Source organism: Saccopteryx bilineata, chromosome 2 (genome assembly GCF_036850765.1).
Source record: "Saccopteryx bilineata isolate mSacBil1 chromosome 2, mSacBil1_pri_phased_curated, whole genome shotgun sequence".
Lineage (NCBI taxonomy): Eukaryota > Metazoa > Chordata > Mammalia > Chiroptera > Emballonuridae > Saccopteryx > Saccopteryx bilineata.
Window position 1 is genome coordinate 304,702,195 of NC_089491.1, and position 60,948 is coordinate 304,763,142.

General features: G+C 41.4%; 2 protein-coding genes across 8 annotated transcripts in view; both read left to right on the top strand.

The window, feature by feature from the left end:
- RAB29 (RAB29, member RAS oncogene family) overlaps positions 1–6,460 on the top strand; it is a 6,544-nt gene extending 84 nt beyond the window's left edge. For 3 of the 6 annotated variants that reach the window (XM_066261544.1, XM_066261542.1, XM_066261543.1), the window contains exons 2-6: positions 266–518; positions 3,762–3,833; positions 4,458–4,639; positions 4,934–5,055; positions 5,344–6,460. In XM_066261544.1, coding sequence (XP_066117641.1) covers positions 395–518; positions 3,762–3,833; positions 4,458–4,639; positions 4,934–5,055; positions 5,344–5,455 — 612 coding nt within the window. In that variant the 5' untranslated portion in view covers positions 266–394 and the 3' untranslated portion in view covers positions 5,456–6,460. Of the gene's footprint in view, positions 519–3,761; positions 3,834–4,457; positions 4,640–4,933; positions 5,056–5,343 lie in introns of all 6 variants that reach the window. The other 3 variants (XM_066261541.1, XM_066261540.1, XM_066261539.1) reach the window with 3 other exon arrangements.
- Positions 6,461–17,864: 11,404 nt separating this feature from the next.
- Positions 17,865–54,336, top strand: NUCKS1 (nuclear casein kinase and cyclin dependent kinase substrate 1). 2 transcript variants are annotated; one of them, XM_066261560.1, is made up of 7 exons: positions 17,865–18,103; positions 42,594–42,643; positions 44,099–44,204; positions 48,664–48,719; positions 51,478–51,630; positions 52,199–52,345; positions 53,259–54,336. In XM_066261560.1, exons 1-7 carry the CDS (start codon positions 18,087–18,089, stop codon positions 53,456–53,458), a joined length of 729 nt encoding a protein of 242 aa, XP_066117657.1. In that variant the 5' UTR covers positions 17,865–18,086; the 3' UTR covers positions 53,459–54,336. The 2 variants fall into 2 exon arrangements, with proteins under 2 accessions (XP_066117657.1, XP_066117656.1); XM_066261559.1 differs by having other exon boundaries at positions 17,872–18,103; positions 52,196–52,345.
- The last annotated feature ends 6,612 nt before the right edge of the window (positions 54,337–60,948 follow it).

Genomic DNA, 60,948 nt, shown 5'->3' on the forward strand with positions numbered 1-60,948 from the left:
CCCCCATCTTCTGGCCCAAGCCGTTAAATGAGATGACCGGGTTTAGTCGCTCGCTGGATCCGCTCCGGGGAAGTCCCGCCGAGTGAGGCACCGTCCGCTAAACCCCATTCTGTTTCTCGGCAGCCGAGCCGGGAGGGGGAGAAGGTGCGAGCAGCCGGGGGCTCGGATCCCCCCTGGCGCCCTGCGCCCCACCCAGGCTGCGGCCACGCGGAGAGGAAGCGCGTAAAGGTTGAGTGCAAAGTTTCCCTTTTTGCTTTCTCTTCAGAGCAGCCCGAACGGGCGGTGGACGGAATGTCAAACTTCAGTTTGAAGGGGGTCGGGAGTCAAAGGGGTTAAAACCAGCGCCTCCCCTCTTCCCCATCCCGCCTCCATAAAGCGTCCACCCCGGCTAGCCATGGGCAGCCGCGATCACCTGTTCAAAGTGCTGGTGGTGGGAGACGCCGCCGTGGGCAAGACGTCCCTGGTGCAAAGATATTCCCAGGACATCTTCAGCAAACACTACAAGTCCACGGTGGGAGGTGAGACGTCGCGGCGGGGAGGGGTGGACAAGGGGCCCAAGCCACGCACTCGAGCTGTGGACTCCTGTGGACTGGAAGCCGGGGGTTTAGTGTCGTTGGGTCCTTCCTGGAGACAGGAAGTGAGTGTCCGGGATCCTAGAGGGAATAATTGCTAGGTGTTTGATTTGCTTGCCTCTAGTTAGGTTTTCCTAGCCTGAGCTGGCTGCCTAGAAAGAGAGAAGGGGAAGATGTGAAGATGAGACAGGGAAAGGGAGGAGGAGAAAGGGTGCACTGCTGCGTTCTGTGAGGAAACGCCGAACCGGGTGTCTTCCTGCATGCAGCCATCCAGCGGTCCTGGGCAATTCTCTGAGACCAGCAGGGGCAGCTGAGCCCCACTGTAGGGCCTGGTGAGGTGCCAGCTGGGGCTGCTGTCCTGCTTCTCACGGGAGTTCCAGGCAGCTATTGAAGGAGCAGAAGGCATTGAACCTGGCCTAGCTTTGTCTGCGGGTGCCCGCGTGAGAGAGCAGTAGGCCACACAGTCAGATGCTTATCAGGGCTTGATGAGCTGTGTGTTTGTTGTCCATTTGATAGCTTAAATAAAAGCAACCTAGGAATTCTTCGGGAATGTGAAATATACCATTTCTTTGACCTATCTTTCTATCCCCTTTTCTCTTAAACTAGGTTAGGGAGAAAAGAAGGGAACACTTTTAAGAGTTAATTCATTTCTTTCCAGGTGTGGTCTTTGGACTTTTTTTTCAGAAGTAGAAATGCCTTTTTGTTAATTAGAAGATGCTTAACTGGGCAGAGCTGGTGAAGGGGTAGAATTATTTATCTTCATTAAAAAAAGTTTAGAAAATCCTGGCCTGTGGTGGCACTGTGGATAGAGCATCAATCTGGAATGCTGAGGTCTTGGGTTCGAAGCCCTGGGCTTACCTGGTCAAGGCACATATTGGAGTTGATGCTTCCTGCTCCTTCCCTCCTTCATTCTCTCTTTCTTTCCCCTCTCTAAAATGAATTTAAAAAAAAAAATTTTTTTTATTTATTGATTGATTTTTAGGGCAGGGGAGAAAGAGAGAAAGGCGGGAGAAACAGGAAGTATCAACTCATAGTAGTTACTTCCTGTGTGTGCCTTGACCAAGCAAGCCCAGGGTTTTGAACCAGTGACCTCACCGTTCCAGATTGACACTTTATCCACTGCACCACCACAGGTCAGGCAAAACTTATTTTAAAGGAAAAAAAACTTGCACCAGTGTAAATTTTGAAAATGTGTGCTAATATTTATTATGGAATTTTAAAAAGTTAAGCATTTACATTGCAATTAAAACATCCTCCTTAAGAACATCCAGAAAAATTAAAAGTTTTAAGTTTCAAAGGTTGTTTTCTAACCCCTCTGCTCCCTCATCCTAAATAATAAGGGTCCTTATTTCATGGATTTGGTTTAAAAGTGTCCCATTAATTAATTTTTAGCAATTGCTCTAGTTTTCTTTTAGTAAAGAATATAAATGATCGGCTAGCCTGACCAGGCGGTGGCACAATGAATAGAGCATCAGACTGGGATGCGGAGGGGCCAGGTTTGAGACCCTGAGGTCACTGGCTTGAGCGTGGGCTCACCAGCTTGAGCAAGGGGTCACTCAGTCTGCTGTAGTCCCCCCACTCCTGTCAGGGTACGGTATGAGAGAGCAATCAATGAATGGCTGAGGTGCTGCAATGAAGAATTGATGCTTCTCGTCTCTCTCCTTTCCTGTCTGTCCCTCTCTCTGTCTCTGTCACAAACAAAAAGAATATAAGTGACTGGCTAATTTTTTTTTTATCAGTGTTTATTCTAAATTTTCCTTAACTTTCATTTCTGTCACAGTTGTGGAAAAAATATATTTCCAGACTTCAAAAATTATCCTATTTTTCTCATCAAAAAGTTCCTCCCCTGGCATACTCATGGAGCCCTAGCTCGTGGGCTGTCAGCATCTGCATATGTCACAGTGGATTCCAGCTCAGCTCTTAAGCATCATCTGTGCAGTGTCTTCTTTCTGGGAATCCTCTGGGTCAGGGGTCCCCAAACTACGGCCCACAGGCCACATGCAGCCCCCTGAGGCCATTTATCCGCCCCCTCCGCACTTCCGGAAGGGGCACCTCTTTCATTGGTGGTCAGTGAGAGGAGCATAATTGCCATTGAAATACTGGTCAGTTTGTTGATTTAAATTTACTTCTTCGTCATTTTAAATATTGTATTTGTTCCCGTTTTGTTTTTTTACTTTAAAATAAGATATGTGCAGTGTGCATAGGAAGTTGTTCATAGTTTTTTTTTTATAGTCCGGCCTTCCTCCAGTCTGAGGGACAGTGAACTGGCCCCCTGTGTAAAAAGTTTGGGGACCCCTGCTCTGGGAGCTTTTCACTTTATCCTATTCCTGCCCAGGATAATTCCTACAGCCTCATGGAGGATGTAGAATTCCCCCAAGGGTATGTTTTTATCATAATACAATTAGGTTAGAAACCAAGACTGAAATTGAATGTGGAAGAGGCAAAAGCCGCCACAGTTACTTCATTTCCCACTTCTACCCCATCATCCCTTCCCTGAGAAAACCCCCTAAATCTCCAAGAAACTGTTTAACCTGAGATTAGGAGTTGCTTTTATAATTACCCCCACCCTCCTGTCTCTAGCCTTGGAGACAAGCAAATAAATTGGTTTGACAAGAGAATCAAAGCTAAAGACTCCCTTCTCAGAGTATGAATGAGCTGTCCCATACTTAATGTACGAGTGTGGGCTCATCTCAGCTAATTGAGGACTTAAAAATTAAATGAATAGCCTGACCGGGCGGTGGTGCAGTGGATAGAGCGTCGGACTGGGATGCAGAGGACCCAGGTTCGAGACCCCGAGGTCATCAGCTTGAGCGTGGGCTCATCTGGTTTGAGCAAAAGCTCACCAGCTTGGACCCAAGGTTGCTGGCTCAAGCAAGGGGTTACTCGGTCTGCTGAAGGCCCACGGTCAAGGCACATAGGAGAAAGCAATCAACGAAAAACTAATGATTGATGCTTCTCATCTCTCTTCGTTCCTGTCTGTCTGTCCCTGTTTATCCCTCTCTCTGACTCTCTCTCTGTCTCTGTAAAAAAAAAAAAGTATCAAATCAGTAAGGGAAAAAAAAATTAAATGAATAATAAATAAATAGGAGTTGTGTGTCCCTAGTATTGTAACTGCATATTTGATCTGAGGTTTTTGGTGGATTGTTTAAAGGTAAATTTTATTCAACTATATTATACATATATTTTCAGTGGATTTCGCTCTGAAGGTTCTCCAGTGGTCTGACTCGGAGATGGTGAGGCTCCAGCTGTGGGATATCGCAGGTAAGCTGGGAAGACTGAATAGGAACAAAGGGAGACTTTTTGGTTAAGCCAACCAGCTCCCAGGGAGTAAGCGGGGCAGTAAAACCAGAAGCTTTTTCCTGAAGTTGGAATGAGGGAGCTGCTCTGAGGATGTGTGAGCTGAACAGACATAGAACTTTTGTAAATGTTTTCTGCAGATGTTTTGCCCTGAATAAATGTAAAGAAGTCTCTGTGTGGGTGGAAGGGCTGACAAGGTGGTGTCTAGGCCTTAGGTAGATGCTCCCACATCAGGGGTAGGGTGCTTTCCTTTAGGTTTTTAGCTGACCATGGTAAGAAACAAGATACACAGAAAATAGAGCCAATAATAATAGCTTACCCTCATTAATCTCACAACGACCCTATGATGAAGCTATTTCTATCCCCACTTTACAAAGGGGAAATAATTAGCCATTGAAAGCTTGACTTGTCCAAAGTCACACAGATAGTAAATAACAGAGCAGGGATTTGGACTTGGACAATCTAGGTACAGAATCTGGATTCAAACTGTCTAGAAGTGATCTGATCTGGCACACTGCCTTCTCTCCCACATGGGTTCTGTGACTGGTTCTTAGGGTCGCCTTCTAGAGAACTGTCCTCTCCTCCCAGGGCAGGAGCGCTTCACATCTATGACACGATTATACTATCGGGATGCCTCCGCCTGTGTTATTATGTTTGATGTTACCAATGCCACTACCTTCAGCAACTGCCAGAGATGGAAACAGGACCTGGACAGCAAGCTCACACTGCCCAATGGAGAGCCTGTGCCCTGCCTGCTCTTGGCCAATAAGGTACATGGTCAATCTAGAAAAAGGGCCCCTGGCCTCCATCTGTGGTGGGAGAGCAAGCTATCTAACATGCTGTCCAATTCTGGGTGTCCACTTTGCCCTCTCAAGTGGGCAAAATAATCTCTACCTCTTCTCAAGAGATGCTGAGACTTTCTTTGGGAAGAATGTTGAATATAGATTTTAGATGCTGCTGTTCTTAGGCCATTAGTGGAAAGGTTTTAAATCCACAGGTATCTGAACTGTGTTCCTAATCCCAGGAAGTTTATGGTGTTGCCTTTTATTTACTCTCTTTGCCAGTGTGATCTGTCTCCTTGGGCAGTGAGTCGAGATCAGGTTGACCGGTTCAGTAAGGAGAATGGTTTCACAGGTTGGACAGAAACATCCGTCAAGGAGAACAAAAATATTAATGAGGCCATGAGGTGAGTAGCTCATGCACACACAGATGTACCCGTCTTCCACTGAAGCCCATTGGACCGTCTTTTCTTGTTTCTGAGAAAATAAGAACAGACATAAATAAGAGCAAATAAGACATTCCAGTGGCTGCTGGAATGCCGGCTTCTGAGGTCGGGGATGCTGTTCTCTGTCCCGCGATAACTAGGGACAAACTTTGTGACTTTACTAAATGCCATCTGGTGTTAAGACACAATCTGCTGTTTCTCCCTTTCCTCTGTCTAGCTTTTCAGGCTTATATTTTATTTGTTTTTTAGAGTCCTCATTGAAAAGATGATGAGCAATTCCAAAGAAGATATGTCTTTGTCCACCCAAGGGGACTACATCAACCTACAAACCAAGCACTCCTCCAGTTGGGGCTGCTGCTAGTAGTTTCAGCTGTTTTTCCTTCTCAGCTCTAATCCCTTCCCTTTGGTTGCCCACTCAGCCATTTTATTCAGTACTTTGGAACTGTCTCCTGCTGTCTGGCCAGTGAGGAGGGCCATCATCACTAAGAAGAGACATCCGGGACCTTTGCGCGTTTCTGCATCTCCTACAACTTGGCTCTCACTTGCTGCTGGCTCATGTGGCCCAGTTAGTTAGTGCCTTTTGAATAAAAAAGGTCAAACCTACTGAATCATATAGAAAATCATTAGCTAATTTAAGTGCTAAAGCAGATAGGGTTTTTAGTATCAATCACTTCTAGACAGTTTAATTTGTTTAGTTCTCACAACATGGTGATTTATAACCTACCCAAGTTATGAATATTCTCGGTGAACTCAGAGGCCTAGAGTTCTTTAAGAGACTTATCTAAATAAGTGTCCTAAGTCATTGGTTCCCCAGTCTGACTGGTCAGATCTTTATGGGATATTTACTAAAAAATTTTTGAATGTTTTAAGATTTTGGGTCCCAACATCAAACTTACTGAATGAAATTTCCAGGGGTGAAGCCTGGGAATTTGTTATTTTTCAAAGTTTCCCAGGTGATTCTGATCAGCCTGGTTAGAAAACCTTTGCTGGAGAACTTAGTAAAGATGCAGAGACCTAGGCCTTTGCTGTTCATGATCTTGGCATTCTGTAGCTGATTCTGATGCACACCAGACTCTAAAAACCACTGTCCTGAGGGAGAGATTAGAGGCCAAATATCAGAAAGAGAATGAGAGCCAAGCCTTCTGTAGTTTGTTTGTCTCTTTGTTTGTTTTTAATGACAGTTATATCTTTTGCACAACCTTTTGAGATCTCGAAGTTCTCTTTTGTATTACCTTGTTCAGGTAGGGTTATTATTACAATGATTCTGAAAATAATAGTGGATTAAAAAATTCCCTTTATATGAAAAGAAAACTGCACTGGTTTGAACCCCTGCAATATCATAAATAAATGGGAAATAAGTCTTGTATTCATGGTAGTTACTGGCCTTTAATGTGAGTTTCTTTTTTTTTTTTTTTTTTGTATTTTTCTGAAGTTGGAAACGGGGAGGCAGTCAGACAGATTCCCGCATGCGCCGGACCAGGATCCACCCGGCATGCCCACCAGGGGGCGATGCTCTGCCCATCTGGGGCATCGTTCTGTTGCAACCAGAGCCATTCTAGCGCCTGAGGCAGAGGCCACAGAGCCATCCTCAGCACCCGGGCCAACTTTGCTCCAATGGAGCCTTGGCTGCAGGAGGGGAAGAGAGAGACAGACAGGAAGGGGGGGGGGGAAGGGTGGAGAAAAGCAAATGGGCGCTCCTCCTGTGTGCCCTGGCCGGGAATTGAACCTGGGACTCCTGCATGCCAGGCCGACGCTCTACCACTGAGCCAACCAGCCAGGGCTAATGTGAGTTTCTTAAAATGTTATTCTCTGCTGGTTCTTCAGGATTATTGTGGAAGTGGACTCTTTAATTTTTAAATGCCTTCTTTAAAAATTAAGGTAAACTTGCCTGACCATGTGGTTGCTCAGTGGATAGAGTGTTGACCTGGGATGCTGAGAACTGAGGTTCAAAACCCTGAGGTTGCCAGTTTGAGTGTGGGTTCACCAGCTTGAACATGTGATCAGGGTCACTGGCTTGAGCATGTGGTCATAGACCTGACCCCATGGTCTCTGTCTTGAGCCCAAGGTTGTTGGCTTGGGCCCAAGGTCACTGGCTTGAGCAAGGGGTTACGGGCTTGGTTGGAGCCCCCAGTCAAGGCACGTATGAAAAGCAATCAGTGAACAACTAAAGTGCCACGACTATAGGTTGATGCTTTTTTCTCCCTTCCTGTATGTCTCTCGCAAAAAAAAAAAAAAAAAAAAAAAAAGGAACTAAAACTAATTTGTCTCTATGTCCTTATCCATTAAAAAAAAAAGGAAAACAATTAAGGAAGAAGAAAATATTTACATGATTCAAAACATTAAAAATAAATAGATTGCCTGACCAGGTGGTGGCGCAGTGGATAGAGTGTCGGACTGGGATGCGAAAGGACCCAGGTTCGAGACCCCAAGGTCGCCAGCTTGAGCGCAGTCTCATCTGGCTTGGGCAAAGAACTCACCAGCTTGGACCCAAGGTCCCTGGCTCCAGCAGGGGGTTACTTGGTCTGCTGAAGGCCCACGGTCAAGGCACATGTGAGAAAGCAATCAATGAACAACTAAGAAGTCGCAACGCGCAACGAGAAACTGATAATTGATGCTTCTCATCTCTCTCCGTTTCTCCGTTCCTGTCTGTCTGTCCCTATCTATCTCTGCCTCTGTAAAAAAAATAATAAATAGATTATTTATTTATAAAAACTAATAAAACTATCATTTGGATGCCACTTCCTGGGTAAAATTGTTTGGAACATGGAAACTGTTGTAGCCCTTCTCTAGAGAACTTTCCATATTTGAGACAAGATATCTCTCTTACCACTCAGCTGCTGTAGCCCAAAAGAAAATCTAAGCATTCCCTGCAGAATGTTCTAAGAAACACACGGAAGGGCTGAGAACAGAGCCGTGGGACTGTGACTGCCATGGCTTCCTTCTACTCTGGCCAGCATAGCTCAGTGACCAAACAAGCAGGGAAAAGGAGACCGCAGGTTAAGGAAGGCCACTGAGTACTAAGGGATGGTTTGCTTTCTTTGTTACTAAAGTATGTTTGGGTTCCTCATTTTTACCTATTATTTCCAGATTTAACTCTTTTCTTTATGTGGTCTGTCTCTTCTGTCCACAGGACAGTGTCCCATCTGACATGAGGCTTTCCTGCCTTTCGTTGTCCTTCTGGAGGCAGTGGCCTGCTTTTGACATGCTCTAAGGCCATGGTTAGAAGATGTAAATACAGATGATATATTATAAAATAGTATACCTAAAACATATAATTTTATTAACCAATGTTAGTAAGTTTAATTTTAAAAAATGTTTTAAAAATTTTTTAAGTGTTTTAAAAGGAAATGTAAAAATCTCCATGGTATTCTATAAAATCCAGTGACCAGTTTGCCCAAGGAAACAAGCTCAGTGCCCATCTCCCCTCCACCCTTCTTGGTTCACTATGGACAGGAAGAGTCCTCAGTTGTATAAGTGACTCATTTATTAAAGCCAAATAATCCTCAAAATTTCAAGTTGGGTTAGGTAATAAACCACTAGGAAATAATGTGTGTTCTAAAGAACTATACCTGTATTTTCAATTCAGCCATAAATCCCAGAGACTTGAAAATATAACTACATATGACTCATTGTTTTTAGAAAAAACCTTCCACCTTCTTTTTGGCTCTCAAGCATAATCTGAATTCTCTCAAATTTTATCGGCAGTTTCAATATAATAGTGGTATTGCTCTGTATTAGGGTTCTCCAGGGAAACAACTAATAAGATATATATGTGTATATGTAACACATACTATATTATTAGTTATAGAGTGTGTGTGTGTGTGTGTGTGTGTGTGTGTGTGTATACTATAAGGAATTGGTTTATGGGATTATGAGGCTGACAAGTCCCAAATCTGTAGACCTGATGTCCCAATTAAAGTCCGAAGGCTGGCAGGGTAGGAGAAGCTGATACTTTTAGTCTATTTAGGCCTTCAACTGATTGGATGAGACCCACCCACATTGCAGAAGGCAATCTACTTTATTCAGCTTACTGATTTAAGTGTTAATCTCATCCAGAAACAACCTCACAGAAGCACCCAGAATAATTTTTAGCCAAATATCTGGGCACACAATGGCCCAGTCAGGTTGACACATAAAAGTATTACATGCACTTATCAGTACTTTACTGTATAATGGTGCTGGGTTTTTTGGGTTTTTTTTTTTTTTTCATTTTTCCGAAGCTGGAAACGGGAAGGCAGTCAGACAGACTCCCGCATGCGCCCGACCGGGATCCACCCGGCACGCCCACCAGGGGGCGATGCTCTGCCCCTCTGGGGCGTTGCTCTGTTGCATCCAGAGCCATTCTAGCGCCTGAGGCAGAGACCACAGAGCCATCCTCAGCGCCCAGGCCATCTTTGCTCCAATGGAGCCTCGGCTGCGGGAAGGGAAGAGAGAGCTAGAGAGGAAGGAGAGGGGGAGGGGTGGAGAAGCAGATGGGTGCTTCTCCTGTGTGCCCTGGCCGGGAATTGAACCCGGGACTCCTGCACGCCAGGCCGACGCTCTACCACTGAGCCAACCAGCCAGGGCCAGTACCTTTTTCTATACTCTAATTTCATTCATACTTAAAGTTCATCTGATTAGGAACTATCTTTGGGAATAAGGAGAAGAAAGCAGATAGGAAGAGAAAGGAAATAAAGTAGGCTTTTTATGATTTATCATGATATGAGAAGGGTAGCACCAGATACCAATGTCTGGTTTAATATTAAACTCTTCCCTCAGGTATGTGAGTTGTGTGTGCTTCTTACACTATCTTGGAAATAAGAAATCAAATAGGTCATCCCATTTTATGTTTGAGAGAACAAGCTTCTCTAAATTTGACTGTCTGAAAGGCAGCTGGTTGAATTTGTAATAAAGCCAAGACATAACTGCTGGTCGTCTAATTCGTCATCTCCATTCTGTCCTTTAGGTTTCTGGGGAATATTTAACCTGAAAAATCTATTTTAGAAAATAAGTCCAGACAGTTGGAGAAGCAGAACTGACCCCTTTGGGGTTTGAAACTCTTGGTTTGTGTTAGATTTTTCCATGTTCATGCATGGAATAGAAACATGCATGTAATTAAATTTGGAGCCAAATTAAGTGAAGTTTGGATAGCATGCAGTACAGATGTATCATAAGATGCATAATCCACAAGTTCCACTTACTAAGATATGTCACCCAAATGCAGTGACAGTTATTTAATTTTGAACATCAGCTCTCTTGTTCGCAAGTACAAGGATTTTAGCAGCCATTCCATTTTCAACTGTTGCTGCCAGTAACTATCAAACATCTGAGTGCTGCCATAAACCAAGTATTCTGAGCACTTCACATGGATCATTTTTATTTTCACAATGACCTTATGATATCTTTATTATATGCAGCTTAAGTGTCTGTTTGTCGCCGATAGCTTATTGGTTGCTTGCGTAACTGTACTAGCCAATGGGGTGAAGTTGCCACAGCATTCAAATAGTCCCACCTTCTGGCATGCCACCTCACAAATTGAGGTTAAAGATTGGAGCAATAGGCCCTGGCCGGTTGGCTCAGCGGTAGAGCATCGGCCTGGCGTGTGGGGGACCCGGGTTCGATTCCCGGCCAGGGCACATAGGAGAAGCGCCCATTTGCTTCTCCCTCCCCCACCCCCTCCTTCCTCTCTGTCTCTCTCTTCCCCTCCCGCAGCCAAGGCTCCATTGGAGCAAAGATGGCCTGGGCACTGGGGATGGCTCCTTGGCCTCTGCCCCAGGCGCTAAAGTGGCTCTGGTCGCGGCAGAGCGACGCCCCGGAGGGGCAGAGCATCACCCCCTGGTGGGCAGAGCGTTGCCCCCTGGTGGGCGTGCCGGGTGGATCCCGGTCGGGCGCATGCGGGAGTCTGTCTGACTGTCTCTCCCCGTTTCCAGCTTCAGAAAAATACAAAAAAAAAAAAAATTAAAAGATTGGAGCAATTATTATGCTGTTAAGAAATCTTAACACGAGAAGGGGTCTTTGCAATGGTACAAGACTAGAGGTTCTCCAATTGAAAAATAATAGCATAATAGCTAAGTCTTTGGCTCCTCTAAAGGTGAAATACATGTCATTCCAAGAATTGATTTGGCTCCATCTCAAACAGGGTTGCCGTTTCAATCGAGACGTAGAGAATTTCCTGTAAAACTTGCCTTTGCTATGACCATCAATAAGTCTCAGGGCCAAACGCTTAAGCGTGTTGGCATTTTTTTACCTGAGCCTGCATTTGGACACGGTCAACTTTATGTTGCCTGTTCAAGAGTTTGTGAAAGAACGGACGTAAAATTAAAAATAATTGATGGTTCTCTGCAAGGCGAGCTTAAAAATGATGGAAAGATCTACACAAGAAATGTTGTGTACAAAGAGATCTTTGACATGTGAATTAACATTTTATTATTTAAATCACCTTTATTTATTGAGCTAGCGGTGGCTCTTAAGAAATGTACCGTCAGTGGGTTCCTTCATTGCACTCTACTTTAAGCAATTAAGCAAGTAGAAGGGGGAAACTCCGTGGGGCAGTAAGCAAAGGGGCGTCCTCGCCGCCTGCCCTGGGTAATGCAGTTTGAATTAGCAGACACCTTTGCACAAATCATTTTAATTACAATTTATAATATCTAGAACAGCGGTCATTTCGTATGACCGCCGGGCTTTCTAGTATATATATATGGAAACAGGCAGAAAAAAAGCAAGTAAGTGGCAAAGCTGATTTTTTTTTTTTTTAGATTTTATTTATTCATTATAGAGAGGGGGGAGAGAGAGAGAGAGAGAAGGGGGGAGGAGCAGAAAGCATCAACTCCAATATGTGCCTTGACCAGGCAAGCCCAGGGTTTTGAACCGGCAACCTCAGGTTGACACTTTATCCACTGTGTCACCACAGGTCAGGCCACAAAGCTGATTTTTAAGCTTAAACAATGTGAATCCAGAAACTAGGCCCTTTGGTACTGCATATTGCCTCTTATTTTATATGTGTGTTGTGGAGGCACCCTTAAGGTGTTTCCATATAACAATTTCTCAGTATGGTGGAAACAAAGAGTAATTCATTGAATGGTCATATAGGTTTTCTAATACTTTTATAATGAAAAATTTTAAATCTACTCATTAAGGGAAATGGAGAAAAGAAGGAAAATCAAACCACCATTCACTTACTTTTTTCAGAGAGAGAGTCAGAGAAAGGGAGAGATAGGGATAGACAGACAGGAAGGGAGAGAGATGAGAAGCATCAATTTTTCGTTGCAACACCTTAGTTTTTATTAATTGCTTTCTCATATGTGCCTTGACCATGGAGCTACAGCAGACCGAATAACCCCTTGCTCAAGCCAGTGACCTTGGGTCCAAGCTGATGAGCTTTGCTCAAACCAGATGAACCTGCGCTCAAGCTGGTGACCGTGGGGTCTTGAACCTGGGTCCTCCACTTCCCAGTCCGACTCTCTATCCTGGTCAGGCACATTGACTTACATTTTGATAAATTTGTTTTCAATCAATTTTTAAAGCAAAGATTTTTTTTTCACATTAAATGTATTACACTTAAATCATTTTTAGATGACATACTTTTTATGTATCTAGTATTGTAAATGGAGTTGTGGGGGATATAAATATCTATGCCATAGCAGTTCAAAGGAGAAGGAGGTCAAGAAAGAGTTCTTAAAAGGAAGTAGGACTTAGATGGATACAAATTGAAGAGGTGGGATTTCAGATTGGGAAGAAAGGGAGTTTAGAATTCTTACACAGGTTTGAGAAGTAACCAGTAGACGAAAGGGCTCTTGCTGTATGCTGTATGTAGATCGGTGGGATATAAGATTAGAAAGATTGTTAACAAATTGTATAAGTCATTAATTAATTTAACTGATAGTGGCATACCTACCATATGCCAGGTACTTTATTAGATGAAGGCCTGGAGAAGAGAAGGTTGCTACCCATGAAGGGCAGTCCAGAAGGGAGTCAGGCATATAAAAGAACTGCGTCTTGCAGCAGAGAGTCCCCAGTCTACTCGTAGTGATGGAGGACCAGAGGGAGGTCAAGAAAAGCCTCACAGAGGAGAGGGCAATTCGGCTGGATAAGTGTCACTAACTGGAGGACTACAGAGGAAATAAATACATCCTAGAGGAAAGTAAATAAAGGCATGGAGACATGCAGTAAATAGAGCTTGCTTAGAGAACATAGATGTTTATTATAGCTGAAGTTGGCAGGAGGGGAGGAAGGGACTGTGAGAAAATGAGGTTGGAAATAGGGCCAAATTAAGGAGAGCTCCATAGGCAACCCTGAGGCATTTGAACATCACTTTATGATGGCTAACTATTTAAGGTTTTAATTTTTTCAAGTTTTTTTTCTTTAAGAATTTTAAAAATATTTTTCCCATTGATTTAAGGGGGGGAGGAGAGAGAGAGAGAGAGAGAGAGAGAGAGAGAGAGAGAGATGCATCAACTCGCAGTTCCACTTAGTTGTTTCATTTAATTGTGCACTCACTGTTTGCTTCCCATATGTACCCTGATTGGGAATCAAACCCTCAACCTCAGGTGTGCAGGGAGGATGCTATATCCACTGAGCCACCCCACAGGGCCTTAAGTTTTTTTGTTTGTTTGTTTGTTTGTTTGTTTTTTGTATTTTTCTGAAGTTGGAAATGGGGAGGCAGTCAGACAGACTCCTGCATGCGCCCGAGCGGGATCCACCCGGCATGCCCACCAGGGGGCGATGCTCTGCCCATCTGGGGTGTTGCTCTGTTGCGACCAGAGCCATTCTAGCGCCTGAGGCAGAGGCCACAGAGCCATCCCCAGTGCCAGGGCCAACTTTGCTCCAATGGAGCCTTGGCTGCGGGAGGGTAAGAGAGAGACAGAGAGGAAGGAGAGGGGGATGTGTGGAGAAGCAGATGGGCGCTTCTCCTGTGTGCCCTGGCTGGGAATTGAACCCGGGACTCCTGCATGCCAGGCCGATGCTCTACCACTGAGCCAACCGGCCAGGGCTTATTAAGTTTTTTTTTTATGGAAAAATATATAAACATTATTACCTTTTAAAAAAAATAGCTTAGCCTGACCAGGCGGTGGCGTAGTGGATAGAGCGTCGGACTGGGATGCAGAGCACTCAGGTTCGAGACCCTGAGGTCGCCAGCTTGAGCACGGGCTCATCTGGTTTAAGCAAAACTCACCAGCTTGGACCCAAGGTCGCTGGCTTGAACAAGGGGTTACTCGGTCTGCTGAAGGCCCACAGTCAAGGCACATATGAAAAAGCAATCAATGAACAACTAAGGTGTAGCAACAAAAAACTGATGATTGATGCTTCTCATCTCTCTCCGTTCCTATCTGTCTGTCCCTATCTATCCCTCTCTCTGACTCTCTCTGTCTCTGGAAAAAAAAAAAAAAAAAAAGATATTGGCAGGCTGTACTCTTTTCTAGAGGCAATAGAGAAGAATCATTTTGTAGCTGTGAGAGGCCACCCACATTCCTTGGTGCATGACCCCCTTCCTCCATTTTCAAAGCCAACTGTTGGGCAAACCAATGTATTTCAAGTGTGAAACAAGTGAGTTAGGTTTGCTCGCTTGTATTTTGCATTGGCTTGGGGCAGCTCCATGTGCGTTTAGTCTATGAAAGGCTGAAGGTGCACATTGCAAATTACGGATTGCCTTCTTGCTTGAGAGGCGCCATTGTTTGCTGGAGAAGGGTTTTTTTGCCCCATCCTGTTATGGCTAGAGAGTCCTGAGGCTGGTGGGGGCCTAGGAGTACAGAGGGTGAGTCCAGAGAAGGAGTCCGGTTGTAGAACAGGAGACCAGGTCAGGGCTTAGGAGACCTGAGAAGAGGAAAGCAATTTTCACTGCCTGTTTGCTTGTCCACTGTTGCGAGACTTTAATAAACGGAATGGCCCACCATTTTCTGGCTCCACAGTTCCTTTACTGTCTGCCTGAATCCAATGAGAACCTGCATGTGCATGGCCATGGCCATCGGCCTTACACCAACAATGGCTGATCAAGTGTTTCTTTCATCTCCTCACCCTAACGTTTTCTGCCCCCCTCTTCTACTCTTAAGGAACCTTGTGATTACTTTGGGTCCACCCAAATAATCCAGGTTAATGTCCTTAAATCAAGATCAGTTTATTAGCAACCTTAGCTCCCCCTTCCATTTTCACAGGTTCCAGAAATTAGGTCTTGCACATTTGAGGTGGGGATTTCATTATTGTGCCTGCTATAGATAGGAAAACTGAGTAGTGGGGCTAAGAAACTTGCCTAAAGTCACACAACTAGCAGGTAGCAGGGCCAAGAATAAACATCTTTTTAAAAATTCAAATTATACAGACTTTTTTAGGAGATAGAATTCCTTGAATATTCTTCCAAATTTTAGGAAGAAGACTTTGTGGGGTAGACAGTGGTGGGTTTGTTGGTTTATAGCATATATCTTCAGTTGGTTAACAGGCTACCTATGGCAGGAAATAAAATCTACTTTACAATAGTGGAGTAAACCTTAGCTGTTTCCATTGGGATTCTGAGCTCTGCCTCTGAGAGCTAAGGTATCCAACAGGTATTCATGGATTTTAATGGAATGATTTGAGTTACTCTAAGTTATTTGCCTTGAATCTTGAGTCAGACTCACCTATCCCTACCCAGGGTTCAGATCATCTTTTAAAAATTGAATTTAACTATGTTAAGCGCTTACATAGTGCTTATTTTGTGCCAGAGACTGTTCTAAAGACTTTTCATACATCAATTCATTTAATCTTTTTTTAATTAAAAAAAAATTTAACTTTATTTATTTATTTTAGAGAGAGAGAAGGGGGGAAGAACAGGTAACATCAACTCCCATATGTGCCTTGAGCAGGCAAACCCAGGGTTTCAAACCTACAACCTTAGTGTTCCAGGTCAAGGCTTTATCCACTGGGCCACTCAAGCTCTACGTTGATCAGGCGTCCCTGATTCGACTTCCCCGTGCAGTGGGACACTCCTGCTAATCAGCAGGGCTGGCAGCCTCTTCAAGACTACTCTTGAGGTGGCTATATAAGAATGCCACTGATCAGTGCCGACACTAACTGCCACCAGAGGAAAAACACAACCGACACACAAGTTTGTTGCAAGAATCACACAGGCAATTTATTACTCACAAATCCTTTTGGTGTGCCTGGGTACAGCTTAAGGGTGCCGCTGTTGCCGTGCTCCTCTTGGCTATCTTTGGTCAGAGCTCAGAGCAGTGTGGAGACAGTCCCCATTCACATTGGAGTCTGGGCAACTACCTCAGTGGGGGCCCCTCAGCTTTAGTACCTTTTCTTGGCCAAGGCCTTGTAACAGGTGTCAATCTACAGGATTATCACCTCAAACCACCTTTTTGGAAGTTCCTTGCAGGGAGCCCTTTTTATGTTAATCTACTGAAATGTTACATCAAACCACTTTAAATGTTTGTAGGGAAGTTTCTTGTTTATGTTAACTTACAAAGTTATGACATCAAGCCACTTTTTTGTGACAGAGACAGAGAGAGGGACAGATAGGGAAAGACAGACAGGAACGGAGAGAGATGAGGAACATCAGTTCTTCATTGTGGCACCTTAGTTGTTCATTGATTGCTTTCTCATTTGTGCCTTGACCAGGGGGGCTACAGCAGACCGAGTGACCCCCCCGTGCTCAAGCCAGTGACCCCAGGGTTAAGAACCTGGGTCCTCCGCTTCCCAATCCAATGCTCTATCCACTGCGCCACCGCCTAGTCAGGCTAGCCACTTCTTATCTATGTATTAATATAACTTCACACATACACTAACTGGGCCCTGCTCAAAAGGCAGAGTCTGTTTATCACATCTGCACACACTATATTAATTCCTATCCAGATGGCATAACTTTATTTAATTTCCTTAATTAGCTTTAATTATATCTTAATTACTTTTATATATCTTCCATATTTTTTTTATATTTCTATATATTTAATTACTATAACATTATATTACAACAACAACAGGTCAGGCCTCAACTCTTTTCATCTTAATAACCCTGTAAGGTAAGGATTATTAGTCCCTATTTTACACATAAGAAAACTGAGGCACAGAGAGGTAGTTATACAACTATTACCTTGTGGATCTGAACTTCCAACTGAAACACCTGTGGCCCCAGAGTTCATGCTCCTAAGTGTTAGGCCCATGAAGTAAAGTCTGATACCAGGACTTTAATGACCCTGAAAGGAGTCTCAAGGTCCAGACTAGAGAATGGAAATTGGGGGTGAAATTTTTCCTTGATTATGATCCTGCTTTTCTGCTCTAGCAGCGGTCAGACCTCTGAGGGCTTGGTGTTAAAGCCAGGGGAAGGGGCTTATGGGTTTAAGGTAAAATATTTTGAACTTCTGGAATTTCCCTCCAATTCTGAAGCAGCCCCTAAGTGACGAATCAGCTGCCTATCCCACAGGTTTTGCTATTAGTGTAATTTTTAGATGATCAAGCAGGTGAAATAAAAAGTAATTAAACTAACACTAAATGAAAGTGACTCCTATATAAATATATTTTTCTAGGTGTTCCAAGAAGCTACCCAAGACGAATCTGCAACTCTGGAGTGGAAACCAGGGGGCGGGTCGCGCAGCGACCATTTTTGTTTTGCGGCCGTGCGCTCTCAGAGCATCTTAACTAGCAGGACCCAATGGGGGAGGTGGGGCCTATCAAGGGGAGGGGCGGAGCCTGGGGGCGTGATGATTCAAACGGACTAATAAGCTCGGCGCATCTGGCAAAAACCGCCAATGACCGGGCGTTTTGGGGCGGAGTTTACAAACCCCACTAGTTCGGTTGCACGGCGGCTTTGGCGCATTTTCGGCTGGTTTGATTCATCCATTTTGAAGAGACGGGGGAGCGGGGGGTTCGTCTGATTACGGGTCTCTGAACCAAGGAGCGTCGGAGTTCGAGAAGCCAGCAGCTCGGGGTTCTGCGGTATCGGCCCCGTCGGCCCAGTTGGGGGGGGTGGGGCGCCAAGCGCGCGGGGTGGGGGGGGGTCCTAGTCTTTGGCTTCTCAACTCGGTCCTGATTCGACAGCGAACATGTCTCGGCCTGTCAGGTCAGTGCGGAGTCTGAGGCCTGGAGCGGGTTGGAGAGTGTGTGACTGTGTGTGTGGAGGGGGAAATGGTGAAGGAGTGGGGGACACAAGCCTAGAGTCGGCGCTCTCCCTTGCCACCCGCGGCCTCCTCCCTTTCGGGGCCTGCGCGCGCCCTTAAACGTGGGGGGCCTTGCTGGCGCGCAGTGCTCAGCGGGGGTGGCGGCAGTGCGCCCATGCGCGCTCCTCCCCGCTCCGCCGCAGGGCTCCGGGCTGTTCGGCTGCCTCCCCCACCCGCTGCACTGGGGCGGGCGGGGTGTTCCCTGAACGGCCTGTGGCCGGAGGGGGAGGGGTGTGAAGTCAGCGCCCCCACCCAGGCCCCACCTCCTCGGGGCCGGCCCCTTAGAGCCCGAGGCGGAGACGTCGGCCGACCGGGCTTGGGCCCCCACCTTAAGTGAGGAGGAGTGGAGACACCAGTGTTGCCCCTTCCCCCTCTCTGCTTGCGTAGGGATCTGGAGAGAGGACTCGGCTCCTTCTCCAGCGGACTGGGGTGTTCCACACCGAGGAGGAGGGCAGCGCTGCTACAGGGCCCGCCTCCGTTCTCCGGGGTCGCTGCGGGGCCCCGCCCCCGGGTCAGGCGTGGGCGGGGCCCGTCCTTCCCCCACGGCGAAAGAGTTAGGAACTGGACCCTGGGAATTAGTGACTGCTTTCTCTGCCCTAACTCGGGGCTCTGCGCGGGTTGAAACCCCCTAGTTTGCCCTTTCCTTCTGAGTATAAATGCCCTTCCTCGGGGAAATGTCCTTCCTCCGGGATGTGCGGGTTAATAGCATGACCCAAATCCGGCGTGGTTCTCGTTCCCGCTAGCTCTACTCTCACCCGGCGTACACGTCTCGATGTTTTTGTAATCCTCTCGTTACCCCGGATAATTTTAATAATGAAGGGGTTAGATTCAGTTAACCATTAGACTTTATCCTGAGAATTTCAACAAGTTTGCCGTTCCCCTGCGAACGGTGGAATCGCCCTTGCCGTCCTGGCTATTGTATGGAATGTGCCATTTAAGGAGGGGTGTGGCTTAATTCAATCAGTTGAGGCCTTAAGAAGGAGAGCTGTTACCACTACAGTATTACTTTTTCTGTAATATCCATGACGTTTTCGATGCAAGGAATGGGCTACTTTACAGAGTGTATTTTGGATAAATAGGTAAAGGTTTAGTTTTAAAATGTTAACAGCTGTTGCTTTCCCTTCATTCCAAGTTTTGAGAGAAACGGAAGTATTGTGACCTAGAGATCTAAAGAGAGGTTTGGAACCCCGGAAAGGGTTTTTATTCACACCGTTCTGTTTCCTGTCTAGACCAGCCGTCTACAACTGGTGGTAGGATAGGACTGCATACCCTGCGCTCGGGGTGGGCGTGAGGAGAGTTCTAACTACCTGACTGCTTTTCTGCCTTCTTAATTTCAACCTGCATCTCTGATAAACTCACCATTGCCATCGGGAAGAGTCTTGCCGATTTTTTGGCAAGGAGTCTGAATAGATATTTAAGGTTATATAGTATATATACTTTTTTTGGCATAAAAATTGACCTATATATCCCATCAATTTATGTAGAATATATTCTTGATGATCAGGTCAAATCGTATCAAATATTCGTTTTACGTGGATTGGATATTCTTGTCTTCTGGAAGTAAATTACTGTGTGGTGAAATTGAACTATTATTTTTCTCTGCTTTTTAACTTTAGTTCACTAGGTTTTTTGAGTTTTTTTGTTGTTTGTTTTTTTTAGTTCACTAGGTTTTGATGAATTGTGACTTTATTAAACTCATATTCCTGAATTTGTGTTTCCAGGTTTAGATACTGGAACACAACAGAATTTTATTTTACTTGAAAACTGAATTCTTAATATCACCAGGTGGAGACAAATATATTAAGCTTGTTCTATAAGTTTTTTGGAGGCATTGGGATTTATGCACGTTTTTCTTGCTCAATGTGTTGTTAAAAATAATTTTAACTTTGCTCCCAATAGACAAATAACGTTAATATATTGTGGGGGGGGTTTGGGTCACTTTTGAATTATTTCAAAGCAGCTTGGTTTTTTATTATATATTTTAGTGATACAGTCTCTTTGTAACTTTTATAAAGTATCATGACCAATAATAAAGCAGAAATAATTAAACTTGAGTTTGGTGGTTTGTTAAATTTTCAATTTAAAACATCCTGTTAGGGAAGTGCTTTTGCTTCATGGTGTCATTGAAAATCTATGTATTTGAGGGCATTTAACAAAAAATTAATAATCAATGTTGATATCAGAATAATCAGCCTTGTTTAAAAAAAGTCAAAAAAATCATTTTGGAAAATAATAGTTTCAGGGCATCTTTTGGAGAATGTTTCTTCCCTTAGGCCGTTATGTAATTTTGAGTTTTTTCTGGTTTTCAGAATACTGTAAATATTATTCATTTTCATTTTAATATTAATGTAAGCATTTAAAGGAGATTTAGAAATGTACTAATGGCCACTTGACACCAGTTTCCAGATAAAGGGAATAGGCTACAGCAGGGTTTGCCACGGATGTGTGTGACATACTGCATTGTATCCTTACCTTTTAACTTATCTGATTCATTGTATATAAATGAGAGCTCAAATATTTTAGATCTTGGATTCAAGTTTATAGCATTAAATTACAGTCTTGGAGCTAGAAAGAGATTTAGGCAAATTTATTTTTCGAGATACTTAATTGGGCCCTGAACAAATGCATCACACACTAGTAGGTACCAGTTTGGGTCTGGAACCTAGGTTTCTCAATCAGTCTTGCTCATCCTCACAGTTCCCATTACTGCACAATAATCACTTTACCTTCTGCCTGCTAAGTATTGATATTATTGCAATGTATAGAACTTTTAAACTTTTCAAAGTGCTTTCATGACTCATCCTTGTGAGGAAGGAACAAAAAAGCTATTACTTGTAAAATTTAGAAATGGTCAGAGAGATTTACTGACTTGTCCAGTCTAGAAACTGGGTTTATTAAAATTCAGCTTGGTATATTTTCCAGAGGTCCTCGTCCTCCTGTATTGTAAATGGTCCAAGTCACACAAATAAATTTATTTGCTCCTTTTTTTGTAGCATAAATGTATTTGGTATCTTGTCTTTAGTGCTTAAGATGGCAAGGAGCCTTTAAAGTTTATATATGAGCCTGACCTGTGGTGGCGCAGTGGATAAAGCGTTGACCTGGAATACTGAGGTCGCCAGTTCAAAACCCTGGGCTTGCCTGGTCAAGGCACATATGAGAGTTGAAGCTTCCAGCTCCTCCCCCTGTCTCTCTCTCTCTCTCTCTCTCTCTCTCTCTCTAATAAAGTTTATATGTGAAAGAATAGGTTCTTGCAGATTGATACAAAATTACTTTTATCTTTTTGTCATGTTTATAATTATATTGATAATTAATAGCTTTCCCAAGATTCCGGATTGCTTTCTTCTCCAAGAGAATTTTGTTTGAGATGTGACTAGATTCTAAAAATTGATATTCTCTCTTTCCAGAAAATCAGTTTAATAAAATATCCTCAGTTAAAGGGAAAACTTGGAAACCTGAAAATTCTTGATAGCTTAGGATTTGATATCAGTAGGCACAGGAAGACATTAAAAATTTAGTATCCTAGTAAATGTGGTTAAAGTGAGACTTGCTTCTTACATCTCTTCTTACTCTACTTCCAAGTTGGGCAGTTGAATTTTTGTTAACTCTGGATCTGTACATTTTATTATTTATATGTCACTTTCCTCTAAAAAGGACATAAGCTTTTCTGTAGACTTTTCCTTCAAAGCTATTTCACATAACATGCAAAGCCAATAATGAAGGGAGTTAATTTTATAACAGTTCTTAAGCGTTCAACATTTCCCAACATACATGAAATTATTTAAACTGAAAATTACAATACAATGTTTAAAGTGTAGTTTTTAGTTTACTGAAAATAAATAATCACTTTGCTAGAGGCTTTCACTTTATCTTGTTTTATCCTTATTTACAATCTTCTACAGAATTGTTAAACATAATGATGAAACAAGCTTAAAGAATATTACTTGAGGTTATAGAACAATTAAAACAGAACCAAGATTTGAACCTACTCTCCTGCCATGGTAGCTTAGTTGGTTAGAGAGTCATATGGATTCACCGAGGTTGTGGGTTCGATCCCCAGTCTGGACACATACAAGAATCAATCAATGAATGTATAAATAAGTGGAAGAACAAACCAATGTTTCTTCCCCCACCCCCCACCTAAAAATAAATAAAGACTTGAAGCTAGATACTCGGAATACAAATCTAGTGTTATTTCCATGTTACCAGTCTTCCCTTCCTAGTATTTTGCACGAGGATGGTCAGATATTTTTTTAGTAATCTCTTCAGTGGTGAGTACATTCAGCATACATAGATTTTTTTTTTTTGTTCTATATAGGAAATGTTTTAGGGAAAATGTGGCCCAAATGTTTTTTTGTTTTTTTGTTTTTTTTTAATTTTCTGAAGCTGGAAACGGGAGAGACAGTCAGACAGACTCCCACAGACTCCCACATGCGCCCCACCGGGATCCACCCAGCACGGGATGCTCTGCCCCTCCGGGGCCTCGCTCTGCTGAGACCAGAGCCACTCTAGCGCCTGGGGCAGAGGCCAAGGAGCCATCCCCAGCGCCCGGGCCATTTTTGCTCCAATGGAGCCTTGGCTGCGGGAGGGGAAGAGAGAGAGAGAGGAAGGGGGGGGGTGGAGAAGCAAATGGGCGCTTCTCCTATGTGTCCTGGCCGGGAATCGAACCCTGGTCCCCCGCACGCCAGGCCAACGCTCTACCGCTGAGCCAACCGGCCAGGGCCCAAATGTTTTAAGTAGTTTTGTTTAGCTCAGTATTTCAAATAATTTTCAGAGATAGAAACAAAATTTCTGCAAAAAAATTTAGAATGGTGACAGCGTGTTTATACTGTATTGGTATTACCATCACCAGTGAGTCTGAAGTAGTGCTCATATCAAACACATTACTATCTATAGTAAAGCAGCAATTTTTACACACAGGAAACTAAGAAGCTCTTATTGTTTAGGTCAAGCCAGGTTTGCTACCATATAAGTTGTGGGGGAAAAACTAGGTTTCCAGAACTTTCTGAATTTCTAAACTTTGCAATAGAGATTTTTGGACCTTTAACAGAAGTCTCAACCTTTAGTTTTAGAAAAAAATAAAATGTTGTAACTCAATAGAGCTATCACCAAGCAACTCTTTGTACCAAAATATTTTTCCAGGTACTTTCCACGTATTTCAAAATCTTGAAACAACTCTTCAAGCAAGGTATATATTATCTCCATTTCATTTGTGAGGTAACTGAGGCTTGGCTAAATTAAGTGACAGGACCAGTTATAAGTATAGATGCAAAAATGCTAAACAGAATGTTAGTGAACTTAATCCAGTGTGTATTAGGATTTGTACCAGGAATAAAACTTAAAATCTATCTCTTATTTATCATATTAAAAGACAGAGAGGCCCTGGCCAGTTATCTGAGTAGGGTAGAGTGTCCTGAAACACTAAGGTGGGATCCCTACTCCAGGAACATGGGAAGCGACCAGTGAGGGCACAACTAAGTAGAGCAACAACAGATGAATGCTTCTTTCTCTCTCCCTGTCTCGCTAAAATCAATCAATTTTTTAAATTGATCTTGTAAGTAAAAATACTAAAAGGCATTTGAAAAGGTTCAACACCTATAACACTCATTAGTACATTACAATTAGAAGGAAATTAAGATTAAAAATGGAGTTGATTGAACTTTACAAAAGTTACAAGCTAATAAGGTAAGTTGCATTTTTAGTGTTTTAAATCAGCAATTAAGCTATTGTGGGAAGGTAGCATTGCATAGCAAAAGAAACCTGGGTTTTAGAAGACAGTTCCATTCTCTACTTAGGTTTATCTAATGGAGATGGTGAACTCCATTTGAATAATATTTTACAAATTAAAATGCATTTACAGGCCCTGGCCGGTTGGCTCAGCGGTGGAGCGTCGGCCTGGCGTGCGGGGGACCCGGGTTCAATTCCCGGCCAGGGCACATAGGAGAGGCGCCCATTTGCTTCTCCACCCCCCCCCCTTCCTCTCTGTCTCTCTCTTCCCCTCCCGCAGCCAAGGCTCCACTGGAGCAAGGATGGCCCGGGCGCTCTGGATGGCTCCTTGGCCTCTGCCCAGGCGATAGAGTGGCTCTGGTCGTGGCAGAGTGATGCCCCGGAGGGGCAGAGCGTCGCCCCCTGGTGGGCATGCGGGGTGAATCCCGGTCAGGCTCATGCGGGAGTCTGTCTGACTGTCTCTCCCCGTTTCCAGCTTCAGAAAAATACAAAAAAATAATAATAAAATGCATTTACAAAGCATATAATTTTCAAGCTTTGTCTTACAGGTTTCTTTCAGCTCTAAAAGTTAATATAATAGAGGAGAAAGTAATTTTGAATAAAGGAAGATTGGTTTTATTTAAGTACTCATATTTTTTGGTCTAAAAACATAAAACAAGGCCACCATACTGTGTAACTCTGGGACATCATCTCTATTACATCCACATTATAGTCAATGTGAATGGTGCCCTTTTGGAGTTAGTAAGATTTAAACCCACATGGGTTGTGTTGCAAACTTGGTTGCTTGAACTTATTAACAGGTTACTGAGCATGCTGTGAAGTGTTACTTCTGTTTGCATTTTTTAAAATTCTCAGCTGCAAAGAAATAAATGTGACTCATATACTGTAGATGAAATATCTTGGATTATTGAGACTAGAGATAGTCTTAATTTAGGATACTGCCATGTTGAACACAATAGAAAAAAATATTTACTGTAGGACCACTTTGGTCAAACTGGGGCCTCCTTTGTTTTGTCTTAAAAAAGGTAATAGTATCTGGATTTTAGGAAATGGAACTGATTGTCTAATAAATTATATTGCTGTATTTTTTAGATAGCTAGTCTGAAATATGTAAGTGAAGAGACTACAGGTTGCCAAAAAGTGTTTGAACTGGATATGCCATATTTTCAGGTGCTTCTTAGTGCATATCTATTTGAATTGTGTACCTGCTCAGTTATATGCTAAGCAAGGGTGCTTTTCAGGGAGATTTCATGTGTCAAAACAAAATGACCCAGAAGGTGAACTTATTGAGAAACTAAAAATTAGCTTAACTGAAAGAAGTAAAAATCCACCCTGCTTTTTGTCAGGCTGGGAAAATAGCACAGTTGTCTGAATTTCACATACCTGCTGCATTTGTGAAGGTTTGTGTTCTCAAAAAATCAGAGACTATCAAAACTTTCGCTATTTGAAATTATATCAGTAAGAATGAAATGTCACACTTTTGTCAGAAATAGCTAAGTCCTTTTAACAGGGAGAGCCAGCCTCAATATACAACTCCAGATCTTCAGAGGAGGGATTGTTAGACACAAATTTCACATCTACCTTAACTTTGCCAAGAAGTAGGATAAGAGGTCCAATTTGCAGCCCAGACTTATTGTTGGCCCCTTTACACACAATCCTAGTGTCCTACTGAGCCTACTGCTTTGTTTAAATTTCACCTAAATTCTATCCTTTCCCAAATCCTATTAATTTTCCTGTTTGGTGAAATGTTTCACACTTTTGGTTAGTCATCACCATTGTAATGAGTCAATAAACCTAACTTTATAGGGCTACAGATATGTCCCTGCCAGTAGGGTTAAGACAATTGGGGAAGATTCCACTGAGGTTTCAACAACCTCTCTAGTGCAGTCAGGACTCTACTTGGTGTATGTGCACATCTGAGACCCCTTCATTTTCATCTGGTTGAGGTTTCTCTGTTCCTAATTGTATAGGGTTTGCACTAAATTGACGTGGGCAAAAATCTAGCCCATTTTATCTTAATACTTATTGAAATTTGTGTGTGACTTAAGCAAAATATTTTTCTACCTAGAATGAATACTTTGGGAATAAGAGGTGCCATACAAGTGTTAATATTTATTCATCTGGACTAAAACAGCCTGTTGGTCTAAAAAAAAGACTTAGTGGGAGATTATGAAAATTACTTAATAAGCAGATATGCCTGGCTCATCATTCAGAACTCCTTCACCCTGTTCATTTTTCTGGAGAAAATAGAAATCTATTTTTTCCATTTGAAGAACTTTTAGGTGCTCTTTCCTATAATTTCTTTTTTGCTTGTTTGTTTTACTTTTTGCTTCTGTCTGTGACTTTAAAAGTGTTATGTTTAATTGTAAATAAGAGATGATATAAGATGCAGTGGAAGTAATATATCTTAGCCAAAAGAAACTTAAAGCTCTAGATACATGAAGCATTTGTAAGAAATTACCCTAAATTGAGTTCAAGTACACTGGTTTCTATGAACTAATATTCTTATATTTTATGAAAATTTGGCATATGAATTATATTTAAAGGATATAAGAATGGAGAAGAAAGTAAATTTTAAAGGTGAGCGGGATAGTTAATATGCGGAAACTTTAATGGCATCAGTTTTTGAGGTTTTTTTTTTTTTAAGACTATTCATTTTAGGAGAGAGAACAACGAGGAGCAGAAACTAGGGTTTTGAACCAGTGACCTCAGCATTCCAGGTCGACACTTTATCCACTGCCCCACCACAGGTCAGGCTGACATCAGTTCTATAGAGGAGTTAGATTTGTATGAATGTTTGAGATTTTAGAGGCAACAAGTGTAAGTATCCATAGTGCCATGTGTAGAGTTGGAAAATTGACTTTACCATTTTTTGTAGCTTATAGCTGTAGTGAAGCTACTTAGTCTTTCTGAGCATTAGATTCTTCAGATAAAATTAATGTTAATTAGTGCCTCTTGAGAGATCATTGTGAGAATTAAATGAGAAATTTTTTAAGTTTATTTAGTAAGTTAAGGAGGTAATAGAAGTAAACCAGCTGGGCTGCACAGGCTCAGGGAACAAGTTAACAGGCAGAAGAGTCCTTGTAGCTTAGGAAAGAGAAAGGCAAAGGTAAGGTGCCTGGGGGAAGAAGAGGTGGAAGGGAAAGGCGCAGTGTGTGCTCCCAGAGGGAGAGCACTGTTAGTGAGAATTTTAGTGAAGTATCTGGCATATAGTCACTGCTGTTGCAATTATTGATAAAAGTCAGCACAGATTTGGCCTGACCTGTGGTGGCACAGTGGATAAAGCGTTGACCTGGAACACTGAGGTTGCTGGTTCAAAACCCTGGGCTTGCCTGGCCAAGGCACATATGGGAGTTGATGCTTCCTGCTCCTCCCTCTGTTCTATCTCTCCTCTCTCTCTCTCTCCAATAAAAAAATGAATAAATAAAAAATCTTTTAAAAAAGTTCCTCATTCTTAAAATAAAAAGCACAGATTCGCACAAAAAATGTTGTAGATGAGTGTTTCTCATAATGTTGACTTCCAAGGATATTGCAAGCATTTGATTAAAATTTTGTTTTTACAGTATAGGTAATTTAGTTCTTTTATTCTTTTTTTTTTTTTTTGAGGGAGAAAGGAACATAAATTTGTTGTTCCACTTATTTATTCATTCTTTGGTTAATTATTGTATGTGTCCTCACAGGAGATTGAACCTACAACATTGGCATGTTGGGAGAAGATTCTAACCAACTGAGCTACCCGGCCAGGGCTAGCATTTTTTTTTTTTTTTTTTTTCATCTTTCTGAAGCTGGAAACAGGGAGAGACAGTCAGACAGACTCCCGCATGCGCCCGACCGGGATCCACCCGGCACGCCCACCATGGGGCGACGCTCTGCCCACCAGGGGGCGATGCTCTGCCCATCCTGGGCGTCGCCATGTTGCGACCAGAGCCACTCTAGCGCCTGAGGCAGAGGCCACAGAGCCATCCCCAGCGCCCAGGCCATCTTTGCTCCAATGGAGCCTCGGCTGCGGGAGGGGAAGAGAGAGACAGAGAGGAAAGCGCGGCGGAGGGGTGGAGAAGCAAATGTGTGCTTCTCCTGTGTGCCCTGGCCGGGAATCGAACCCGGGTCCTCCGCACGCTAGGCCGACGCTCTACCGCTGAGCCAACCTGCCAGGGCCGCATTTTTTTTTTAATGCAGCTTTTTCAAAGCTTTAGTATTGTATATTTAATGGGAAACAGTGTGGTGATTGCATGGGGCGGTGGAGGAAGGTATAAGGGGGGTATAAATGGTGATGGACAAAGACGTGACGTGGTGGGGTGGTGAGCACAATACGTTGTACAGAGATGTGCTATAAAATTAAGATTCCTGAAACCTATATAATTATGTTAACCAATATCACCCTAATAAATTTGATTTAAAAAATAAATAAAATTTAAGCCTGGCAGGTGGTATGGCACAGTGAATAGAGCATCAACCTGGAACACTGAGGTCCCAGGTTTGAAACCCCAAGGTTGGCCCTGGCTGGTTGGCTCAGCAGTAGAGCATTGGCCCTGGCATGTGGAAGTCTAGGGTTCGACTACTGATCAGGCACACAAGAGAAGCGACCATCTGCTTCTCCATCCCTTTCCCTCCCCCTTCTCTCTCTCTCCCCACACTCCCCCAGCCATGGCTCATTTGAGCAAGTTGGCCCCCAGCACTGAGTGTGGCACCATGGCCTTGCCTCAGGCACTAAAATAGCTCGGTTGCCGAGCAATTGAGCATTGGCTCCAGGTGGGCAGAGCATTGCACCATTGGGGGCTTTCCTGGTAAATCCTGATCCGGGTGCATGAGGGAAGTCTGTCTTTCTGCCTCCCCACCTCTCACTTAATAGAAAGAAATAAAGAAACCCCCAAGGTTGCTGGCTTGAGCATAGGCTCTCCAGTTTGACCACAAGGTTGCGAGCTTGAATGTGGGGTCATTGACATGATCTGACAATTGCTGGCTTGAGCAAGGGATCACTGGCATGGCTTGAACCCCTGGGTCAAGGAGCATATGAAATGTTCACTGATTAATGAAAAACTAAGTGATGCATCCAGGAGTTGATGCTTCTCAACACTCTTCCACCAATCCCCCCCACACTAAAAAAATTTAAAATTAAAGTTTAAAAGGAAGAAGTAAATTAAAAAGCTTTAACATGTTTAAGGAGGTGGTAGTATCTAGGCTGATATGACCAGGAAATTTTAAGGAAATATATCTTTACAGAATACAAGTTGGAGAATTCTGTAATGAGAAAATAACAGTATCAATTTCTTTTTCAAAAATTTATTAGAGTAAAAAAATACTGTTAACTGGGTTACTCTTTCAACAGGAATTTTGACAGAGCTTTACACGAGGTCCTTGTGGGGAAAATGAAATGTAGGCAGAATGATAGTTTGCTGTGATGGACTTGTCCCTCAGTATCCATGCCCAGAGAAGACTGATAAATGTCAACTTGGAAGATTTCCCCTGATGCCTTAAAAGGCTGTGTTCTTGACCTATGCTGATTAAATTTGCAGATAATTTGAATTTGAGAATGATAAAAAATATGTTGAAGTATCAATACACAAGAAGGTTTTAGATTTTGGGAAAATGAGTTTTTTAGCATTGATATTGCAATATACAGTCCATTGTGTGATTTTACAGCCCAAAGGCAACTGAAATCTTAGATTGTGTTAGAACTAATGTAGAGTAGAATAGGAAGAAAGCGGTCCTGATCCTGATCAGCCTTCCTCCCCTACCTTTTTTTTTTTTTTAATTTTTTAATTTATTGATTTTTTTAGCAAGAGAGAAAGAGACAGGAACATAGATCTGTTTCTGTATGTGCCCTGACCAGGGATTGAACCAGCAATCTTTGTGCTTTGGGACAATGCTCTAACCAACTGAGCTACCCAGCCAGGGCTCCCATACACACCCCCTGCCTTTTTTTTTCTTTTTCTTTTTTTTACAAGGACAGAGAGGGATAGAGAGGGACAGACAGACAGGAACGGAGAGAGATGAGAAACATCAGTTCTTCGTTGCGATTCCTTAGTTCATTGATTGGTTTCTCATGTGCCTTGACGGGGGGGGGGGGGGTTACAGCAGACTGAGTAACCCCTTATTCGAGCCAGCGACCTTGGGTCCAAGCTGGTGAGCTTTGCTCAAACCAGATGAGCCCGCGCTCAAGCTGGAGACCTCAGGATCTCGAACCTGGGTCCTCCGCGTCCCAGTCCAGTGCTCTATCCACTGTGCCACCGCCTGGTCAGGCTCCCCTACATACCTTTTAAAAACCATATTCGGTTTAGATCAGCTCACTACTTAATAGACTTTACTAAATCTGAGGTGTTGTGGAGGGAAGCAATTGGATTGTGAGGATGCTCGAAATACATTATCAGGCAGAGTTAAAAGGAACTCTAGTATTTAGTCTTAAAGGAAAAAAAATGCTGCATAAATCTTAGGGGCTGCTCAATGGAGAGGGTGTTAGATTTAATTTTATTTATTTATTTATTAATTAATTATTTTAGCCAGAGAGAGGGATAGATAGGGACAGACAGGCAGGAAGGGAGAGAAATGGGAAGCATCAGTTCTTTGTTGTGGAACCTTAGTTGATTGATTGCTTTCTCAAATGTACCTTGACCAGGGGGCTACTGAAGTCCCAGTGACCCTTTGCTCAAGCCAGCAACCTTTGGGTTCAAGCCAGCCAGGGTCCTATCTATGATTCCACGCTTGAACTGGTGAGCCCACGCTCAAGCCTGAGACCTTGGGGTTTCAAACCTGGGTCCTCTGTCACACTATCCACTGCGCCACCGCCTGGTCAGGCAAATTGAAATATTTTTTAAAAACTGATTTTTAGAGAGGATGGGAGACAGAAAAACAGCGATTTGTATTCATTGATCAGTTCTTATATGTAACCTGGCCAGGGGTCGAATCCACATCCTTGGCATATCAGAACCATTCTCTAACCCAAGGGTCCCCAAACTTTTACACAGGGGACCAGTTCACTGTCCCTCAGACCATTGGAGGGCCAGACTATAAAAAAAAACTATGGGCCCTGGCCGGTTGGCTCAGTGGTAGAGCGTCGGCCTGGCGTGCAAGAGTCCTAGGTTCGATTCCCGGCCAGGGCACACAGGAGAGGTGCCCATCTGCTTCTCCACCCCTCCCCCTCTCCTTCCTCTCTGTCTCTCTCTTCCCCTCCCACAGCTGAAGCTCCGTTGGAGCAAAGATGGCCGGGGCACTGGGGATGGCTCCTTGGCCTCTGCCCCAGGCACTAGAGTGGCTCTGGTCACGACAGAGCATTGCCCCCTGGTGGGCGTACTGGGTGGATCCCGGTCGGGCGCATGCGGGAGTCTGACTGCCTCCCCGTTTCCAGCTTCAGAAAAATACAAAAAAAAAAAGTAAAAAAAACAAACTATGAACACTGCACATATCTTATTTTAAAGTAAAAAAACAAAACGGGAACAAATGCAATATTTAAAATAAAGAACAAGTAAATTTAAATCAACAAACTGACCAGTATTTCAATGGGAACTATGGGCCTGCTTCTGGCTAATAGATGTCAATGTGCTCCTCTCACTGACCACCAATGAAAGAGGTGCCCCTTCCAGAAGTGCAGCGGGGGCCAGATAAATGGCCTCAGGGGGCCGCATGCGGGCTGTAGTTTGGGGACCCTTGCTCTAACCAACTGAACTACCTTGCCAAAGTGAGGAGGTGTTAGATTTAGATCATGGGGCCTGACCTGTGGTGGCGCAGTGGATAAAGCGTCAACCTGGAATGCTGAGGTCGCTGGTTCAAAACCCTTGGCTTGCCTGGTCAAGGCACATATGGGAGTTGATGCTTCCTGCTCCTCCCCCTTTCTCTCTCTCTCTCTCTCTCTCTCTCTCTCTCCCCCCTCTAATAAAAGTAAATAAATAAAAAAAATCTAAAAAAGTAAATTAAAAAAAAAAAAAAAGATTTAGATCATGGTATTCCAGGAGGTAGAGGAAATAAAATCAGTGTATGAACTCTTTAGAGGCAGATTTAACCTCATTGAGAAGAACTTTCATTATTGTAGTTTTTTTAGAATAGGCTGCCTAGGGATATCAGAAGAGGTTCTCAGTCATTCCCTTTTTGATAGGATATGTTTTGGGTAAGGTTGGATTAGCTTGTCTAAAGTCCAGTAGCCTCTAGTACATATAGTACACATGATATCATCACCCCTCCCCCCTCCACAAACATGCCAGAAAACTGATAGGTTTTATGAGTGTTTAAGCTTGAAAAAGTGATTTTTTTTAAAAAGACATGAAATCTAAATAGAAGTTGTTCTTCTTTTGTGGCTATGGATCAATAACATCGTTTTTTTGTAGAGCTTTTGGAAATCTTGCAATCTACTTTTTAGTCTAACATAGAGGCTCTCAAACTTTTTTGATGAGGTTCCAATAATAAATAAATGTGACGTTGCAGTTTGCTATATACAAGTTCACAAACTGGTTTCAGGAACTTATTATTTAATAAGTACAATTTTCTCTGATATTTTCTATTTCCTTTTTCTTTGAAAATGATGATTATACACAGTAAATTGATATCAGGACCCAGAAGTTGGTTGTGACCTATAGATCAAAAAACGTTTTTCTCCAGGTTCTCATTAATCTGAGGAAATGAAATCTTTACCACCTACAGTATTAGTGGAAAGATCTATTCTGGCTATTTTGGGTTTCTCAAAACTCAGATTTCAAATGTACTTTTAAGTGCCTAATGAGAAACTTGTTAAATTCTAGAAAATTAGCCCTGGCCAGATAGCTCGGTTGGTTAGCATTGTTCTGAAGGTAGAAGTTGCCTGTTTGATCCCTGGTCAGGCACATACAGGAACAGATTGATGTTCCTGTCTTTCTCTCCCCTCCTCTCTCTCTCAAATTTAAAAAAAAAGGTAAAAAAGAATTTTAGAAAATTAGCAAGGTGGTTTTTTTCTTCCCTACATTGACCAGAACAATATAACTTATTCAAGATGAAAAGCTTGATTGAGCTAAATAAATAAAGTAGATTGTCTAAAAGTATCTCTAATTTGCCTAGAGAAAATGTTTCTATGCTTTTTAAGTGGTATAAAGCTTAGGGCTGTTCTTTTATTTTTCTGAAGTGAGAAGTAGGGAGGCAGAGACAGACTCCCACATGTGCCCAACAGGGATCCACCCGGCAGGCCCACTAGGGGGCGATGCTCCGATGCAACTGGAGCCATTCTAGTGCCTGGAGGCGGAGGCCATGGACCCATCAGCGCTTGGGCCAAATTTGCTCCAATGGAACCTTGGCTGCGGGAAGGGAAGAGAGAGATAGAGAGGAAGGAGAGGGGGAAGAGTAGAGAAGCAGATGGGCGCTTCTGTGTGCCCAGGCTGGGAATCGAACCCAGGACTTTCACATGCTAGGCCAACGCTCTACCACTGAACCAACCGGCCAGGACTTTAAAAGTTCTGCGTCCTTACCCGGAGATTGCTTGTTATCTTTCTCCATATTTTGATATTCAGGTTTATTATAAGGTAGAACTGTATTGTTTGATCTTAGTTTTCTCATCTGAAAGCTAAGAAGTTAGATGAGATAACCTCAAAGGTTTGGTAATTTCCATATCTGAAATAACTGATTCTTGAATCTTCAATATGTTGGCTCTACATACCTCAGATTTCAGGAGTATCATGTTTTCATCTTAGATGTCTGCTGTTATAAGAAAGAAAAAGCATTTGGAAGGTAGATGTATTAATATTTAGTAAAAAGAAGTTGATGATTAAAAGTGGAAGGAGAGCCTGGCCAGGCTGTGGTGAATTGGATAGAGCTTCTAACTGGTATGTGGAGGACCCAGGTTCGAAACCCCGAGGTCGCCAGCTTGAGCCCAAGGTCACTGGCTCGAGCAAGGGGTCACTCAGTCTGCTGTAGTGACCCCGTCAAGGCACATATGAGAAATCAATCAGTGAACAACTAAGGAACCTCAACGAAGAATTGATGTTTCACATCTCTCTCCCTTCCTGTCTGTCTTTCCCTCTCTCTGACTCTTTGTCTCTCCCACAGGAAAAAAGTGGAAGGAGAAAATCCTTTTGCTTCTAAATTGCTTAAGTTATTAGCGTTTGATGCCCGAAACAGATCTTTCAGTGTTCTTTGTCTAACTTCCAACTTTACCTTTCATTTTTGCACTTTAAACTGATACAAATATGGGGGCTTCTCATCTCAGCTCTCTGGTGATCATCTAGGAATTGATTCATTGTGACCAAGGTACACTAGAATTAAAATGGATCATACCAGCTTTTAAAGTAAGAGTAGACATGCCCTGGCTGATTGGCTCAATGGATAGAGTGTTGGCCCCGGCAAATAGATGTCCTGGATCCGAATCTGGTCAGGGCATACAGAGAAGTGACCATGTGCTTTTCTCCCGGTCACACTCTCTTTTCTCTCTCTCTTTCCCTCTAGTAGCCAGTGACTCTATTGTTAGGCGCTGAGGATGGTTTGGTTGGTCCCTGCGCATCAGCCTCAAGTGGAAAAAATAACTTGGTTGATTGGAGCATGGGCTTCAGATGGGGGTTGCTGGATGGATCCCAGTCTCTGCATGCAAGAGTCTGTCTTACTGATTCTTCTCACTTTAAATAAATGAATGAACAAATAAATTAATAAAAAATAAGAGTAAGCACATAATTAAAGTTTTTGTTTCTATATTTCGTACTTGAACATTTGTTTTTCTTACAGGGTTGTAATTCTTTCCTAGTACAAACTTTTAGACTTGTTTAAATGGAACTCCAGTTGATTTGAGTGATAGAAATTATTTAACTTGTATCGTGACTTTAAAATAGCTACTTCTGCTACTTTTTCTGGCCTTAATGGTAAACTGAAAACTTTTTCATGAAGTTGGAAATAATATAAAAACGGGCATTTTGGTATTGCATTTTAATGAAATGAGCCACAAACCTTTTATGGCATTCTTTCTAAATGGTATGAGAACCAATACTCTAAGACATTTTAAAACAGAATGAATATTCAGATGATTAAGAATATTAAGAGTGTCACACCACCCTAACCAAGTAGTTCAGTTGGTTGGAGTGTCCCAATATGCCAAGTTTGTGGGTTCCCTTCCTGGTCAGGGGACATACAAGAACTGAACAATGAATATGTGTAACAAATCAGTGTTTCTCTTTCTCTTTCTCTGGAAAAAACAAAAGATTGAAGTGATACTCTGGGTAGAACAAGTTAGTGCTTACAAGTAATAGCTGCTATTTATTGGATAGTTGTGTACTTGGCACTCACAAAACTCTTGAAAGGTAGATACTGTTTTTCCTATTTTACAGGTGAGAAAACTGAAGTTCATTGAGGGGAAGTAACTTATTAAGGACATAAAACTTAAGTGCAGAGCCAGGATTTAAACCCAATTCAAAAATCTGTTTTTAACCTCTATTCAATATTGAAATTTTGTTGTTTTCCCAGTTGTAGTTGTTGGTGCTCATTTTTTTTCCCTACTTTCTGCTTTTTTTTTTTTAATTTATTCATTTTAGAGAGGAGAGAGAGACAGAGAGAGAGAAGGGGGGGAGGAGCTGGAAGCATCAACTCCCATATGTGTCTTGACCAGGCAAGCCCAGAGTTTTGAACTGGCGACCTTAGCATTTCCAGGTTGACGCTTTATCCACTGCGCTACCACAGGTCAGGCTGTTGGCGCTCATTTTACACTAAAGAGTTGGCTTAGCTTTGGCATTTAATTTATGGTATTTTGAAGAAGTAAAAGTTTCTTTGTTTTGAGCAAGAAGTAGAACTTCCTATGCCCTTAGACTTAAATATTTCTCTTAATTACTGTGCTTCTATCCCAATATATCTTGTCAATTTCCAGTTTACATAGGATAAGTTTATCAAAAATATGTTGTTTGGAATAGCTGCTTTAGAGGGTAGGAAATGAACCAAACTATTATTATAAATCATTATAATGACTTGTGAATGAACCTTGTTATCACAGATTTTTAATTTTTTTTCTTTTCCCTCTTTAGCATTTATATGTAGATGGGCAGATTTTTTGACTAGTTACCTATAAGACAAGGTTGCTTCTGTATTCGTATTTTGCTTTACTCAGGTTTTATAGTTTTTGTGATGTGACATTTATTATGTAAGAATTCTGGCCATCTTAACATCGAGAATTAAAATAGTGTTTCAAAGAAAGGGGTGGTCTAATTGATTTTGAAAATTTAAGTTTAAGTTTAATTGCTTATTATGTCAGTACAGTCTGCATAATATTTTAAAAATATATTTTTAGAAAGAAAAAAATACTTATTATTGTTCCACTTCTTTATGCATTCAGTGGTTGCTTCTTGTATGTGCTCTGATTGGAGATCAAACCCGCAACCTTGGTGTATTAGGACAGCACTCTAACTGACCTACCCCACCAGTGCTACAGTGGCATTTTGTAATTCTTGTTGAAAAGTAGAATAGAAAAAAATGTACTAAATGGTTGCATCTTTAATTTTTTCAATTTAAAGTAATAAGTTCTTTAATATGGAAAAAACTAAATTTTTTTTTGTCATTAGGGCAGTGGTAATTAAATGAAAACTCCAGTGACACATACATCCTCTCTACTGATGCCCTTTCCTCCCCTAATCCTTGGCAGATGCCAACTCCATTTACTCATCAAATGTACCTCTTGAATTTGATCTTCCAAATGAAGGCAAGACAACATCTGTCTTCAAGTTCACATTTAGTAGAGAAAACAGACATGTTATAGATTATATAGTATCAAAGGATTAAAGGCATTGAAGTGAGGTTGAATCTGAGTGGGAGTGATACGACAGCATTCTAGGCAAGAAGCAGCATAACCAATAAGAATCAACATGAGGCCTGACCTGTGGTGGCGCAGTGGATAAAGCATCGACCTGGAAATGCTGAGGTCGCTGGTTCGAAACCCTGGGCTTGCCCGGTCAAGGCACATATGGGAGTTGATGCTTCCAGCTCCTCCCCCCTTCTCTCTCTCTCTCCTCTCTAAAAATGAATAAATAAAATTAAAAGAAAAAAAAAAAAGAATCAACATGATGGGAGGAATCACAAAGTTCTTGGGTTGCTTGATTCTTAAGTGGCAAGAGATGAGACTTTAAGGAGAAGGGATTTTATATTCTAACATATCTTATAAAATTAGTGTTCTAAATTTTTTTTGCACATCTCTTAAATTTGGTCCTAAAAGCAAAATAATCAGTATACATTTGTCTACTTTTTACTTGCTCTGTACCAGAATTGTGGATGTAAGATACGGTTGTTACATTCAGAAGGCTCAGGTTAGTGAGGAAAAGAAATGGTACAGCAGTATGTGTTAAGAAGATGTGTAGCATGCAAAAGAATAGTTGACTATTTGCAATGAAAAAAAAAATCTTTTTCATTAAGCTTTAATAATATTTAATTTATAAACTAACTTCTTAGATCTGCCATCAACTACAGTCATCAGATTCAACAGAAGATAGAGAAATTAAGTGATTTGCTTGAAGATCTAGAATAAGAATCCAGAATTCTTACTAACAAAGATTCTGTACTATAATTCCTTTCTGGAGTGTTTCCTAGTGATACACTAAGAAAGTAATTGTCATTGTCAATCTGTTAGAAAGTTGTTGTGTGTTTTTTTTAATTAAATTTAGAGAGAGGAAAGAAAGAGACACCACTTTGTTGTTCCATATGCATTTGTTGGTCGTTTTGTGTGTATGCCCTGACTGGGAATCGAAACCACAACCTTAGCCTATTAGGACAACACTCTAACCAACTGAGCTACCTGGCCAGGGCTAGAAAGTTGTGTTTTGTTTGTTTGTTTTGTTTTTGTTTTTGTTTTGACAGAGAGGGACAGATAGGGACAGACTATCAGGAAGGCAGGAAGGGGGGAGAGAGAGACGAAAAGCATCAACTCCTCGTTGCAACTCCCTAGTTGTTCATTGATTGCTGTCTCATATGTGCCTTGACTGGGGGGGAGCCTCAACAGACCGAGTTGACCCCTTGCTTAAACCAGTGACCCCGGGCTCAAGTTGGCGAGCCCTGCTCAAACCAGATGAGCCCAAGCTCAAGTTGGCGACCTCAGGGCTTCGAACCTGGGTCCTGTGCATCCCAGTCCGACGCTCTATCCACTGCGCTAGGAAGTTCTTCATATTGAACTCACACTTAATTGATCTGATAACCAAAGTTTACTAATACTTTCATTTCAAAGTCCTAAGGTAGCTAAACATTTTTCCTTATTCAAGTTAAAAATCTAGTTTATTCACTTGTTCTTCATATGACAATACCTTTCACCATTCTAGTTATCTTCCTTTATATAGTTTCACAGAATGTATTCACTGATTTATGGTACCCAGAAATTATACTGATATTTGAGTTGCGATCCCACCAGCATGGGTAAGCTAGAATAATTACGCTTACAATTTCAGAAATTGTACATTATTGGTGATTAAGATATTGTGTGTGTGAGAAAGAGAAAACATCATCTTGTTCCACCTAGTAGTGCCATTGATTGCTTCTCACATGTGCCCTAACCAGGGCTCCAACTGGTGGCCTTCCTGGCACCCTTGGGCTCCAGCCAGTGAACTCAATGCTCCAGGGGTACACTCTATCCACTGCGCCATAGGGCTAATGATTGAAATTAAAACTCCCTCTTCTGGATACTTTCCTTCCCCTGGTCACATCTCCTATAGTCCTTGATCCTAAGTAATGCAGAAAATGCTTACCTTTGCGTTATGATGATAATACTGTTTCTCATGGCATCTGTCATTAAAAATCACTATTTTGCTAGAACATGGTAGGCATTTGATTACTAGTCCCCCCCAAATAGTATGTTTTTTAGAAAGAAAATATTTTTATGTTTTTAATTATGGTAAAATAACAAAATTTACCATCCTAACCATTTTAAGTATACAGTTCAGTAAGTTAAATACATTCACATTATTGTGCGTCTAGAGCAGGGGTCCCCAAACTACGGCCCGCGGGCCACATGTGGCCCCCTGAGGCCATTTATCTGGCCCCCACTGCACTTCTGGAAGGAGCACCTCTTTCATTGGTGGTCAGTGAGAGGAGCACATTGACTATCTCATTAGCCAAAAGCAGGCCCATAGTTCCCATTGAAATACTGGTCAGTTTGTTGATTTAAATTTACTTTTCTTTATTGTAAATATTGTATTTGTTCCCGTTTTGTTTTTTTACTTTAAAATAAGATATGTGCAGTGTGCATAGGGATTTGTTAATAGTTTTTTTTATAGTCTGGCCCTCCAACAGTCTGAGGGACAGTGAACTGGCCCCCTGTGTAAAAAGTTTGGGGACCCCTGGTCTAGAGGCAGAGAGATGAGAAGCATCAATTCGTATTTTTTCAGCACTTTAGTTATTTGGAACCTGAGTCCTCGGGCTCCCAAGACGATGCTCTACCACTATGCCACCACCTGATCAGGCAGTTTAGTTCATTGATTGCTTCTCATACATATATGTGCCTTGGGGAAGAGGGGTCCTCCTGCTTAGCCAGTGATCATAGAGTCATGTCAATGATCCCATGTTCAGGCTGGCAGCCCTACTCAAGCCAGTGACCAGGGGCCTCTAACCTGGGACCTCGGCATCCCAGGTTTACCATCTATTCACTGCACCACCACTAGTCAGTCATTGTGGCATATTTCTCTTAATCCTTTCAGTTCACTTGTTTAATATCATTTAGTTAAAGTGTATCTAAGACTCTTGAAATCCAGGCTGTCTGACCCTTATATGGAAGCTTTTATACAGGGTGGGATAAAAGTAGGTTTACAGTTGTTCCTATGAAAAGTAATACAATAATAAATACTAATACAAGAACATACTCTGTTTCATGTATTCACAGCTGTAAACCTACTTTTGCCCTTCCCTGCACCCTGTTTATCTCTTTACGAGGAGGAATTTTTAAACTTAGATTTACAATATAAAGTAGGAAAATGGAAATTAAGGTTTGAGATGTTAAAAAGATGCCTAACCTAATAGGAAGTACTTAACATCATTGAGTCAAGTAGATACATAAACTTGTTAGATTTTTATATTTCTCTTTTATTACAGACTAATAAAAAGAATATTTTGGCCTGACTGGTGGTAGTGCAGCAGATAGAGCATCGACCTAGGATGCTGAAGTCCCAGGTTCAAAATCTTGAGGTCAACAGCTTGAGTACGGGAACATCAATGTGATCCCAAGGTCACTGTCTTGAATTCCCCTCCCCCAGTCAAGGCACATATGAGAAGCAATCAGTGAACAATTAAAGAGACACAACTACAAGTTGATGCTTCTCTCTGTTCCTTTCTGTCTCTCCCTCTCTTTAAAAAAAAAAATTCTGAATTTTTTGAATGGGTATTTTTTTTCTTCCCCTTCTCAAGCTTTAACTTACTGTCACCATTATCTATCTATCTATCTATTTATCTATCTATATCTATTTTTAATATTTTTTTGATTTGAGAGAAACAGGAAGGGGGGGAGGAGAGAGATGAGAGCATCAGCTCGTAGTTGTAGCACCTTAGTTATTCATTGATTGCTTTCTCACATGTTCCTTGACTGGGGGGCTCCAGCTGAGCGGGGGGGCCCCATGCTGAACCTGATGAGCCCATGCTCAAGCCTGTGACCTCAGCATCCCAGGTCAACACTATTCATTGCACCATCACCAGTCAGGCATCATTATTTATATATTGTAATCACTTCATCTTGAAAAAACTAATAATTGTGTTTATCATGTATATATCAGGTCTACCGGAAAGTTCTGTCCGTTTCTATCACAACAAGTTTCGAAACATAAGCATATGTTTATTTGGCGCATGTGTACCTCTCATTTTTATCACTTAATGTATACATACTGACATAGCAAATTAACTAAAACAAAGTTGATTCATGTTAGTCTTATGTGTGAAGCGATAGTGTACCCATGGCTACTGATAAAGTTCATTTACACCACTGTAATTTTTACGAATTTCAACAAGGAAGAAATGCTACAGAAGCATGTAGAAATTTATTAAAAGTGTTTGGTGAAGGTACAGTTTCTGATAGGACATGCAGAAGTTAGTTCAAAAAATTCAAAACAGGTGATTTCGACCTTTCTGATAAGCCACGTTCTGGGTGACCATCTTTGATCGATGACGATGTTGTTAAGACCATGTTGGAGCAAGAACCTTTTCTGACAACATCAGAGACCGCAGAAAGGCTTAATTCAGCTCAGCAAACCATTTCGGACCATATTCGGCAGATAGGATTGGTGTGGAAATATTCAAGATGGGTGCCACATGAATTAAGTCAGGAGAATTTGGATGATCGAGTCGTCATATGCACATCTCTGCTTGCTCGGAACAAAATCGATCCCTTCTTGAACTGGATGATAACTGGGGATGAAAAGTGGGTTACCTACGAAAACATCGTAAGGGAAAGGGCATATTGTGAACCCGAAAAACCTAGCCCTTCCACCTGTAAACCAAATTTGACTCTGAATAAGAGAATGTTGTGTATATGGTGGGACATTCGAGGACCAATACATTATGAGCTTTTAAAACCAAACAAAAAGCTCAATTCAGAAAGGTATTGTCAGCAACTGGATAATTTAAAGACAGCAGTCCAAGAAAAGAGGCCGGCGATGTTCAATAGGAAGAACATCATACTACATCATGATAATGCCAGGCCACATGCTGCTTTGGGGACTCGTCAAAAAATTGCAGAACTAGGCTGGGAAATTCTGTTGCATCCACCATATTCCCCGGACTTAGCACCCTCTGACTATCACTTGTTTTTGTCCTTACAAAGTTTTTTGAAGGGCAAAAATTTAAAAATGAAGAAGATATCAAACAAGCACTGGTTCAGTTTTTTGCATCAAAAGATAAAACATTTTTCAAAAATGGGATATACAAATTGCCCTCAGGCTGGCAAGAAATCATTAATAATAATGGCAATTATTTAATAAAGTTTATTGACAGTAAGAAAAATTTGTATTTTTATTCCAAAAATGGACAGAACTTTCCGGTAGACCGTTTATATGTGTATATTGCAGTTAGAAAATATACTACTGGGCCCTGGCCGGTTGGCTCAGCGGTAGAGCATCGGCCTGGCGTGCGGGGGACCCGGGTTCGATTCCCGGCCAGGGCACATAGGAGAAGCGCCCATTTGCTTCTCCACCCCCCACCCCCTCCTTCCTCTCTGTCTCTCTCTTCCCCTCCCGCAGCCAAGGCTCCATTGGAGCAAAGATGGCTGGGGCGCTGGGGATGGCTCCTTGGCCTCAGCCCCAGGTGCTAGAGTGGCTCTGGTGGCGGCAGGGCGACGACGCCCCGGAGGGGCAGAGCATCGCCCCCTGGTGGGCGTGCAGGGTGGATCCCAGTCGGGCGCATGCGGGAGTCTGTCTGACGGTCTCTCCCCTTTTCCAGCTTCAGAAAAATACAAAAAAAAGAAAGAAAATATACTACTGTATAATGAATATACAAAAATGGTTGCTTGGATCATTTTGCTGTTTTTTGTATGTGTGTTTAGGAAGGTAGGAGGTTGTTTAGTGGGAAAGAATAATATCTAAGTTACCATTGAGGTGAGCAATATGAAAATTGTAGTTTGAAATACTTTGGGTTTGAGCTGCATGTTCCTGTAACCTTTTGGCTGAGGTGAGGACTTGTTGAATGTTCGAGAGCCAATTCTAATTGTTTATGAAAAAGAAAAGTGCGTTCTAATGTCTTAGAAAAGTCCTACATTTTTATTATTTTAATTAGAATCTCTTCTTTCTACAGAAATAGGAAGGTCGTTGATTATTCACAGTTTCAGGAATCTGATGATGCTGGTAAGTTTTGTGATTTCAGTAAATTACAAGTTGGACCCTACTAGTGGAAAAATCACCAGCTTATATACTTTCTTAGAAAGCTTTTTTATTTTTAGACTATGTTTGTCAATTATATCAAGATCTGTGTCATCCAAAACAAAAGTTGAACTTGCATGGATTTTAACTTTTCCTTAGTAAATCATTGATATAAATGCTTGGATAATTTTTTTCTTACCTGGTTTTGGGAGTCCAAAGTTTAAGGGTTAAATAATTCTAATGTAGTGTTTATTAGTTAATATATCTTCTGCTGTAATCACAGGCTAAACTTGTATCTTGTAATAGGAAGTATTTTAGTTTTTTGTGTAATAAAGTAACTAAGATGTAGAAACATAGGGAAATATTTGTATTTATTTATTTGACAGGGGAGGGACAGACAGGAAGGGAGAGAGATGAGAAGAAGGATCAACTGGTAGCTGTGGAATTTAGTTGTTCTTTGATTGCTTTTTCATATGTGCCCTGACCAGGGGTCTCCAGCTGAGCCAGCAACCATGCAGTCATGTCTGTTATCCCATGCTCAAGCCATATTGACCTTGGGGTTTCAAACCTGGGTCCTCAGAGTGCCAGGTTGATAGCTCTATCTACTGCACCACCACCTGGTCAGGCAACATGGGGAAATCTTTAATAAATTAAAAGGGTAGGCTATAACATAAGAGATAATTTGGCTATGGCTATGTTAAGATATACACATGAGGACCAGAGGATAATATGCAGAAATGGAAATGACTAAATTAAGGTGATAGAATTGGAACAGAAGAATTTATTTATTTATTTATTTTTTTTATTTATTCATTTTAGAGAAGAGAGGAAGAGACAGAGACAGACAGAGAGAGAGAGAGAGAGAAGGGGGGGAGGAGCAGGAAGCATCAACTCTCATATGTGCCTTGACCAGGCAAGCCCAGGGTTTTGAACCGGCGACCTCAGCATTTCCAGGTTGATGTTTTATCCACTGCGCCACCACAGGTCAGGCTATTTATTTATTTTAATGAAAAAATGTTATTGCCTGACCAGGCAGTTGCGCAGTGGATAGAGCGTCGGACTGAGACACAGAGGACCCAGATTTGAAACCCCAAGGTTGCCGGCTTGAGCCCAAAGGTTGCTGGCTTGAGTAAGGGGGTCACTCGCTCTGCTAGAGGCCTCCTCCCATTCCCCCACCCCCTATTAAGGTACATATGAGAAAGCAATCAATGAACAACTAACCAGCTGCAATGAAGAATTGATGCATCTCATCACTCTTCCTTCCTGTCTGTCTCTCCCTATCTGTCTCTGTCACACAAAAGAAAGAAAGAAAGAAAGGGAAAAAAAAGTTATTTGGGAAATCTTGCCACTCATCATTTAAATAGCATAAGAGATAGATGCATTAATAATTTTAACATGTAAAAATTATAATGTGGTTTATTGATTTTGGAAAATGTACAGATGAAGATTATGGAAGAGATTCAGGACCTCCAGCTAAGAAAATTCGGTCATCTCCTCGAGAAGCTAAAAATAAGAGGCGATCTGGAAAGAATTCACAGGAAGATAGGTAAGAGGCTTTTTTTTTTTTTTTTCCATTTTTCTGAAGCTGGAAACAGGGAGAGACAGTCAGACAGACTCCCGCATGCGCCCGACCGGGATCCACCCGGCACGCCCACCATGGGGCGACGCTCTGCCCACCAGGGGGCGATGCTCTGCCCATCCTGGGCGTCGCCATGTTGCGACCAGAGCCACTCTAGCGCCTGGGGCAGAGGCCACAGAGCCATCCCCAGCGCCCGGGCCATCTTTGCTCCAATGGAGCCTTGGCTGCGGGAGGGGAAGAGAGAGGCAGAGAGGAAAGCGCGGCGGAGGGGTAGAGAAGCAAATGGGCGCTTCTCCTGTGTGCCCTGGCCGGGAATCGAACCTGGGTCCTCCGCACTCTAGGCCGACGCTCTACCGCTGAGCCAACCAGCCAGGGAAGAGGCATTTTTAATTTGTTGCTGCTTACACTGTCATCCACTCTGAAGTGAGGGTAGTTTCTGATCTCTAACTTGGTAGAATTTTCATTTATTTTGGGAAGGTGCTTATGGTCCACTTAATGTTTTGTGTACTTCATCTTAACTTGGGCAGGCCTTCTGAGTCTAGAGGTTGGCCTCTTTAAGGTCATGAGGCTTTCTTGGTCTCAACCTGGAATCCAGGGTGATCTTTAGGAATGCCTTTGTTGCTACCCTTAAACCTCTGAACATAAACAGAAAGATTGTTTAAGTATATAATTTGTTACCTAAGATTAGTATTGACATTTTTATTGTAATAATATCAAAGAATGAGTAATCTTTCACATTCAGTCACAAATCACTTATAGAATCATAACTAAAGTTTATAGAATTACTTTTATTTTTTAAATTTTATTTTTCATTTTTCTATTGATTGGGGTGGGAGAGAGAGAGAGAAAAAAAAAAGCATCAATTCGTTGTTTCACTTAGTTCCATTTTATGTATACTCATTGATTGCTTCTCCTATGTGCCCTGACTGGGCGTCAAACCCACAACCTCTGGAGCAGTGGGTCCATGTTTTATCCATTGAGTAACCCAGCCAAGGTCAAAAGCTTATTGAGTTTAATGTGTATAGTCTGCTGAGTTTTGCTGCCTTTTCTTTTTATCCCCTTTTCTTTCTCTTTATCCTCTCTAAAATGAATAAAATCTTTAAAAAAATTTTTTAAATTTTATTTATTCATTAGAGAATAATGAAGAGAGAGAAGGGGGAGAGAGGAACAGAAAGCATCAACTCCCATATCTGCCTTGACCAGGCAAGCCCAGGGTTTTGAACCGGTTACCTCAGTGTTCCAGGTCGACACCTTATCCACTGTGCCACCACAGTTGTTTAAATTTTATTTATAAAATCTAAAAAAAATAAATATGAGCATTTCAAAGACATTGAAATAATATTTCTTACTGGTTCTTCAAAGATATTTCTTGTCAAACACTAAAATCACATAATAAAGCCCCAGACAGAAGTCTTTCTATTCTCAACTTACAGGATGCTACATTTGCCAAAATAACAGTACTAAACACATACATTTACCTCATATTTTTTGTTTGTTTGTATGGCTAGCATCTAATACTTTCTTTCCTGGAGAACTTCCGAAATGTGATCTTGAGGAAAAATAAGACAAATTATACTGTGGGGAAACAAGTCTTCCATAGTTTCATAGTATATATCTCTAATCCAGTTTTATATAGCAGCCAACCTGAAATATATTTATTCTAGGAATGAGCTTCTTTGTAGCCTGTTACAATGTCTCCTCAGTGTAATTAATATCTAGCCTATATTTGTTGTTGTTGTCATTTGATTTTATTATTCTCTCCAGAGTGTCAGGAGTGGTTGAAATAAATACAGCTTTTACTGCCATTTGAATTAAGTGTCTGGTATGTTTATTCCCTCAGACCATATTATGTTGATTTTTCCATTGATCTCTACTTAAAAGTTCAGCTTTTACTTGGCTTTGCTGTAATGGGACTCAGGGATTAATGGTTTCTATAAACTTACGAATAAAAGAACTAACAGTAAAGGAGAAAATAATAAGAATAAAAGAACTAGAGAAAAATTGTGTAATTCTTCCTCGTTGTCATAGACTTGTGAATTAAATGCTTATTTTGCATAAAAAACATTTTCTATAGAACAGTCAAAGGTTTCAGAATCAGTGTATCTTGGATCAGACTGCTTAGTAAAGAAATATGTTTGCTTTTTCTCTTTGCTTAGTAATCTTGAGTTCGGTAGTTTCATTTAGTGGTCCCCAACCCCCGGGCCGCGGACTGGTACCGGTCTGTGGGCCATTTGGTACCGGTCCACAGAGAAAGAATAAATAACTTACATTATTTTCGTTTTATTTATATTTAAGTCTGAACGACAATGTTTTATTTTTTAAAAATGACCAGATTCTCTCTGTTACATCCATCTAAGACTCACTCTTGACGCTTGTCTCGTAAGTTCGACAATTATATTTAAAAATACCACAGTTTTTACACCAGCCGCATAATTTTTTTTTATTTATTTTTTTACAGAGACAGAGAGTCAGAGAAAGGGATGGATAGGAATGGACAGACAGGAACGGAGAGATGAGAAGCGTCATTTTTTTGTTGTGCGTTGCAACACCTTAGTTGTTCATCGATTGCCCTCTCACATGTGCCCTGACTGCAGGCCTTCAGCAGACCGAGTAACCCCTTGCTGGAGCCAGCGACCTTGGGTCCAAGCTGGTGAGCTTTTGCTCAAACCAGATGAGCCTACGCTCAAGCTGGCGACCTCAGGGTCTCGAACCTGGGTCCTCTGCATCCCAGTCCGACACTCCATCCACTGTGCCACCGCCTGGTCAGGCCAGCTGCATAATTTTATTTTGTGCGTTTATCTGTCCCACTCTAAAGGCCGGTCCGTTAAAATATTTTCTGATATTAAACCGGTCCGTGGCCCAAAAAAGGTTGGGGACCACTGGTCTAGATTATGGGTAATACCAAAAGAGATTTACAAGAACTGCTGTTTAAGAAAGGAGAGCTATGAAGATAGTTTTTATGTATGATTGGGTTTTTTTGTTTGTCAGAATTTCTCTTGGGAATCATAAAATTTTAGCATTGAAGAGTACCAAATGATTTACCTGAGATCATAAAATTAATGACAAAGACAGGACATCAGAACCCAGATTCCCGATTAAGATTTGTGAATACATAAAATGTGTGTCTTTGTGACTTTAAGAATTGTTTTATATTTTCATTAAACTTTTAAACTCCTTATTTTATTTTGAAGTTATCTTTTTTGTGTGTGGCAGAGACAGAGAGGGACAGATAGGGACAGACAGACAGGAAGGGAGAGAGATGAGAAACATCAATTCTTTGTTGCGATTCCTTAGTTGTTCATTGATTGGTTTCTCATATGTCCCTTGACGGGGGGGGGGGGGGGGGGGGGGGGAGTGCTTCAGCGGCTCAAGCTGGCGACCTTTGGGTCTCAGACCTTGGTCCTCCATATCCCAGTTCAACACTCTATCCACTGCGCCACTGCCTGGTCAGGCGTAGTGATCTTGAGCTTACTTTTATTTTCTTCAGGATACAAGGCAAGCAGGCCCATTTGGTCATGTTTCTGATATGTAGTTATATTGGAGGCAAAAAATATTTAGTTAATAATTTTGTTTTAGGTAAACTTTTATGCATATTGTAATTCATATAACTGAAGTCCAATTTCCTTTAGTAATTGTATTTAGTGTTTTTTGTATCTATATTTGGTGCTGTTCATTTACTTGCCTACTTTACTACAATTGACACACTGTATAATTGTAGTATTTTTATATTCTGCCTCTAACAAGAGTTTTTTTGTTTTGTTTTGTTTTGTTTTTGTATTTTTCCAAAGTTAGAAGTGGAGAGGCAGTCAGACAAGTTCCCGCATGCACCCAACTGGGATCCACCTGACATGCCCATCTGGGGCGTTGCTTCATTGTAGCTGGAGCCATTCTAGCACCTGAGGCGGAGGCCATGGAGCTGTCCTCAGCGCCCAGGCCAACTTTGCTCCAATGGAGCCTTGGCTATGGGAGGGGAAGAGAGAGATAGAGAGAGGAAGGGGAGAGGTGGGGAGAAGCAGATGGGCACTTCTCCTGTGTGCCCTGACTAGAAATCGAACCCAGGACTTCTGCACCCGGGTCTACGCTCTTCTGCTGAGCCAACCAGCCAGGGCCAAGAGTTTTTTTCTTAATAAATGTTTTTGTGAACTAAGCCTTATCTACAGGTGAGAAATTATTAGTCTATGCTGAGATGCCTTCCTTTTTCCTTTTGGGTTTTTGGAAGCAGTATTTTCCTGAAATAGATAAAAACTGTGCTTACTCACCAGCATTCCTGTAAAGTAAGAAAATAATGGAAGCAACTTATCAGTATTGTTTGAATTTTATATATAAAGGAGGTTTTCTTCAGTGTTCTTTAGTCAGATACCACAGATCTGCATTCACTTATATTTTGATCTAACAACTTAAATTTTTTTATTCCTTCCCCTTTTAGTGAAGACTCTGAAGAAAAAGATGTGAAGACCAAGAAGGATGATTCTCACTCAGCAGGTAATAAAAAATATTTAATGTAATAGGTATAATTCTCTTTGTGTGTCTATTCATTGGACATTTTATTTATTTATTTATTTTTGTGGCAGAGTCAGAGACGGGGACAGATAGGGACAGACAGACAGGAAGGGAGAGAGATGAGAAACATCAGTTCTTCATTGCGGTTCCTTAGTTGTTCATTGATTGGATTCTCATATGTGCCTTGATGGGGGGGGGGGTGCTACAGCAGACCGAGTAACCCCTTGCTCCAGCCAGCGACCTTGGGTTCAAGCTGTTGAGCTTTGCTCAAACCAGATGAGCCTGCGCTCAAGCTGGCGACCTCGGGGTCTCGAACCTGGGTCCTCTGCATCCCAGTCCGACTCTCCATCCACTGTGCAACCGCCTGGTCACGCTCATTGGACATTTTAATAAGTGTTTTATAGTAATGCCTAGCTGCTAGCACTATTGTAAATACTGGTATTACAAAGATGTTTTCATCTTTGAAGAGCTGGTAGTGATTTTCAGTCCTGGTGGCTTATTGCAGTCACCTGTGAAAGTTTTTTGGGTTTTTTTGTCTTGTTTTTGTTTGTTTGTTTATTTTAACATATTTATGCTTTTTCCCACTTCAGAATAGATCTAGGTGGGATATTAGGGGAATTTTCTGTTTGTTTCTTTGTTTGTTTATTTTTACATATTTTCCGGTACATATCATACTATTCTCATAGTCAAGACTGAAAACATTTATATGAATAAAAGACATCAAACTATAGTAAATAGAATAATAAGAACATGTAATACTAAGTAAAATGCGTAAAAAGGGGGAGTGATCAGCTCTGGGTTGAAAAGCAAACAAAGGTTAGTTTCAATCCTCCTTTCAGCTGGCAGTAGTACTTTGAAACAGCATGAGGAAAGTTTTTTCTGTAAGAATTTTAACTTAATAATTGATGAGAACACTATATGGCTAAATAAAGTATTAAGTGTTGATGACTTATTGTTGGTATTTTCTTATTTTAACTCATCTAAGAATCGAGACTTAATCCATGTTGCTCCAAACCACAGCCCCCTGCATTTGCCTTCCTGGATCTCCCTTAAAGCACAGCTGCTGTGTCAAGGAGATACGGAGTTCCACTGAGTTCACTCCACTGGACTGTTTTGCTTTTATTTTTTTTCAAGCCTGTTATCTGACTGCCTAAGTTGAAAAGAAAGTATATTAACCTTATGCACAGTCTTGCAATGTTATGATAACAGGCACTTTCATCTGCCTTGTGTATCTGAGTTTGAATCCCTTAAATTTATTAATTTATTGATCATTTCAAGATGAATACCTCTTTATTAGTGTTAAGTAAACCCACTTACCAGGTGGGTTTAGTTTTGAGTTAACCAAAGTCAGCTCTATTCTCTGTATCTCTTTGTCTGTAGATGAGGTTTTTGGCAGTGAAAGTGATAACTTGAACACTGACGTGGCAAGGCTAATAGGACTACAAGTGTCTCCAGAAGAGCAACAGCTTAACCTTAACAGAATGAGGGAGCCTCAAAGTCCAGGAAGTGGGTTATAGGTAGAGATTAAAACAGATATGCCTTGACCAACAGCCAGTAGGCTGACAACCTGCCCTTTAACCAGATTTATTCACAAACACAAATAGGTGTTGAATTTTTTTTAATTAATAGACTATATATGTGAAAGCATATTTTTATAAACTTGTATTAAGATCTAATTGATCTAAATATATGTTTTAAACATAGCCATATCTCACTCTTTTAAAAGAATAGTAGTTTGGCATTACTTTAGGGTCTATGTGTTTTTTGTTTTGTTTTGTTTTTTCAAAACAGTTTATTCATTTTAGAGAGGGGGGCGGATCAGGAAGCATCAACTCCCATATGTGCCTTGACCAATTAAGCCCACGGCCCTGAACCCGCAACCTCAGCACTCAAGGTCGTTGCCTTATTCACTGTGCCACCAGAGGTCAGGAAGGGTCTACATGTTTTGGATCTTACAGTAAATACATTTGGAAGACAGTCTTCCCCTCTTCCGTTTGAAAATATTTAACTTCAGTTTTTTTGGGGGGGGTATTTTTGGGGTTTTTTTTTTCCTCCTTTCCTTTTTTTACTAAGTGACAGGCAGGGAGGCAGACAGACAGATTCCCAAATGCACCCCGACCAGGATCCATCCGGCAAGCCTATAGGGCGTTGCTCTGCCCAGCTGGGGCCACTGCTCTGTAATAGCTATTTCAGTGCCTGAGGTGAGACCATGGAGCCATCCTCAGCGCATGGGGCCAACTTGCTCGAAATTTTCTAGCCATGGTGCAGGAGGGGAAGAGAGAGAGAGAGAGAGAGAGAGAGAGAGAGAAGAGGAGAAATAGAGAAGCAGATGATTGCTTATCCTGTGTGTCCTGACCAGGAATCGAACCTGGGACTTGCACATGCTGGGCCGATACTAACTTTAGTTTCTAAAAACAACATAGATAACAGAATTTTAGGGCAAAGCAATGATATGTCTAAGTGTGTTACAAAAAGCATGTTTATACTTAAATTCAGCTTTATTTTTACTTAAAACTACATGTGTTATTTTATATGTAATAGCAGGGTACATAATCTTATTGAAGTTCATTATTTGAATTTTAGCTCTTTTATAGGAATTTTTAAGGATAGACTTTATTCTTTTGGAATGAAATAAAACTGCTGGCTATATCTCATAATGGACACCTCATTGGCTTTCCTAGTGAGTTGTCAAATAAATGCAACTCTTAGATCAGTGCATCATAACACTTTGATATTGCAGAGGACAGTGAAGATGAAAAAGAAGATCATAAAAATGTGCGCCAGCAACGGCAGGCAGCCTCTAAAGCAGCTTCTAAACAGAGAGAAATGCTCATGGAAGATGTGGGCAGTGAAGAAGAACAAGAAGAAGAGGACGAGGCACCATTCCAGGAGAGTACGTAAACTTGACTTGTTGCTTTGGTCATAGTTGTAGTATGTGACCTTGATTACTTTGGCATTGAGGGGGGATGCTAAATGTCACAAATAGTCCCTTACATTACTTACTGTTAGAAGAGATGATGGTTTTAATATCTATTGATATTGTAAAAGATTCAGAGGGTCAGTTATATGTATTATTTTTGTGTATATAGTTTTCTTGTTTTCATTTATTAATAGTTGGACCAAACACACCAAGTTGATTCAGTTTTATTTCCCTGGTCTTACCAGTACTATAATGGGAATGATATAACTATCAAAAGTTACTTGTTGGCTTCAATTTTTATTCAGGTTAAATTTTATCCCTTCCTGTTTTCAATTTATTCTTCAAACAAGTCAGTCATGTAACCCTCATGGCATGCTAAACCGATTTCACAGATGACAACTCTAACAGCTGCACACAGAACCCAAGTGTGTTTGACTCCCAGATCCGCTCCTCCAGTCATTCTTAGCCCTCTCTCCCTTTGTTCACTTGTAAGGATGTATACATTAAGTTGGATGTTGAAATTTTTCTTTCCTCTCAGAAGATTCCGGCAGTGATGAAGATTTTCTAATGGAAGATGATGATGATAGTGACTATGGCAGTTCAAAAAAGAAAAACAAAAAGATCGTTAAGAAGTCCAAACCGGAGAGAAAAGAAAAGAAAATGCCCAAACCCAGGCTAAAGGCTACAGGTAAGTTCTGCAGGATTGAAATGAAATTACTGCTTTGAAAAATATCACAAACTAATAAACTTTCTCTACAGAAATTTTTCAGTAGGCTTGGCATTGGCCGTATACTTAATGAAGAATAAATGAATTCTGAAAGGATCCTGTCATGTACACTTGGAAATGTCACTTATTTATTAATAAGAACTCTAGCTTCTCCAAGAGTCCGGCTGGAGTTAGCCCTGTTCTTTAACTACTACATAAGCATGATTTGAGGATGATTCATTTACATCAGGCATGATGTTAGAAACACTGCATCAACTGCCCTTTTTCCACCAGTGTCCCAGTCCCAGAAGCTGGTGAGGTCTTGAAATTGTGGAAATGTACACAATTTAAGTTCTGTGTTTTGATCCCTACACCAGTTTCTGTGCTAGCAGAATAAAACCACGCTTGACCACATGTATTCATTTTCCTTGAGGACTTGTGGCCTAATCAGAGCTAGTTTATCATTAAATCAGAAAGCTAGATTTTTTTTTTTTTATTCTGGCAAATGGAACTGGTGATTTTTAAACCTTTTGCTCATCAATTCTTACTGTTGGGAATCCTGGAACTGTCAAAAGTTATTTGATGGCTTCAGTTTCTACTCATTGTCATATCTTTTCTTGTTCTTGACCCATTTTTTAAACATAAACAGCACTTTGTTTCACAAGCCACTAAGGATGATGTGCAGTTTCTGTAGCATCTTGTTTGTTTATTATGAGCATTACTGCTAATGTAACTTTACAGTGCTGGTAAAAAGTGGTTGGAAACCAGTGCCCACCTTGACTTTCAGTAAGTCTTTATAGATTTTATTCATGTAGATTGTTTTGTTCTGTAGCTGCTGTTTTATTAAAGACATTTTTTTTCTCCCATTCTCCAAATGGGCATTTCCTTCTCTCAGTGACACCCAGTCCTGTGAAAGGCAAAGGGAAAGTGGGTCGCCCCACAGCTTCAAAAGCATCAAAGGAAAAGACTCCTTCTCCTAAAGAAGAGGATGAGGAACCGGAAAGCCCTCCAGAAAAGAAAGCATCTGCCAGCCCTCCACCCGAGAAGTCTGGGGACGAAGGGTCTGAGGATGAAGCCCAGTCTGGGGAGGATTAAAAGTGATGGTGGTTTGGGAGAGATTTTATTTAAAAAAAAAAAAAGAGAAGAAAAAAAGAAGGGGGGAGAAAACCTACATAAGATAGAACATGGTTTTGGCTATGGCTTGACTCATGGGCTTTCAGTGCTTCTGTTTCCTTTTGTTGAAAATAACATTTTCTCTCTCTTTAAATTTTTTTTTTTTAAAGGAAACCATTGTATGTTTAATTTACCTTTTTGTCTATAGGTCTCTCTTTGCCACCACCCTTTCTTCCCTTCCTTTTTCAATGAAAGCCATGTCAAATTAATCACTGGATTGACTGCTTCATCTTTTTATTTTTAATGGATGGTATACCACAGTTGTAAAGCAATAAGATTTGAGATGAACACTAGAAATGTAGCTTCTTGCTAAACAGTGGCAAGTTGAGCAGTGATCAAAAAACAGAAGGGTTTTAATTAAAAATGATTGCTTCTTTCTCTACGTGGACTTTTAAAAAAATCAATTGTCATCTAATACAAGTTTATTTTTTACCTTGGGGGTAGAGCAGGGAATGGGTTACCTAACCTTGTTTAAGGGTGTGGGTTTTTTTTGTTTTTTTTATCGCTTGTTATCTCAAAGAGATTCAGAGCCAGTAATTGTTTTATTCTGCTACAATCTTTAAGGAATTTAAAAAAAAAAGGGGCAAAACTTAAAATCACGCTTAATTTCCTATTTTATTCTCTAATGGTTCATGTTTTAAAATATATATGTATCCTGTTTCTTGGATAAAATTTTACCAAGGGTCAAAAAAAAAAACCTAAAATTTAAATGGCAAGATTTATATATCACAGTGGATTTCTTCTCAAACTGACAATGTTTAGGTTTTAAGCAAATAAAGTACCAGTTAATGTGAAATGCATTCACAAAGGCTTGAGATTTTTTCCTTTATGAAAACAGAGACTTGAAATTCTTTTAGGCCATAAATGTACATACATTCAGATCCCACGAATTGTACTCTGTTTTTATTTGGGGATAGAACATTTTTCTTTCCATACACCTCTCTTCCCATTCTTCATAGAAGTATGGTATGAAGTGCATCTCTCGGCTTCCTGCTACTGTGTAGGATACCACTGCACACCCACCCCAATGCCTACCAGCCCTGCTATAGGACGGGATTGCTCCTAGGGTGTTAAATGCTGCTCCCACACTATTCAATTTGCTTTTTTCTTTTTTCTGGTGTGCCTGCTTACTGCTCGTGTTTAAAGCAGGAGTTTAAGGGGTTCAGCAGGTCTAGAGAAAGCATGCATTCACGAGGCCTGTACGCAGTTGATGACAGACTTGACATGCCTTATAAAATTAGGAGCTAGATCTGTGAGTTTGATCCTCCATGTACTGATAGCATGAGCTCTGGGAGTGAGGGTTAGGAGCCTTAGTGTGCTAAGAAGTTGATAAATTAGTGAAATTTAATCTCTGCCTTTTTATCTAGATTTGCTTCCTCGGTATTTTACTTAGGCAGTTTTCTTCTAATTACAGCATATTTTTCTCTCAAGACAACATGCTTCCTTGCAGATGTTCCTAGAACAAAAGTTTATTTAAGGAATATTTTTACTCTGATTATTAAGACACTTTAAGAAATATTCTTTGTGATTAAAAAAAAATACACCCAGTGACAGAGTCATTTCACTGTTGCACTATGTGTTAAAGAGAAGATTTTAGTACTTGGCCAAAAATGCAAAGCTTGAACATAAATAGCAGTTGTATTGTTGTCTAAAGATTATTGTTTGCTTTAGTGGGTTTGTTCAGGTATCCAGTTTTAACCAAGGTTTGTGTTCTTATAGCAAGAGACCTATCAGTGTTTCCACCACGCACTTCTATTTTTAGGGGTTTGTAACTTTAAGTCTTACATTCCTAATAGCATTTGGGCTTTTTTTAGATTATGTTTTGTGGAAATTGGGAGGTGGGGATCTTTTAAAACTTGAGCATCAGTATTTTATGTAATACAGTCTTTAATATATTAATCTGCACTAACATTTCTGTGATATAGGCACATACTTGAGAGGTAATCCTGTCTTTTAAGTTACTTGTGTGCATTTGGTTGGGATTTTTGTTTCTGATCCCTTTTTTAAAAACTAATTCATGAGATTTAAAAATGTATTATATATTTCTAATAGACTGGACAAAAGGATCTGTGTCCTCAAGTGGGAGATAGACTCTTAATGACCTTTTTCTCCACATTTTACTGATTTAAAACACTCTAGTCTTCCCCTCGAATCATGCATGCGAATAGGAGGGTCGCTGTGGTGTCTCAACTGGAAATAGGTGCTCAGGAGTCAGGCTTGGTGGAGATGTCAGCTGTTAGCTGCTAGTGATTGGCCATTGGTACCACCCTTGACTAAATTCCATCTTTCTAGCGTACCTGCGGTGAAAGGCAGCAGTGTTCAGTCTTGTTTTGCAGTGCTTGGGAAGTAGAACATTACCTTTGAAGGTGCTTGTCTGTGTTAACAATTCTCTATTAGCTGTTAGGTTTACCTCTGAAACAGATTTCGGCAGCTATGCTGACTGACACTACATTCTAGTTCTTAAAATTTTGTTTTTTAAACTTCCCAACACCTGACATGAGTAGTTTACATATTGCTAAGTCTATCAGTAACTTGCTGCTGCTTTTAGCCTGCCCCACCTCGGATTGGAGTCAATGGAGTAGGCCCGTAGGCCCAAAGATACTTTTTAATTTTAGTAAATGGTAAATTTGTCCGGCTTTCTAAAAACCTGTCCCTTTCATAGCTTCCCTCCCTCTTGAGTCCATAAGGGGAAATTAACAGGTGTGTCCTCCTTTAGGGAGGTAATCAGTAGAAATCTTTTAATCTCAAGGAATAGTTGATTCCCCATGAAGGAGGTTTGAGATTGTTCCCCCCCATAATGGTTTGCCCCAGGATCAATCCTCAAGTCAATATTTATTCTTGGTACTGGTTCAATTAGTGTTTTTTTATAGGTAACTAATCAAGAGGAATTGGAGGTTATAATCCAGTCAAGTTTTGACACTTGTGGATAGATATATATGGTCAGCCAAACTGAATCTGACACTTTTACCCCCAAACATTTCTCTTTTTATTCATGACTAGGTAACAAGTGACTTTCAGACTCATTCTGGAATTCGAAATCGTGCTTTTCTTTAAACAAACCAGTTTAGAAGATGCTTTGAGACTTAGAAAGGCAAGAGCAGAAGTTAGTACCTGGAGCAGCAGGGACCTCTTTATGAAAGATCGTGTGGCCATCTGTTGCTGTTGTGAAAAGGGGAGTGAACGGCTCTTCCAGTGCCCGCTCAGCAGCCACTGCGCTGAGAAGTGGAGACGATCACACAGGGCTTCGGAAAGCTCTAGTCTTTGTGGCATTCAGACTTAGATACTTCAACAGAACAAGTAATACATTTCCTACCATGCAATAGGGAAAATCCAAAAATCTGGTTGCTCTTGAGGTTAGAAAATTGTCCTTTTCTCTGTGCTTGGAGCTGGGTTTATTTAAATATTGGGGCATCAAGCTAGCTATAGTCAAAATTTCAATGTGCAACCCATTTTTTCCTTTTTCTTGGAATAAACTTGATAAAAACTACACTTTGAATCCCAGATCCCTAAGTTACATGTTTTTCACAATGTAATTCATTCACAGTGGTGCTGACTGTGTATTAACCACTATTGGGAAAAGTCCCTTAAACCTGCCTGTTGCCATGCCAATGGAGTGACTGAACTGGTGACATCTGAGCATGCTTTGAGTGGCTGGTGGAATGCCACCACTGTGCATACACTTTGTACATCAGGGGTGAAGGGAGGGTTTTCTAGATTTATGGGGGGGAGGGTAAAATCGGGTTTTTTTTCTTTTTTGATGGGTGTGGGGGTGTAGTACTCAGCTTATGCCCTAAATAACATGTATAAAAGCCCCTGAACTATTGTATGGGTGTGTGTGTGAGTGTGTGTATATGTCTGGCAATTAAAACCTTTGTCTTCTGGAAATTAGTGAATTCTTTTTTTCCTCCAGAAGTATTTGTTACAAGATTTGTAAATAAGAGCTCTACTTAGTTTGTTTACCATGAACATGTTGCAGCAAACCTTAAATACCTAATTCCTACAAGGTTTAAGGAAAGACTAGAAAGACTTGCCAGGTTAAGCAGCAGCCAAGTTCTCAGTCATCGTTTGCCTTGATTCATCTTTTGGGTTTCATTTCGCCAGCTCTAAAATTCCCAGTCTTCCTTAATTTTAGTCCTTAATCTTTTATGTTCTGAGCAGGAAGGGTAAAAGTGGAACCTGCTTAAATATTTTTAATCATAGTCCATGGGCTGAGGCCGGGGCATCCCTTTCTTAATACTGCAATGTTGCCAGATAATGTGCTCAGACACCAGAGGGTTGCAATACTTGACCATTCTTGCAAAACTTTAACAGTACTGAAATCTGCAGCATGGTACTAAGGAAGTTAAAGTTTGAATGTAACCACTTTATTTAAAAGGTTTTTTGTTTTTTTAATTTAAATGAAAGGGGGTTGAAGTGAACATGATTTTGTTGACCATGATCGTGAATTATAGATGCAACATGCATTGGTAGACTTGTGTGATGGTCTTTTGTGATACTTAATTTTTACATATCCCAGTCTCTGTATGTATCTGCATAGGCAAAGAAAATACAAACTCCTGCTTTCTTTCATTGAAGGGTTTCCAGGACTGTGTGTCTGCTCCTGAGCTCTGTTTTAAGTATGTGTATTCTTTGCTTGTATTTTGTATTAAATAAGAAAAGAACCCTTTATTGTTGAGCATGTTGGCATTGTCCCCTTTATTTTTTTTTTCTCTTTTTGGGACATGAAGCAAGTTATTCTTTTTCTGTATCTTTTTTTTCTTTTGTAAACGTTGTTTTGTTTAAAAATGGCTTTATAAAAGGGCTTTTATAACCCAGATATGTGCTCTGTGTACTTCTTGTAATACTCTCACACAACTACACTGACGTACAGAGCTGATCACCTTGGCCTGTCAGCTCCCAGTTTAACCTGGCTTTGGAGGGCAAGGGACTTGCTTCCTGAATGAATTCTTTAGAAACTGACAGTGACCATCACTGTTTTTGATAACAAGAAAAACATATTGTCTCAAGTCAAAAGGAGAAATTAATACTTCAGACTATGAAATCAAGAGGCCATAGACTAACCTGATTCATCAAGGGAGCCCTAACTACTACTAGGTGCATAGTTCCTAGTTAGCATTTTCCCTCCTGTTCACATCCAAGGTTATGAAGAGTGGAGGGCAAAATTCTTTCAGCAGCCTGACCTGTGGTGGCGCAGTGGATAAAGCGTCGACCTGGAAATGCTGAGGTCGCCGGTTCGAAACCCTGGGCTTGCCTGGTCAAGGCACATATGGGAGTTGATGCTTCCAGCTCCTCCCCCCTGTCTCTCTCTCCTCTCTCTCTCTCTCTCTCTCTCCTCTCTAAAGTGAATAAATAAAAGTAAAAAAATAAAATAAAATAAAAAATTCTTTCAGCAGTCATTACTTCAGGGCACTGTTTATACTCACAAAACATTTGCATTCAATGTTAAATACCTGTAAGAACTACACTATATTGCAATTTTAGAATGAAATACTCCTTAGGTGGTAAACATGATACATGGTCCTCCTTAAAATCTGGCTGATAACTAGCTATTGGGGCTTTTATTTTCAGCCTTGCCCCTTGTTTACATTCTTGCCTTATACAAATATTAAACAGTTTGGCTTTGAAATTAAATGCTTTTTAGCATGCTGTTGTTCCTCAGTGGCCAACTTCATGATTTTTATTTACTTACGTATTTATAGGTGAGAGCAGGGGAGATAGTGAGACGGACTTCTGCATGAGCCCCAGCCGGGGTCCACCCGGCAATCCCATCTTGGGCCAATGCTTGAATACTAAGCTATTTTTAACACCTGAGGCTCCCTTGCTCAGACCAGCCAAGTTGTCCTTAGGGCCATGCTCAAGCAATTGAGCCACTGGCTACAGGAGTGAAGAGGGAGAAAAAGGGGAGGGGGAGAGAAGCAGATGGTCACCTCTCCTGTGTGCCCAGACTGGGAATCAAACATAGGATGTCCATACGCCAGGCCAATGCTCTATTCACTGAGACACCGGCCAGAGCCATGATTATTTCTTAAAAGTTATTTGTCCCAGGTCAAATTTGACTTCAGAATAACGTTAACCAGCCACTTCCTCATAGTATGTAGGTGTTTTATGATTAACATACCAGATTTCTGTTTCAGTACAATGCTGAAGAAATACAATCTGGTTTAAGGGGTTTCTGCAACCAGGGGACAAACAAGTTTGCTTTGGTAAACCACATTTGGGCTCCCTCAATTCTTAGCCATGGCCATTACTGTACAGTGATTTATGACTGTAGTCGTATAGCCCTAAGCACTTCACAAAGTGCTTATTTACATATTACCACTTGCAATCTTCCCAACAACTGAGATTTGCCTGTTTGTTGTTCCTCCAATTTGGGAGAAAATAAACTGGTTCAGGTAGGATGTGTGCTTTGAAGTGGCTGGTATGGTACAAGGGTTTGAGTCAGGTTGTTAGTTTTGTGTGCTTGAAGTCACAGCTCCCATTATCTTGTATAAATGGGCCCCTGAAACTTCTTTCTGATAACCTTGTGAGCGTTTGGCTGTTCTTTAGCATCTCTTAAGTAACAGGCTTGAACTAGTCCAATGACTTATATCAAAGAACTGGGAGCCTGACCAGTGGTGGCGCAGCGCATAAAGTGTCGACCTGGAAACACCGAGGTCGCCAGTGCAAAACCTGGGCTTGCCTGGTCAGGGCACAGATGGGAGTTGATGCTTTCTGCTCCTCCCCCCTTCTCTCTCCCTCTCTCCTCTCTAAAATGAATAAATAAAAATAAATACATTTTTTTAAAGAATGGGGAAAATTCTTTTCAGTGAGATATAAAAAAGTTCTTGTTAAATACTTAAATATACTTGAAAATCCTGTGGTTCCTAGATAGGAAGCTTCAACTTATTTAAAAGCTTTCATTTTCTGCCTGACCAGGTGGTGGCACAGTGGATAGAGCGTCGGACTGGGATGCGGAAGCACCCAGGTTCGAGACCCCGAGGTCGCCAGCTTGAGCGCGGGCTCATCTGGCTTGAGCAAAGAGCTCACCAGCTTGGACCCAAGGTCGCTGGCTCCAGCAGGGGGTTACTTGGTCTGCTGAAGGCCCACAGTCAAGGCACATGTGAGAAAGCAATCAATGAACAACTAAGAAGTCGCAACACGCAACAAGAAACTGATGATTGATGCTTCTCATCTCTCTCTCTGTTCCTGTCTGTCTGTCCCTGTCTATCTCTGCCTCTGTAAAAAAAAAAAAGAAAAAAAAAAAAAAAAAGCTTTCATTTTCTAATACTGTCTTAAGATTGTGGCTATACAGGAAACTACCAGTCATCTTGATTATGCAGCCCTTGTCCTCTGCCAGTGGAGGGCAGTGTTTGTCTTCCATACACTTGTGGCCTGTTCGCCCCACCGCGTGTTAGACACTCCCCTGGGCTCAG

What these genes read in the sequence shown, in the direction of transcription:
- NUCKS1 (XM_066261559.1), top strand. An exon ending in TCAGGAATCTGATGATGCTG is followed by an intron (nt 42,644 to 44,098) that starts GTAAGTTTTGTG and finishes GAAAATGTACAG; the next exon opens with ATGAAGATTATGGAAGAGAT. An exon ending in AAGAATTCACAGGAAGATAG is followed by an intron (nt 44,205 to 48,663) that starts GTAAGAGGCTTT and finishes TTCCCCTTTTAG; the next exon opens with TGAAGACTCTGAAGAAAAAG.